The 60,948-nt window shown below is 55.8% G+C and overlaps 2 protein-coding genes and 1 long non-coding RNA gene across 8 annotated transcripts; 2 read left to right on the top strand and 1 right to left on the bottom strand.

Annotated features, from left to right (window-relative positions):
• Nucleotides 1-247: 247 nt before the first annotated feature.
• On the top strand, nucleotides 248-2,820 carry Mafa (MAF bZIP transcription factor A). The gene has a single exon (XM_005085969.4). It carries the CDS (start codon nucleotides 487-489, stop codon nucleotides 1,570-1,572), a length of 1,086 nt encoding a protein of 361 aa, XP_005086026.1. The 5' UTR covers nucleotides 248-486; the 3' UTR covers nucleotides 1,573-2,820.
• Nucleotides 2,821-16,736: 13,916 nt separating this feature from the next.
• Nucleotides 16,737-23,937, top strand: LOC121136264. The gene is made up of 3 exons (XR_005873413.1): nucleotides 16,737-16,935; nucleotides 21,729-22,527; nucleotides 22,805-23,937. It is a non-coding gene; the product is annotated as an uncharacterized LOC121136264 (long non-coding RNA).
• Nucleotides 23,938-35,271: 11,334 nt separating this feature from the next.
• On the bottom strand, nucleotides 35,272-45,433 carry Rhpn1 (rhophilin Rho GTPase binding protein 1). Of its 6 annotated transcripts, none has more exons than XM_013125181.3 (15): nucleotides 45,217-45,432; nucleotides 41,826-41,941; nucleotides 40,822-40,950; nucleotides 40,626-40,701; nucleotides 39,930-40,007; nucleotides 39,340-39,464; nucleotides 39,088-39,254; nucleotides 38,710-38,903; nucleotides 38,165-38,321; nucleotides 37,967-38,089; nucleotides 37,361-37,555; nucleotides 36,727-36,803; nucleotides 36,433-36,579; nucleotides 36,189-36,350; nucleotides 35,272-35,751 (listed from the first exon to the last, which is right to left on the bottom strand). In XM_013125181.3, exons 1-15 carry the CDS (start codon nucleotides 45,295-45,297, stop codon nucleotides 35,578-35,580), a joined length of 2,001 nt encoding a protein of 666 aa, XP_012980635.2. In that variant the 5' UTR covers nucleotides 45,298-45,432; the 3' UTR covers nucleotides 35,272-35,577. The 6 variants fall into 6 exon arrangements, with proteins under 6 accessions (XP_012980635.2, XP_005086024.2, XP_040592349.1 ...); XM_005085967.4 differs by having other exon boundaries at nucleotides 37,967-38,086; XM_040736415.1 differs by having other exon boundaries at nucleotides 45,222-45,420.
• Nucleotides 45,434-60,948: the final 15,515 nt, after the last annotated feature.

Raw genomic sequence — 60,948 nt, 5'->3', positions numbered from 1 at the left:
GGCCCCCACCTGGGGAGGCGGGCTCAGGAGCGCATCTCTATAAAGGCTTGCGCGGCTTTGCGCCGGGCCGAGGGAGGCGGGGCCGGCCGGCAGCGCGGGTGGGGCGTGGGGCGGGGCAGCCCCGAGCGCGGCAGAGCCCGGGGCGCGGCCTCTGCACCCTCCAGGCTGGGACGGCGGCGGAGCAGGAGGAGGAGCGCAGGATCGGGGCCCTTCGCCCGCCCGCAGCGGGCCGGGGGGGGGGCCGCCCGAGAGACCTGGCCGGCGGCGCTCCCTGAGCACAGCCTGGAGTTGGCTGCACGAAACTTTTCCTTCACCCTTCGGCGGCGCGACCCAGAGCCTGCGCCCACCGCGGCACGAACCTCGGCTCGAGGGGGGGGGGGAAAGCTAGGGGGACAGAAGCCCGCGGCTCCCCCCGCTCCCTCGCCGCCCGTCGGGGCGCGGCCGGGCGCGGCGGCGGCGGCGGCGGCAGGGCTGGGGCCCCGGGCGATGGCCGCGGAGCTGGCGATGGGCGCAGAGCTGCCCAGCAGCCCACTGGCCATCGAGTACGTCAACGACTTCGACCTGATGAAGTTCGAGGTGAAGAAGGAGCCGCCCGAGGCCGAGCGCTTCTGCCACCGCCTGCCACCCGGCTCGCTGTCCTCGACGCCCCTCAGCACGCCCTGCTCTTCGGTGCCCTCTTCGCCCAGCTTCTGCGCACCCAGCCCGGGCACCGGCGGCAGCGCGGGCGGCGGGGGCGGCGCAGCTCAAGCCGGGGGCGCCCCGGGGCCGCCGAGTGGAGGCCCGGGCACTGTCGGGGGCGCCTCTGGAAAAGCGGTGCTGGAGGATCTGTACTGGATGAGCGGGTACCAGCACCATCTGAACCCCGAGGCGCTCAACCTGACGCCGGAGGACGCGGTGGAGGCTCTCATCGGCAGCGGGCACCACGGCGCGCACCACGGCGCGCACCACCCGGCGGCCGCTGCGGCCTATGAGGCCTTCCGGGGCCAGGGCTTCGCGGGGGGCGGCGGGGGCGCGGACGACATGGGTGCCAGCCACCACCACGGCGCCCACCACGCCGCCCACCACCACCACGGCGCCCACCACCACCATCACCACCACCACCACCACGGCGGCGGCGCGGGCCACCACGGCGGCGGCGCGGGTCACGGCGGAGGCGGCGCGGGCCACCACGTGCGCCTGGAGGAGCGCTTCTCCGACGACCAGCTGGTGTCCATGTCGGTGCGGGAGCTGAACCGGCAGCTCCGCGGCTTCAGCAAGGAGGAGGTCATCCGACTGAAACAGAAGCGGCGCACGCTTAAGAACCGCGGCTACGCGCAGTCGTGCCGCTTCAAGCGGGTGCAGCAGCGGCACATTCTGGAGAGCGAGAAGTGCCAGCTCCAGAGCCAGGTGGAGCAGCTGAAGCTGGAGGTGGGGCGTCTGGCCAAGGAGCGGGACCTGTACAAGGAGAAATACGAGAAGTTGGCGGGCCGGGGCGGCCCCGGGGGCGCGGGCGGGGCCGGCTTCCCTCGGGAGCCCTCGCCGCCGCAGGCCGGCCCCGGTGCAGCCAAAGGCGCGCCCGACTTCTTCCTGTGAGCGCGGGACCCTGGGCCTCGCCGCCGCCGGGGACAAGTTTGCGCAGGCCGCCCCGGCCTCGGCTCGGACTCGGAGGCCCGGGACGCGTGCGCGCGGGGCGGCTGCGGTGAGCTTCCCGTGCGTCCCGTCGCCAAGCCCCAGCTCCAGGTGCACCTCGACCGCCAGGTCCCCCAGCTCTGAACGTCCTCGGGGTCGCGGTCCAGACGTTGCCGAGGCCCCTCGGCGCCCCGGGAGTGGTGAATACTAGGGAAGCCCGAGCCAGGTCTGACTTCCTCGGCAACGTCCACTTGTACAAACGTGGAGCGCAGTTCTTCGTCCCAACCTCCGCCCGCCCGCCGCGGGGACGCGCGGCCACCAGCTCCCGGTAGCCTCCGCCGGGCCCGCGCTGCTCCGCTGTCTTTCTTTCTGTCTCTTTCCTAGCCCTGTTTTTACTCCTCTTCCTCCTTTTTAAAGTGGTCTTATTTTTGCAACATTAATATTTATTTTGCTTGGTAATTAGAAAACCCGGGGGAATCCCCTGGTCCCCGTGCGCCCTCGGAGGTCGGGGTGCCAGCATGTGCCCTCACTCGCTCCGAGGGGTCTGGCCCTGCCTGCCCTCCAGCCCGCTTGTCCCCACCCTGTCCGGTTCTCCCTATAGAGGAAGCCGAGGAACTTACCCGCGTGTCGGTCCCACTGCCCTGCTATACTCGACTGGGGGAGGGGGGTTGGCTGTGCTCAGCCGGGTGGGGGCTGGCCCGGACTCCCGCGCTGCTATTTCTCTATGCACCAGATCGTATTTATGACTCCTAGGGAAATATATATTATTTTAACCTTCCAGAGAAGCGAAAGAATTTTAAAAGTAATGCACAGTTCTAGAAGAAAATTTTTAAAGAGGAGGCTTAGGCCTGAACCTCCTGGCATGGGCGGGTGAAAAGTGTTTTTATTTAATTTAAATTGTGTTTCGTTTGTGGGATCTTTTTTAAAGCTTGGTCGCTTTTTGGATTAGCCCGGAGAGAGGCCCGACGGCGGGCAAGCTAGGCTGGGCGCTTCTGCACCAGCTGAGATCTGATTTTCTGAGGCTTGGCCCCGGTGCTCTGCCGCTCCCCGGCGGCTCCTGCCGAGCCTTCTGAGTAGGAGGCTAGACAACTCGTTGAAAAAAAATTTTTGTGTTGTTGGTTTTTGTTGTGTTCTTTTTTTTCATTTGTTACGAAACTGAGAAAAGGAAAACAAAACAAAAACAAAAATAAATCTGTTTAGATTCAAAAGTCACTGGAACCTGGCTGGTGTGTCTGTGGCTTTCAGGTTTTTTTTTTTTCGTGGAAGAGAAAAATATGGAAATCCCTGGATTCAGTTTTACTTGAGCTGGCATGTCCAGAGAGGCAAGAGCAGAGAGAAACTGGCCAAGAGGCAAATGTGTCTGTCAGCAGCCACGACGGCATTCTGTGCTGACTTCTAGGAGTCTGGGCCCCCATCTAGGCAGGGCAGGGCAGAAGCATTGTAGAGCGCATTGTAATTGTGCCCCGGTGGCCCGATGCAAAACCCAGCCTGGATAATAAGGGAGATCTCTGAGAATCTCATCCTCCCAGGCTCCCTCCCTTCATAAAGGTCCACAGTTTGCAAATGTGGAGGCAGCCATGCTCCTGCCTCCACTGTGGCTGTCAGAAGTCAGACTCTATTACATCGGTTTCACAGCAGCTTCAGTCTTGAGACGATCACTCGTTTGAGTCTCAATCCCAGGTCTGAGAAAGGCAGGCTACCGTTGTCTCCCTGCTCCTTTTGCCTGAGAATAAAACTCAGGGAGGCTGTGTCGGGCCACAGGCTGGGGGCAGCTGAGCCACGGTTTTGGGGAGAAAGGAAAGAAAAGGACACCAGGAGTTCAGTTACAAGAACTGAGTGTAAGGCGACCTGCAGGTTCCAACTTTGCTGGGGAAGTTCACACAGTCTGTCTTCCCAAGAAGGGACTCTGAGTTGAGGGAAACTTGGTTGCTGGGGCCCAGTGGAACATCTAAGTCCTAGTCAAGAACCGGACCCAGGACATCCCTGTGCTCACCTTCCATTGCCTGAGCTACTACTACAGAGCTACCTACCCTCTTGGAGGAAGTTCAGACAGGACCTGAGTGACCTCCACTGGACTTCTTTGGGGGAGAGATGGCAACAGCTGTATCCAGGCTGGTGGCCTAGTACCCTGGCCTCTCAGCATCCGGTACTGAAGGCTTTGTCTGTCCTCTCTGAGCATCTGGGACTCTACTGTAGCACTGCTGGATGTGGTACTCAGGAACCACAGTATGCTGTTAGAGTCGCTCCGAGTCTCACCCCAATTGCGAGGGACTAGATCTGAGTTCACTTCCCTTCTCCTCCCTTCTGTCTCAGCTCTGCTTCTCCTTTAGGGTGAGTGAGGCATACAAATCAATGTGGATCTTTTGGTAGTTGTAGCCACTCACTCTGGAGTTAAAAGATGGTCTTTTCTAGAAGCTGGTTGGAGAGCTCAGAAGCCAACCCCATGTGTGGGAAGTTCTTCTGGCTTTCCTTTGTCCCGTGCAGGGAAGGGAGTCCAGGCCTGTGTACAGAGAGGTGGGGTGCTCTTACACAAAAGGCCCCTCTTTTTTTTTCTTTTTGGTTGTCTGAGACAGGGTTTCTCTGTGTAGCCCTGGCTGTCCTGGAACTCATTCTGTAGACCAGGCTGGCCTGGAACTCAGAGATCTACCTGCCTCTGTTTCCCAAGTGCTGGGTTTAAAGGCGTGCGCCAGCACTCCTGGGTTTAAAGGCGCGTGCCAACACTCCTGGCTCGGGACTCCTGTTTTCTAAGGAGGTCTCACTGTCCCCACAGTGCCTTGCTCAGGAGGAGGTGGTGAAGCTGCAGGGACTTCAGGCATCGGTTGGGGTGGGCTGCCAGGGACTTTGAGGGACCTCAGTGCTCCACCTAAGATGGTCCTGCAGGTGCCAGCGCACGTGTGTGTGTGTGTGTGTGTGTGTGTGTGTCTATGTCTGTGTGTGTGCATGGGTCTGCATACTTGTCCGTTCTGTGCGAGTTGGTGTGTCAGGGCAATGGTAGTCCCAGGTATCAGCAATGACCTATCTGGACCACAGGGGCTAGAGGACAGTGTCCAGACAGTGGGATTAACCTCCACTCAGTGCCTGCTTCCTGGGTGCTCTGAGAGGCAGCCATGATGTCACCAAGAGTTGCCTGCTGTCTCCAGAGCCTCAGCGGGAGAACCACAGCAGATCAGGTCCATCCTTTCCCACCAGCCATTCTCTATGAGGCCATGAGGTGGGGTGAGGAGAGATACCTTGCTGACTAGGTTGCCTGGGAACTACAAGATCGGCTCAGCTTATACCCTACACCCTGCACCTAAGCAACACTCCTATATGCATCCTTCCACCTGCCTCCTGGGGACCAACAGGGAATAAAACGACAGACACAGATCCAGCAAGAGCCTAGCTGTGTCCTGGAGAAAAGTTGGAGGCTGTTTGGCCTCTACCTGTGATCTGCAAGGATCTCACAGCACAGCGTGAGCTCCAGCAGACTGCGAACCTCATGGGAAAGCCTGCAGCCCTGGGTGCATGAGTCTTACTGTGTACAGGATCCTGGCCCCGAGGCTGGTTCAGGGCAGCCCATTTACAAGCCCCAGAGCTGCTGTATAGAGCAGCCCCACCTCAGCTACAGTTGGGTGCGGCTCTGCCCTCCTCCCTCGCACTTGAAGCCCTGAAGCTCCTCTACCTCTGCCCATCTTGGGGCAAGACAAGCCCACGTGTCTCCAGCATGTGGGGGGCACACCGCAATGCTGTGTATACAAGGACACCAACCCAGTGTACACGGACATGTCTACACAGGTTCACACACATGGGTGCAGAATGTGTGCATACGGACACCTCCCATCCCAGTACATGCACAAGGCTGACTCCAAGCAAAGGCCCGGGTCCTCCAGTACACACTGGCCGATGAAGGCCTATGGGGCTCACAAGGAAGAGGAGCAGGGGTTTCAGGAGTCATGGTCCCCTGGCGCCAGGCTCTGTGCACACAGCTGCCGCTGGGAAGGGCCAAGCATGAGGATAAAGCTGGCCCTGCCTCAGGGTAGGGGTTTCCTCACCAGAAAGATAAGCGTGGGAACCTTGAGCCAGCCATGAGAGCCACAGGGAAGAAACCACCCCTGCTGGATCCACAGCTGTCTCTTTCATTCCCCAGCAACCCCGGCCTCAGGACCCAGCTGCCCGATGAGCAGCTCCTGAGGCCATGGAGTCGGGCTAGAGGCCATGTGGGCACAGAGACTGGGTCTCTGCCACCTGGTCTTCTAGATCCAAGCCCAGTTTGGGCCAAGGTAGAAGCGGGTATTGGTTCACCATAACCTGTCATCACAACCCCTTCGACCCCGCCTCCTGGGAGGAGTGTCCCAGAGAAAACAGAGAGAGCCTGGACAGGTGATTCACCCAGAGGTGAGAGGTGTTTCCTTCTTGGGAGGCAGATGTGCAGGATGGGGTGACTGGGGAGCAAGGTGGGGTAGCCCAGGAAGAACTTCCCATGCTGAAGGAATTGGGGCGCACCAGAAAGTGGGGGATGCATAGGTTACGGGCAGCCTCAAAGGAACAGACGAAAGTGGGCCCCACCTTCCACAGTACGGCGCCCTGGTGGCTGCGTGAGACCTAGGAATGCCGCAGGCCCAGGACCAGAGAGGAGCAGGGGACACTGAAGCGCTGGCCTCCTGTCTCCGAGAACGCTGTGGCGGAGGCCGGCGGCTGCTTTAGGACCCCGAGTATCTCCTAGGGCCCGCGGAGAGGGGTGCGAAGTCAGAGCTTCATCCCGGCCACTGGCCAGCGAGGAGGACCAGCAGGAGACAGGCGGTGGAGAAGGCGGGAGGGTGAGACCCTTGGGCGGCAGGAGGCAGGGCTAGCCCTTGCCCTCTCTGGCCCTGTGCTCCTGCCTGCCGGGGTGAGATGCACGGCGCACTACAGAGGAGCTCACACCCAGTCAGCGGCCGGCACAGCAGAGGCAGAGTAATTTGCGACTGGCGGCCTCAGCGGCTGCCTAATTCACAGAGACACTGCTCAGCTGCCAAGGGCTTGAGCTGTCACAGCCAATTAGCCCAGGACTGTGGAGGAGTGTGCTGGGGGCGGGTTGTGGGGACCTGCAACCGTAGCCACGGCTGAAGACCCTTTCCTTGATGTGAGCATTGCCACTAACTTCAATGCCGCTCAACCGGTTTCCGTCTGAGCCTGGCCGTCGCTTCTATGCTGGCTGCTGTGACTCCAGTGCACTTGTCTAAGGTCCCGAATACAATTAGAATCAGCTCAAGCCTGGGGGTGATTAGACTCTGCCACCCCTCTGTCCTACGTCCCTCAATGCTGTCTGGTGGGCAGGTGCAAGTCACCAGAGACCTGCCCTGCCTCCTCAGCTAATCACAGCCTGGCCCCGGCTCACAAAGGCAGCCTGCTCTCACCCCAAACCTGTCTTCAGAGACTATGGAGGACTTGCAGTGTGCTGCACACACGTGGCCTGCCTGGACTCCTTGGAGTGGCCTTGGGGTGGCAGCCACTGACTACACTAATGAGTTTGATAAGGCTAGGAGGGGTCAAGTGCTACCCAGTGCCACCTAGCTGGACTGTTGCCCAGGTAGCTTCGAGGTACCCCTTAGGGGTTCCTCTTGGTGGATTAGCTACCACAGACCCCACCCCAGCTTCCAATTCACTGGCCAGACCTCTTTAACCCAAGTTAGACTGTCCCTCGATGGAGGTCATCACCCCCGGGGTGGGGGTGGGGGTGGGGGTGGGGTGTCCCATTGTCAGCCTCAGTTGGAGGAGCGGCTATTCTTTGTCACCACGGTGGGGTGTGAGTTTGGCAGACTGTGTTGAGAGGTGGCACTTGGGGACACATGCACATCTTGTGTGTCTTGGTGTGTGACACGCTGACTGGGCTACCCCGGGGACCTGGAGCGGAGCAGTGTCACTGAGACCTGATATGTCAGAGCAGCAGGGGACAGTGCCAGGGGGTGTGGCTCAGCTTGTAGGACAGAATCAAAGGTGAGACCAGAGGAATGTGGGCGAGGAGTCTGGCCAGGGAAAAAGAGGGCCTAGGAGAGAAGAGGCTGGGAGGAAGAGAAGGAGGAGGGGGAGGGGGAGGAAGGGGAGGAGGCAGAGGGAGGAGATGAAAAGGAAGGAAATAGAGGGACAAGGGAGGGACGAGGTGGGTCTAGGGGAGAGAAAGGGAGACAGGAGAGGGGAGAGGAAAGAAAGGCGGGGAGGGGAGGGGAGGGTCAGCGGAGGAGGGGAGACGAGGGGAGAAAGGGGAGCTGCAGGGCCCAGCAGCGGAGGGAAATGCAGCTGAGGTGTCTCACCGAGGCAGTCAGTTTTGGGAAGCTGTGAGGAAGAGGGCTGTGTGCTTCCAGTTCCCGTATGATGGGAGGATCTGTAACTGAGTCCTCTTCCCTCTGTGTCTTAGGGCCGAGGGGTGGCCTCAGCAGGGGAGGAGGCCATCTTCACCTACTGTAGTCAGGCTAAGCCCACTCCCAGCTCTGTCACATTCTCTTAGTAGCAAAGTGACACTGAGCTGTCCCCACCCACCCCTTCACGGAGGGCATGGTAAGAATCGGCAGGTCTCTCCACAGCCCTTAGTCAGTATGAAAATCGCTGACAAAGAAGGACATGAGGCTAGCGCGAGGGTGGCCCTAGCCAGAGACGCCTTGGCTGTGCATGTGGCCTCGTACTTGCAAAGCCAAGACACAGCTGTCTCCTGAAAGCTTGGCTTTAGGTACTTGGGCCCCAGAGCTGCCTGTCCACAGAGATGAAGTTAGGCCTAGCTCTGTCCACACCTACCTTCCCGCACTCTGCAGCAGGGACAGCGATGACCAGTATGAGCCTGTCCCCATGGGATCTATGAGCCTGTCCCCATGGGTCCTATGAGCCTGTCCCCAGTGGGTCCTATCCAGTAGTGAAGCCCAAGTAACCAGCCCTGAGGGGGTTGTTCTGGGGCCAGTCTAGCCTCAGGGTATTTTGTTGTTGTTGAGTTTGGGTAACAGGGTTGAATACACGTTGGAGCCCTGGACTTGGGAGTCACATGGAGATCAGAATATCTGGAACCCAGAGAAATACTCTGAAAGAATTCACAGGAGAACTCCATTGTCTGGCAAATTTAAAACCTCAAACCCGCACCCACACATTAACTAACATTGCAAATGCATTGTGTGATGGAAAATAAGAGAACGCTGCTTATTCATAGCTAGGAAGGAGTTTGGAAAAAAGGCTACCGTGAGGCTGGTCTGCAGTCCACAGGCTCTTGAAGACGGAGGGAGGGGAGAGAGCCATCCAGGAAGGCTCCAGAGCCTAGAGCTCCTCTGCCTTCAGTGAGCAGGCCACACCCTCCCCCGTCTTTGGAACTTCTGGTTTGAATTACTTTTAGCCCTTCCACACCTCCACTGCAAAAAGCAACGATGCTCTGTGAACAATATAAACTCAGTCAGTGGGGAGACGATGAACAATGACTCAAACAAAGCAGGAAAAAAACTGAGGGCTGGAGTCATGGCTCAGAGGTTAAGAACACTGGCTGCTCTTCCAGAGGTCCTGAGCTCAATTCCCAGCACCCCACATGGTGGCTCACAACCATCTGTACTGAGATCTGGTGCCCTCTTCTGGCCTGCAGGTGTGCATGCAGACAGAATGCTGTATACATAATAAATATATCTTTAAAAATTTTTTTGAGAGAGGGTCTCACATATCCCTGACTGACCTTGAACTCTATATAGGTAAGGATGACCTTGAGTTTCTGATCCTCCTGCCTCTACCGAAACCCCAGCACTGGGGTTATAGGTGTATGCAACCAAACCAGACTGATTTAGAGCTGGGAGAGCTGGGGAGTGAACCCAGGTCTTTGTTCATCCTAGACGAGAATGAACTAATCTGTAAACTACATTCCTAGTATTGCAAATTGAATTTTTAAAAATATTTTATTTTAATTCCACATGCTTTCATGTCTTGCCTACATGTATGTCTGTGAAAGTGTCAGACAGTTGTGAACTGCCATGTGGGTGCTGGCAATTGAACCTGGGTCCTCTGGCAGAGCAGCCAGTGCTCTTAACTGCTGAGCCATCTCTCCAGCTCCACAAATGAATTTTTGTCTTGTAAAAGTCTAGGGGTTGGTGGTCCGTGAATGCTTCATGAAACACTCTGGAACTCAGGTTCTCTCTACCTGGTTCTGTCTATTTCAAGTCTTGTGATCCAAACTAGTTATCTCAGCTCCAGATAGCACATCTGTATTCTAGGAAGGAGAAAGAAACCATCTTTTTTTTGTTTGTTTTTTTGAGACAGGGTCTTTCTTATATAACCTGGACTGGCCTTGAATTCACGGTTTAGCCAAGGACTTCCTGCTAATCTTCCAGGAAAGGCCTGGGAAGCCGTCCTGTGTCTAGGAAGACCTGTCTACCTATGTCTTACGGCCAGAAGTCAGCCACATGGCCTCACCTGGCTGCAAGGAAGTTCAGGAACCACAAGTTTTAACTGCTGAGTCCCTGTGGAAAGATCCCTAGGAAGAGGATGAATGAGCGATCTATCCAGGAGCTGGAACAAAGGCTTGGGAGGCAGGAGGAGTATAAGGAGGGGTCAACCCAGGTCAGAGGATGAAAGAATGGCTTGACTCTCCATGTGTAAGAAGTCACCCAAGGAGGGACTGCAGGCTGTGGACCTCCCTCCCTTACAGAAATGCCCAGACAAGCTACCTACAGCTATATCCCAAGACCCTGCTAGCCACAGTCACAGCCTCTAGGAGAGACGTAGAGGCTGGGGGTCAGAGGTGCTCAGCTGGTGCAAGCAGAGACAATACACACGGAGTGACAGAGGCCCGCGATGAGTGAGAGTGGGAGAATGAGGGATGAGGGGAGGGTGGTGACCGGTAGAGAAATGCATGGATTCAGAACGTGTATGTGGTGGACATATGTCTGTATGCATGTATGCATGTATGCATGGGAAGATGGGCGGGTGGATTGTGGGATAGGTGAAGAGATGGGCGGGTGGGTGGATAGGTGTTCGGGTGGCTGGTAGCTGGATGGACAGATGGGTAGATATGTGGATGGATGGGTGGGTGGAAGGTAGACTTAGGTAGGTGAGGGGAGCTAGTAGAGACGCACGGAGAGTCATGGGGAGCACCATGCTCACACAGATGAGGGGACAGGTATGTACGGAGAGTCATGGGGAGCACCATGCTCACACAGGCCTCCTGCCTGCGTTTCCTACTTCTGTCTTCATTGTACTCTTCAAGCCTTACTTGCCCACGTCCAGATAGCCTGCGTAAGCCTGCAGGGCACTGTAGGACCCTTGTTTACATCTCTCTGCTTTTCTCGCCATCCTGTCTACCCGCTGATTTCCAGCATCTGTCCTGACAGCCACACTGTTAGCAAGGGAAGGCGGGGCTGTTTCCACTGTTGGCCCCCCAGCCTCTCAGAGAGCCTGGCACGGAGGGACTCTCAATAAGTGTTTGTTGAATGAAACATGAAACAACAAAGACAGTAAGATGGACAGACCACCTCCCGCCCTCCCTCAGTGGTCGGAACGAACACCTTTCCCGTGGCAGCTGGACTGCTCTCTCCTAAGCCCTCCGCTGGCCCTCCTCCTTCCAGGCGTGCCTGGTGCCCAGGCTGGCTTTGAGCTCCTCCCTCTTGTGATTTATCCTGAGGGCTTCCACTGTTGCATCAGGCCGGATGACGCTGGCTGCTCCATGACACACTTTCCCTCTGCACCTCTTGCACGGGCAGGGTCTTGATCCCACCTGTTATCACCAGATTTGAAGCATTTGGGGCTATCCTCATAGTTGCATTGGATTTGGCGGAACCTTTCTGTCTGGAGCCTCACGTCTTGTGGTTCCCAGATGCTCCATTGTCCTGCCTTGACTCGCTTGACCACTGACCGCCTCCTGCAAAGCCGGGAGGCCCTGGCACTATCCATGACTAGGGTCTTCTTGAGGACCATAACACACATGCTTCTGCTGCAGGTGCAGGAAGTTGGGCCTCCAAGGTCACCCCTACATTTTAATGACACCCCTGCTTTCTGTCTACTGTTTATGGTCTAATCTTGCTGAGGAGCACATTTCCCCAATAAACTTTCTCCATGATTGTGCATCTCCCCTCCCCAATTGCTAACTTGGCCCCTCCTAGATTCTTGGGCTTTGGGGAGATTCTTGTGAATTTATTTGGCCTCTGCTCTTCTGTTCCAGTGCTGCTGACTCCTGGGGTTGCGTATGAGAACTGAAGACCCTTGCATCTCTCCAGGTATCCTCAAGGCCTGGGTCTCAGAGCTCGTAGTGCCCTCATGTTCTGGTCCCTTCGGCTCCATTTCTCTGTCTATTTGCTCTGCTCCATATAGCAAACATTTTTACCTTTTTTTTTTTTTTTTTGGTTTTTCAACGCAGGGTTTCTCTGTGTAATATCTCGGGCTGTCCTGGAACTCACTCTGTAGACCAGGTTGGCCTCAAACTCAGAGATCCTCCTGCCTCCGCCTGCCAAGTGCTGGGATTAAAGGCGTGCGCCACCAACGCCCCGCCATTTTTATTTTTTATTTAATACTCTTCAAATTATGCTCATGCATGTCTGTGTGGGGGTACGCGCACATGAAGGCAGGCGTCCTGGACACCCTCTGAAGCTGGAGTCCTGACAGTTGTGGAAGCTGTATTAGCACAGGCTCTGGAAACCAAACTCAGGCCGTCTGAAACGGCAGTGTGTGTACACTCCACTGCTGAGCCATTTTTCCAGCCCCACATAGTGGACATTTTTTCACCTGCCTGTGGTCTGCTAATGGTTAATTGGATTAGTTTCAAGGAAGGCACAGCGTTGTGTACAGCTCCTGTACGTAGGGGACAGGTTTGGTTGGGGCAGGGCCTCCCCAGACTGTGGGCTGGAAGCTTCTTGGAAATCATTATTGCAGGTGGTTGATCTTTCCCCCTGGCTGTGGGAATCTCTCAGGGGAGGCTAGTCCACCCCTCTTCCTGGGTGACAGACCCCTGATGTCCTTGGTGAGAGGAAGAGGGGTTGAGTCTGAGATGTCCCTGAGTCCCTTGTTTTCAGTGATGGCCTCCTGCCTGTCCTTAGTAAACCTGGTCCTAGGGGTCTCCAGGAGCCAGAGGGAGGGGGTCTGGGTGGCTCAAGCCACAGAGGGCCACCAGACAGAGCCTTGGCATTCTGTCCAGGGGCCCTGAGTTCGCTGTCCCCCCATGTGGTCCTCAAGACTCTGCCGCTTTCCAGCTTATCCTTCTTCCCCATATGCTACCCCTTTCTCCAGAGTCTACCTTTTCTGGTGGCATTTTGGGACCCTAGGATCTGAGCTCAGGCTACCATGTATAAAGGATGTCTAAGTTCTTGGGATTTGCAGGGCCTCTGGGTGTTTTTCTAGGAGCCTAGGGCAGAGTTTCCTGAGGGCTTTGGAGGCTCATGGAGTGGAGCTGAGGAATGGGACCCAGCAGAGGCCTGTAATAGGCCTGAGGCAAGCCGCCCTCCCTGCCACTCTGGGGTAGCCTAGTGGGCTGTGGAGTTCAGGCAGCCAACCCTGGTTGCTGCCAAACTGGCCATCCCCTGTCCCCATTAAGGGACAATAGGGAATAAGCACTTTTCTTTCTTCATTTCCCCTGCAGTCTGCTAATACCATCTTGATGATAATTTCTTTTAATGGGCTATTTGTGGTAATTATGATACACTGAGCGAGTAATTGTATGTGACTCTGAGCACCCACCACGGGCAAGGGAGGTCTAGAGGCCTCCACACGCCTGCCCTGGAGCGCCCTGCCCGAGGCCTGCCACCACCCTGGCCCCTGGGCTTTGCTGAGGTTCCAGGCTGTCAGCTTCTCCCCTGAGCTGGGCTGGAACTATATGCCTGGAAGAGAGGTGTGCTTCCTGCTGTGGTTTTCTTTTCCCTGAGGGTTGGGGATGGCAAAGGGATCATCTTCATAGATGGTACCAGGGGCCTCCTGGCTTTGTAGGATGTGCCCTGGCCAGCCTGTTTGCAGGAACCCATGCCTGCACTAGTCCAGCTACCAAGAGTCCTGACACCTGTCCACTGCCTCAGCTTGCCTTTGGGGAGGAAGTTCAGGTGGCTTGCAGGCACAGCAGGAGTCACGTGAGGTAGACACCAGAGGACTTCCTCTCAGGCCTCCTGTAAGGAAGCTGCTCCTGTCTCCTTGCCCCTCACTGTGCTTTGAGGCTGGTTTCTGCCCTCCGCCGAGTCTCCAGTCTCTTCCCTGGTGCCGCTGCTTTCTTTGAGGCCTATGTTGGTCTTTTCAGGTCTCATCACTGACAGGCCACCAACGACTGGGACCTCCCATGTGCCAACATGCTAGCTCACGCGGACCTCCAAGGTCAGCCAGAGTCCAGCCTGGAGGTTTTCCAGCCAAGGATGGGCTGGGTGGGGGCTCAGGAAGGTCTGGAAAGGCACAAGAACCCAGAAGGCATTCAGCCTCCGACCAGGACCCCTGACTTCCAAACATCCTCCAAGAACACTGGGGCCCTGCCTTCTCTTTGGACACGGGGAGGCCTTGACACCCTAAGCCTATGTTCAAGACAGACTGCTAGAGTCCTGAGGATGTTCCTAGGCAGATCCTGCAGGATGTGGCGGGCTGCAAAAGCATCATTCTCGGCCTCGACTGCATAGTTCCCAAAGCCCTCACTCTGTACTGCATTTCATCCTGTCCGTCAGCACCACACAGCACCACAGCAGTCACTGCCGTCACCATAACACCACAGCACTACAGCTGTCACAGCCATCACTGCCATCACCATAACAACACCACAGCCATCACCATAACAACACCACAGCCGTCACTGCTGTCACCGTAACACCACAGCACTACAGCTGTCACAGCCATCACTGCCATCACCATAACAACACCACAGCCATCACCATAACAACACCACAGCCGTCACTGCTGTCACCGTAACACCACAGCACTACAGCTGTCACAGCCATCACTGCTGTCACCATAACAACACCACAGCCATCACCATAACAACACCACAGCCGTCACTGCTGTCACCGTAACACCACCACCACCACCGGACCACCACGCTACTGCTGTCACCATACCACCATTGAAACCATCACAGCCACCACCACACCACGTCTGTGGCCACACCACCGCCACTGTCACCGCCATCGTCTCCTTTACTTCCACCACTGCCGCCGTCATTACCACCGTTTCCACCATCACCATCATCAGGACTTGTGTAAGGCCTTGAGTTCAATCAACACCAGCCCCATGGCGAAGTGTGACTGTCCCCTGTGAGGGCTCATGTGCTGGAAGTTTGGTCCTCATCAAAACTAGGTGATGGATGATAGGGCCTTTGAGAGTGGGCTCTAGTGGGCGGTCCTCAGATTTGGGGGGCTTCCTTAGGCAGAAGAGGTTGGCGCATTAGGTAGGGACTTGGGGGGAGTGCACAAGCTTGTGCACACCGTACACACTCACACACTCACACTCTCACACACTCACACTCACTCACACAATCTCACACACTCATACACTCACACTCACACACTCTCTCACACACACTCACACACTCACACACACTCACACACACTCACACACTCTCTCACACACTCTCACACTCTCACACACTCACACACTCTCACACACTCACTCTCTCACACACACTCACACACTCACACACTCACACATTCACTCACACACTCACACACTCTCTCACACACTCTCACACTCTCAGACACTCACTCTCTCTCACACACTCTCTCACACTCACTCACACACTCTCACACACACACTCGCACTCTCACACACTCACACACACACACTCTCACACACACACTCTCACACACACTCTCACACACACTCACACATTATCACACATACTCACACTCTCACACACACTCACTCTCTCTCTCACACACTCTCTCTCACACACACTCTCTCACACACACTCACACACTCTCACACACACTCACACTCTCACACACTCACTCTCTCTCACTCACACACTCACACACTCACACACTCTCACACACACTCTCTCTCACACACACACTCTCACACACACTCTCTCACACACACTCTCTCTCACACACACACACACTCACTCTCACACACTCTCTCTCTCACACACACACTCACACACTCTCACACACACTCTCTCTCTCACACACACTCACTCTCTCTCACACACACTCTCTCTCTCACACACACACACACTCACTCTCACACACTCTCTCTCACACACACTCTCTCACACACACACACACACTCACACACTCTCACACACTCTCTCTCTCACACACACACACTCACACACTCTCACACTCTCTCTCTCACACACACTCTCTCTCACACACACACACACTCACACACTCTCACACACTCTCTCTCTCACACACACACTCACACACTCTCACACACTCTCTCTCTCACACACACACTCACTCTCTCTCACACACACTCTCTCTCACACACACACACACACACACACTGCTGCCTGCCTCCTCTACGGCCCTGCCAGCCCTATGGGCTGTGATGACAGCACTCCTCCTGTGCCTGTTCTGGTCAATAACCCTCAGCTCCTGGAGGAGGCTGATGACACTGCCCCCTCTGTCATAATTAAGCTCATGACGCCTAAGTAATTGAGTGGTCAGGATACTAATTATCATCTTTATTGAGACTGGAGAAGGGTGAAGGGCAACCTTGGCATTGAGCACCCCCTGCCTGGTGGCTTTGCTCTTGAAGACCCCAGAAAAGCCTTGGTGCCAGCTCAATGTCTGCCATCCCCTGTGAACCCACTCCCACCCCCAGGACCCCACCCACCCCAGCCCTTGTCTTCTTGCTTCCTCGTCTCAGAACATGTCCCCTCTGGTCACCAGGTCCTCTTGTCCACTTGCGCCCCTCCGAGCTCCCACAGGTAGCCACAGATCCAGGAGTGACCCAGACACGGTGGCTGGCAGGTACAACTTGGATATGGTTTTTTGTTTTTTCCCCGAGACAGGCCTTCTCTGTGTGGCTTTAGAGCCTGTCCTGGAACTCACTCTGTGAACCAGCCTGGCCTCGAACTCACGGAGATCCACCTGCCTCTGCCTTCCGAGTGCTGGGATTAAAGGCCTGCGCCACCACCACCGGGTTTGGACGCGGTTCTTTAAGCAACTCTTCCCTAACAGGCTCCAGGAATGCCTGCAGGGACTGAAGGACGGGAAGGCTGGTGATTGGGGAGGAGTCAGGGTTAGGGTTGGCGCAGAGCCTTTCCTCCATTTTCGTGCAACCCACAAGCCCTGGGATCTATCCCTGCCCGTCGTGGGCTCGCTAGGGTCCTGACCGTCCACACCTCTTTTCTGGGCTCCACATAGGCTGCCCGTACGCACTCTGAGACGGTAATGACAAGCGTGTTGGGAGTTGCTGGGAGAAGCGCCGCGTGATCCTACCTAGAGCCGAGTAAGACCGCGGCAGCTGGGGCAGGGGGCAGGGAGGGAGTGGGGAGTCCTGGGGGAGCGGGAGAGGAATGAGCCTGGAGAATGCCCTCAGCTGGCCTCTGGGAGGGGCAGCTTGGGCTCCAGGACGCGGGAGGAGCAGCTAAGCGGTGGGGATTAGGGAGCTCTCACACCCTGCGGGGGTCAGCTGGCCTGGGGCAGACCAGTGCTAGGACCGCATTTCAGCAGCCGGCGATGGCTCAGTCCCAGAAGAGTGGGAGGCCCCGGGAGAACGGTCTCGTTTCGGAAGGCGGGACCCGCGCACTCGCTGCTCCCTTGCCCTCTCCCCAGAGGCAGCACCTTGAGGAAGAAGGAACCCCTATTCCAGGCTGGGCTCGGGGACAGGGCGGGTGCGCCGACCTGGCCCAGCTCGTGGCCTGGCGCGGTTCCACCTGCGACAGATGGCAGCGTTCGAGGGGGTCCGGGCGTAGCAGAGAGGGGCGTCAGATGGCGCCGCCCGAGGAAGCGCAGGGGCCCTGGGATCTGAGCATCTGGAGGGGCTGCGTGCCCGCTGCGCCGGGCGGGTGGCAGGGGAGGTGACACGCCGAACTGCCACCACCGGTGCCCCGGGCTGTCCCAACCCGGGCAAGTGGGATGAGGTGGGAACCGCGGATCGCACAGCTGTCTGCAAGCAGCTGTGCGCCTTTGGAAGACAGCCCTTGCGCAGGCGCTCGGGCCTGCGTGCCGAATGAAGTACAGAGCCAGGGACAGGACAGGACGTTCGCGGATGTGCATCATTGTGCTCACAGAGCCCCTTGCCACTGGGGCCGTCCCCCACCCCGCTCCACAGCCCACCTACCTGGCTGCAGCTGAGCTTGTGACACATGCCTGGGACACTAGTACGGTGAGGGGATGGAGTAGAGGTCCGGTCCCAGGAGATTGGGGGGGAGGGGAGCAGAGGGTTGAGGGCCAAGTTCCTGTCTCACAGGAGCCCTTTCTGGTCCGAGCTTTGAACAGCTAACCCAGGAGCCACGACTTCACCTCTTGTTAGAAAGTGAGAAACACTGGTCTACAGAGTGAGTTCCAAGACAGCCAGGGCTGCAACAGAGAAACGCTGAGTGTGTGTGTGTGTGTGTGTGTGTGTGTGTGTGTGTGTGTGTGTGTGGTTGGCAAACAAAAAGTGAGAAACAGCCCCTTCTCCGAAGGTCCTGGTGCCAGAGTTCCCTCATTGGACATCCTGCAGAAGTGTTCTGGTCTACAGCAAGTTGAGAGCACAGCCTAGCTGGCACAGTACAGGGCGGGCTCTGCATAATCCAGGCAGAAGCTTCCTGAAGATTGGGTTTGGCTCAGCAGGGAGCCCTGCACAGGAGGTCCCTGAGGAGCATCACTGGGACAGCGGGACAACGTGAGAGAACCCCTCACTCCGGGTAGGGCTCAGTACTCAGACTTGACCAAATGTGCAGGCAGTGGTGGCCATCTCCCCCAAAAATCCCGGGTGCTGGACTCCCCACCCCAGCCAGAGGGGCAAATCTCATTTTCTTGCAGAACAAACAGAGAGCCTCGGTTAGGCCTGGGCTCAGAGCACTGGATGCGGCACAGGAAGCCGTTACACGGCTGTGGAAGGGAACCATGGGAAAAAGGATGGGAGTCCCAGAACAGTGTTGCCCTTGAGTTGGTGGCTCTAGGGCCCAAGGAGGGTTGACTCTGACTATTGATGTGGCTTCCCGGCTACACCTCAGGGAAGAGGTGCTACAGCAGAGAGAGGGCCTGCAGGTCAGGGGCTGAGTCAGGGTAGCTGCACACAGCAGGGAGAGCAGGGCTGTGACCGGGAGAGCTTGAGTCTCCGAAGCTGCTCCTCCTGCCCACCAGGTCCCTCCACACAGAGGGCAGAGGCTTCTGGGGCAGCTCTCCCCGACCCTGGGGCTCACTGCAACGGGCTGGGGGCTGAGTGGGGACCCCTCCCAGAGGTGTGCTTTGCAGGGCACCAGTGGCGGCGGCAACGTCAGTGAGTGGAGGATGTTGTGGGGACTGCAGCCCCTGTGGTGGGGGAGGGGCGAAGCTGTTGGGTCAGGTTGCAGGAGAACCTGGAGGCAGACAGCATGCTGCCCTGGACTACCACAGAGACTTCTCACACAGTCCTGCCTATAAGAATTGGAGCCTAAGGAGCCCTGAGGCCAGGGCAAAGAGCCCAGTTGGGAACCACGAGTCAGGAGCACTGTGACAGGAAGCAGAGATGGCTTTTGACTGCAGAGGGACTGTAGCAGGCAGGGCAGTGCCTGGGGTGGCTTTGAGGCCATGCCCTTTTTTCTTTTTCTTTTTCTTTTTTTTTGAGATGGGGTCTCTGTATGTAGCCCTGGCTCTCATGGAACTTGCTATGTAGACCAGGCTAGCCTTGAACTCACAGAAATCTGTCTCCTCTGAGTGCTGGGAGTAAAAGTACTATTACTCCCGGTCCCACTATACCAGGCCCCATGTGCTTTATTAAACAGGGAAACTAACTCTGCCTACCTCTCAATGTATTTCCTCACAGTGATGAAACACACTAGACAGTTTATCCATTGAACCCACAGGGCATTTTGTGTATGAAGGAGAGCCCCAGGGTCTCAGGGTAGGGAAGGCCCAGGGAGTCTTTTCACCCAGATCTTCCAGTCTCTCCAGGAGGATGTCAGGGACCAGGGGGAGCCTGGGACACATCTTGTGACAGACTTCAAAGGCACCCACAAGCAGGCCCTGAGCACAGAAACGACCCTAGGCACCTTACTTGCTCCATCCAGGGAGTCTAGGGGCCCATGGGAAGTCTGAGACTGGCGTCTGACAAACTCTCTTGCAATGCTGTTGCCTGCTTCATGCTGACTCAGTATCTGTTAGGTGTGTCAGGATCGATGGGCAGGATGGGAAAGAGTAGGCATCTTGCTCGGGAGGATGGTGTGGACTTCTATAAGATGGGGAATCCTAACTCCCAGTTGACAGCAGGGGTCACCGGGTTTGGGAATGATGACAGGGACCAGGCTGACACAGATGGCAGAGAGGAACACGGCACCTGCAGTGGCCCTTTGGGAACCCACGGCAGGCAGAGTCCAGAGCTGCAGTAAGCAGATCCCTGGCTGGGTGGCTATGATCCATGTTGTCCCCTCTGGAAATTTCCAAACTGTACCCCTACCATGTCCTATTCACTGACACCCTCCAGGGCTTCTGGGGGGTCTAGGGGGTACCCCAAACCACCTAGCCTCCTTAGTGGGTCAAGGGGAACGGAGTACTGAGCTGTGTGTTAGGCCACTCTGCTGAATTATGAATAAAATAGAAGATCAATACTAAAGGTGAACTTAACTCCAGAAGATATCCCAAGACCTCTCAAATACCTCTCTGCGGTCCAGAGCACTGTTCCCATCTGCCTCCAGTTACTCTGCTGGGTTCTCCATAGTCTGCACTTGGAGGAAGGCCAGGGTAGGTGTGGCCTGGGCTGGGCCAAAGACAGAGAAATGGTTTCCTATAGAGGGAGGTGCCGGGCTTGGCAGTGGTGCACTCTGGCTTTTGCCGGCAGTGGGGTGACCCCCAGCAAACTCACACAGAGGGTTCTTTGTAGCAAGTGATGCATGAATGAACTGCAGCCCATCCAGGCACTGGGAAGATGCACCCTGCAAACCTGGACAGTTCTTTCGCAAAAGGCACAGGCAGCAAGAGTCCAGCCACACTGAGCAGATTAGCCATGCTGCCACGCAGCCTGGTCCTGGGGAGTCACAGAGACAGAGGCTGAGATGGGTGTGGCTCAGTGACCTGTCACCCCAGGGCTGCAAGTGGTAACCACTCAATCACAGCAATGCAGGCTGCTGCTGACAGGGGAGCCCGAGGGGACTTAGAAATCCTCCCTCATTTGTCTACAACCTAAAACAGCTCAAGGAAATAAAGTGATTAATTACATGTATAAAGGGAAACTGCAAGGAGGCATCTGGGTCTGGCATGGCTCCCATCTCTGTTGGGGGGGACACAGGGTCGCAGATGGAGAAGCAGGTCCTGGGTAAGACCTGAGGAGGGGGGTGGAGCTGGGTTTGTACCTGCCTCCTGCCCCGCCCCTCCCTTCTGTCCTGCTTTGCCTCCCTCCCCTCCCCTCTCCCCTCCCCCTCCCTCTCCCTTCCCCTCTCCATTCCCAGGGCCAGCTCCCCTGATGAGCTGATCAATTGCTCATCACCATTCGTGGAGATTCTAACTCAAGTGTGGCATCTCAATCAACACTGCTGCCGCTCTCAAGCCATCGATGAACTGCTTGCTGACAAATGAGCCCTTTGGCTAGCCCCTGGCCTCCACAGAGCCTTGTTACCTGCCTGGGCTCCATGCGCCTTCTGGTGGCCTCGGGGTGAAAAACAGCCTAGAAGGCTGTGGGCAGAGCAGGAGGTGGGGGGGGGGGGGTTCTTGGTGGGCAGCCTGTAGGAGACGTAGCAGGCGTCCACCCTGCGTGGCCTCCGACCTTCTCCTTTCACGCCCCAAACAGCCCTGCTCCATAAGACACCAAAATGAGGTGGTGCCGCACACCTTAATTCCAATAGCTGGGAGGCAGAGACATGGGGGTCTTTGTGAGTTCAAGACCAGCCCGGTCTCTATAGCTAGTTCTTGGCCAGCCAGGGCTACGAGGTGAGACCTTGTCTCAAAAACAAACAAACAAACAAACAAACAAACAAGGAGCACCACAAACAGAAGACACAGAACATACCATTCCCAGCCTGCACAGAACAGCCCTGCCCCCCGCTGTTCTGTAGTGCTGGTAAGTCCCACAAAGTCCCATAGACCCCTGGCTGCCCCATGCCTGTCTCCCTTGTGTTCCAGATCATTCTGCTGCCCACAGTGCCTGCCCGAGGACGTCTACACGTGTAGGTCCCTAGGCAGACACCCTCCACTGTGTCTTCTCTGCTTAAGACCATCTCGCCCCCACCCAGCCTGCACCCCAGCCTCTGGCTGATGCAGAAGGAAGCCCTTTGCTGGCTGATGGCTGTTCCTCAGAAACCGGTTCCAAATAGGTACTCAGGAAGTGTCCATTGTTGAATGAACTCACGAAATAACCAGGAGGTGAGAGGAGGGGCAGGAGAGCCTGGTGGTCACAGATCCGAGCTTGGGGTCAGGTCAGGCCTTCAGGTTGCTGAAACAGGTCCTGGCTGCTCACCCGAGGGGTGCCCTGAACCATCTGTGGAGGCCAGAGTTCGGGGTTGGGTCCTTCCCAGAGGACACCTTGGAGGCAGTATAGAGGAATTTTGGTAGTGTAGGCACAGGGGCCCGCTTGGGCCCCAGGAACACAGGCAGGCAAGCCCTGGGGTGAGGGAATTCTGCCCGCCTCACTACCTCTTCCTCCCCTGATGTGGCAGAGCCGTATGGCTAGTCTGGAGGGGCAGAGATCAGAGGCCTCCTTCACCCTCCTCAGGCCTCCGCCTGGAACAGGCTGGCACAGCTAAAGGGTGAGGAGACTCCCTGGCTCCCTCATCCCTCCCTACCTCAGATGCTCCTGGGCTCTGGACCCCTGGCAGCTCCTCTGGTACACTACGTATCCACATTGGCTTCTGGACAATCTGGTCATCCGGTGACCGCCTTCCCCTTCATGTTGGCAGCCTGGGCTAGGCATGGCAGGTACCCTGTGAGTGTACGGACACTGACTACCGACTCAACTTCTCTGTCTTCTGCCCTCTGCCTGAGGCAGTGACTCTTGAGCCTTAAGGGTTCCACGGTGGGGGTGCTGTGTGTGTGTGGTGTGTGTGTATGTGTGTGTATGTGTGGGTGTGTGGTGCGTGCGTGTGTGTGTGTGTGTATGTGTGTGTGTGTGTGTGGTGCGTGTGTGTGTGTGTGTGTGTGTGTGTGTGTGAGTGTGTGCGCGCGGGGGTGACCTGTGCCAGCTTCCTTCTCTCTTTCCCTAGTTCCCACCAGAGACTAGCAGGCCCAAGGTCAGCGGTCTTCGTAACGACAGTGTCTGCCCTCCCCTCGCCTGTTGTGGGGAGCGAGGAGGCTGCTTGGCTCGATATGGCCCATCTTGTGAGACAATAAATTTGGCCATTGACCCAGCAAGCAGACGTCAATAAATGAACAGTTAATATAAACATTGTCCTTCCCAAATTAATCCAGGCTGTGGGGGTGGGGCTGGGAGAGTGGGAAGCTGAAATATGGAAGGAGGCATCTCCAGGAGCCCCCCCACCTCCTAGCCCACCCTGTGAGAAGGCAGGGTCTGCTTCTCCTTCACCAGTGCGCTCTGAGGCCGGCGTTGGCTCCCTGCTGCAGCTATTAGAAGCACACGGGGAAACAGCAGAACCACCCCATCCTGGGAGTGTCCCCCACTTCCCTCACCCCCAGTGCCACTTGAGATATATGTTAAGTGGACAAAGGGTTCACATGTAAAACACATGTCTTGGGGTTGGAGAGATGGCTCAGAGATTGGGAGCACTCTCTACTCTTCCAGACAACCCAGGTTCAATTCCCAGAACACACGTGGCAGCTCACAACTCTCTGTAACTCTAGTTCCAGGGGACCTGGCGCCCTCACACAGATGTAGGCAAAAGACACCAAAGCACCATAGACAGACAGACAGACAGACAGACAGACAGACAGACAGACGTCTTTGTGTGCCTCTATGCTTTCTGGAGACCCTAGTGTGAAGTGTGGGCTGATCCAGCCTGTACTGGTCACCCTCACTTTCTGAAGTAGGACCCACAGATCCATAAAGAGTGCTGGCATGCTCAATAAATGTGGTTGTCACCACCCTCAGGTAGCTCTATGGCCTCTGTGTCCTCCAGGAAGAAGGCTTGTGGTGGTTTGAATGAGAACAGCCCTACAGGCTCACATATTCAAATATCTGTTCCCTAGTTGGTGGGACTGTTTGGGAAGGATTAAAAGGTGTGGCTTGTTGGAGGAGGTGTGTCACTGGGACAGGCTTTGAGGTTTCATAAGACTCCCACCATTCCCAGTGTTTCTTTCTCTGCCTCCAACTTGTGGATCAAGATGTGGCCACTCAGCTGTTGCTGCTGCCAGGCCTGTGTTCTACCTCTAACCCTCTGAAACCATAGTCCCCAAATTAAACACTTCCTAAGTTGCCTTGGTCATGGTGTTTTGTCACAGCAATAGGAAAGTGACTAAGACGAGACTGGAGGAGCTGCTTGCTTGTGGTGGTACTGACTGTGGCCCAGGGGCACTGCTCTGTCCTCTGTGGCCTCTGGGATCTCAGGGACCTGGTTGGGGCAGCGTCTATGAACAATCACAGCCTAGGTGCAGGCTTGAACCTTGGACAGCCGTTGAGTCAGGCCAGGCAACACCCTGCATTCAGATCTGTCCAACATCTCCCAGAAGAGTGAAGGGGCCATCAGCTATTCCTGAAGGCTCAGAGAAAGCTCTTGGAAGCCCCCAGAATCTGTGCAGCAAGCCAAGGGTTCAGAGGACATCCCAAGGGAAGCAGAAGAGCAGCTGGCCCACTTGCTTCATCTTCTGGCATCTATAGTCAGCAGTACTCAGCTGGTCTCTCATGTCCTGTGTCTAGGCCTTGGGTAAACTGAGGCCCTGAGCTCCCTGGATAGGCTGTGAGGTGCGGGAGGCCCACTCGTTAGATAAGCTACTGGTGACACAAGCAGAGGTGCCCGTAAGTTTTGGTCTTCTTCCAGGTGGGGATGGTGGTAGGGACTGGAAGCCTTAGCTACTGTCCCTGACTCAGTATGAGGAGCCACCCCCTCTAGGTGCTCCCCATCCTGGCCTCCTCTGTGGGAAAGCTCCCCAGCTAGAGCAAGGTGGAGGCCGCATGATGGATGGGCTCCAGGGGCCCTTGGCTGCCCTAACAAGGGTAGGTGGGAAGCAGCTGTCAGCACATAATGGGCCTGTGACAAATGGGGTGGGGTTGAGGGGAGGCTTCCTCCCCATCCTTGCACCCGGAAAGGCTCCAAGGGTGGGGTATTTCCACATAGGGGTCATCATATGAGTTTAGGGGAAGCACAGGACAGGGCTGTGTCCCTTTCCCTGAGTTCTTGGGGGGCAGCTTCAGGATCCTCAGCATGGAGGGGGCAATTGGGTGGGGGCTGAGGTCTGAGATGGGCTCCCAGTGGCCCATGCCCTCCTGACTGGCCAAAGCAGCTGCTGAGCTCAGCGCTGGCTGACCCAGTGCTTTAGGGACCATTAAAAACATTCTGGGCCGCCGGCCGCCAGAGACATCAATCTATGCTGGACACAACCCTGATGTCCTCCCCTCCCCCATGCTTCCTCCAGAGCCTCTGCTCTCCAGCCTCATTTTGGCCTCTCTTGGCTCCTGTCCTAGATGAGGGCCCCTCTGTACTGCCGTGCTGAGAGATACCTATCCTCAGAGCCTCAGGGACACACACTGGGGAGGGCCACCCTGGGGAAACTCGGTGTGGGGAGGGGTCCCACTGACAGGAGGCTCTAGAGGACATACAAGAGGAGGTGCCCAGTCAGGGAGGTGCCATCAGCGGGTCAGAGAACCAGATGGAAAGTTGGGGGTGGCAGGGGCAACTGCTCCAGCAGCCCTATGCTTAATGCCACTGACTTTGGCTGAAAATGTCTGGGAGGGAACTTTGGAGTATTTTCTAATAGGCTGTGGAGGTCCAGCTCCAGCCTGTACAGGCAGAATATGGGGTAGTTGTTTGATCGTACCTCCTGGGCTTGGGTGGGACCAGGCAGCCCAGCCAAGGGCTCCAGAAGTTGATGAGGCAGTGATGGAGGTTTCTGGGCCTAGGCAACTGCTCCCCGACGGGACTGTAGAGGAGTAACAAGCCAGGCACTTCCTGGGAGCCTTCTGTGAAAGCTGAGTGTGGTTCCATAGCACACAACCACCCCAGGCCTGACTCAGGAGTCTGTGGGCAGAACAGGGCTAAGAGGACATGCCATTGTCATCCACAGAGCCACTTGCAGGGGAATGAAGCAGTGCTAGGCACAGGGGACAACTCACCTGTGAGAAGGGCAGTGGCAGTGTGGGATTCGGTCGTTGTGGTCTACACTTGCCTTTGGTCTGTAGGAAGACTTGGAAATGCCATCAGGTGGGTGGGCACAGGCCAGGCCAGCATGACCACTGGGGCACTGTTGTCACCCACCTACATGCTGCACTGGGATCACTGGGAGGTGCCAACAGATAACAGGGGTGCTGACGTGTCAGGGATCAAGGCTGAGTTAAAGGAGTCGTTTGTCCTCCCTGCCTCGAGTCTGTGAATCCCAGGCCCCCTGTACTCTGGGCCAAGGTTGCTGACCTGGCAGAGGCAGAGGACAAGCTGCCAGTGAGGCCGCGATGGTCACTGCCAGCCCAGAGGGTTTAAAGGGCCGCTCACTCACTAGTGATCAGCTGGGAGACTCTTCTGAGATGTGTGCCTTGTCCTGGTCACAGGAACGGTCTTCCTCTGGGGTAATTGATTCAGCCTCCTCTTTAAGAATACTCGTAAAACTAGGTTCCAAGAACAGGCGAGTCCCAGGCCCTGGCCAAGCCAGTCATGAGATGAGGAACTCAGGAGGCAACCGACAGCCTCCACAAGGCAGGAGACAGAGTCCCAGATCCTGCTGGGGACATCTGCAGGACAGGTGGCAAAGAGGGGCCTGCCCTCGGGCAGATGCAGTCAACTGCCTGAACCTTCTAGGAGGTAAGGATCTGACCTGGTTGGACCCCACATGCTGTGTGATCTTGGCAGGTCTCTGAGCCTCTCTGGGTGCTACAACAGAAGCCCAAGTCTAGCCCTGGACCTGTGAAGTAGATCAGCATCCCAGGTACCTCCCTCTGTCCCTCTAACCACTCCCTCACGGTGGCCAGGTGACGTTTTGTCCATAGGTCCTCCTCTGTGTCAGGTGAACTGGCTACCTAACACTCTCCCCTCCCACCTACCCACACAGTGCTCCTAAAAGTCTCTTCAGGCAGCCTGGGGGATACCTAAGTTTTCGTCACAAGCCTCTTCCTTCCCACTTTGGGTTATTCTGTCCTGGTGCCTGAGCACCCAGTAGCAGATGCTGGCCTTGTCCATGTGTGGCCCCTGTTGCTTCCTGGTCCGTCAGCATGGAGTGCTCGCCAAGGGAACCACTGGGGCCCAGCTCCTCCATGATGAGCAAAGACTTCACTTGGGTCGAGTGCACCAGCAGATCACGAGTGTGATAAAACACAGAGGATACCTCCGAATCCACACTGTCCTGGTATGTGTTTGGTTTGCCCCGGCCATTGCTGGTAAGTAAATAGAGGCCGGACGTGCTGAAGCAGGAGGTGGACATGTCCATTGGAACTGTCTCACCAAGACTCTTGGACAGTTAGTTTCCTGGCCCAGGAACCAGTCCTGCAACCTGGGAAGCCATCCTGGCCACGATACCCGATGGGCAAAGCCTTCCGAGGTCAAGTCAGTGCCCTAGGCCGTGTGTGAGAATTCTGCCAGTTCTAGCTGTCTTTACCACCATTCGCTGACAGTGAAGAACACGGGGACCGTGTTGTTACTACAGAGCCCCCCACAGTCTGCATAAGCCCACCCCATGGATCTGGGATCCCCGAGGAGATAGTAGATACCTAGATGCCACCAGCTGACAGTCTGGCCTCTGTGTCAGGATGGCGCCCTGGTATGGCCTCTGTGTCAGGATGGCGCCCTGGTATGGCCTCTGTGTCAGGATGGCGTCCTGGTATGGCCTCTGTGTCAGGATGGCGCCCTGGTATGGCTTCAGGGCCAGGTCAGCATTGCTTGTCCCCAAGGGGCTGAGACTAGCGGTGTCCGGATGATCTGCTGTTGATGAGGAGAGCAGGAGGGAGCAGGCCCGGCCTGGGTCAGCAGATCCGCTATGCTCAGGATATGCCTGCCTATCGATCCGATAGACACAGGCTGGATTGGCCCCTTGGGAGTTAGTCCATCCAGACTCGGCCATGGGAGCAGGACTGATTCTCCATCAGAAGTGTGTGATGCTTCCCAGGGTTGGCAGCAGCACTTAAGCTACTGCTCCAACGGGCCCCTACACAGAGGATAGCTGGCCCTCAGCTCCACCCCAACAACCAGGCTGTGGCTGTTTTGCTGGTTGGTTGGCCTTGGGTGCCCCGGGACACGGACACTCCCATAGAGATCACAACGCTAATGATGGAGGTTGGGGGGACACCCATAGGCATCATGAGATCCATAGGCCAGAAAGGGAAGCAGGCACAGGCATGGAAAGTGGGGACAGGAGCCCCCGAGTGTTCTTGTGAGCCCTGAAGACAGACACAGGAGGGACATGCATGAGGAGACCCTGACAAATAGGACAACAGATGTACCAGAGGTGAGAAATCCAGCTGCTGACGATCTGGACTCTGCTACCGGCCCTGGAAAACCTTCAGAGTGGGTCCAAGCTCACGTCACACAGGTGGGGCTCCTCCTGCCTTCTGTCTGTCTGCATGACTGCAGCTGGTGTGTGTGGCCACAGATCAATAATGGGAAGCTGGTTCACTCTGTGTGATCTGACAGCCTAGGGAGTCGCTCTAGATTACAGACAGGGCCTAGGGCTACCCACACTTCCCACCAACCTCCACCACTAATGAATTGGGATTTAATCTGCAAGGCTTTGGCAGGAAGTCTGGCTCCACGGGGGACTTGGTGAGGAGTTAGCAGGTGGCTGGGTTCTCCTGTTAAGCTTTTGGGGGCGGGAGCCGTGAATGATCCCCGCTGGGCAGTTGATACCACACGGGCACACATCTCCCGCACTTGGGACTCTGCTGAACCGATAGAGTGAGAAAAGAAACCAGGCAAGTCATTTGACAGCCTTGGGAGTTTTCTGGAATGTGAATCTATTTTCACAACGTGGTCTGGCAAGGCAGATGGACTGAAGGCCATGGGCTTGTCTTGGCCAGAGCAGAGTCAGGCAAGGGGACCCTGAGGAGCAGGACTTCGGTATGGGGTGGCCCTCGTGGGATTTCCCCAGAAATGATGCCCTGCCCAAGGTCAGGTCCAAGGGGAACCCCTGAGGAAGCCTTCCTTCTAGGGTCCCAGGATACGGCTGCTTCAGGATGGCAGCAAGCGTCTCAAGACAATATTCCACAGAGGGGAAAAGAAGGGGGTTTCATTAAATTAATGAATTTAATGAAAAAATCCACCCGGTCTCTAGCCATGGGATTGCCTGGTATAGGGCACAGAGAGATCTCAGACACCCATGCTCAGCCTGGCCCAGCAGCTGGCTAAAACGGAGGTGGGAAGAACCCTCTGGGCCAAGCCTGCCTGTGAGCCTCCTCAGGCCTTCTTTTGAGCAACTTGTCCTATGGCTCCCTGGCCTCCAGCCTCCCTGCTAACATCCCTAGCTTCCCTTGGCTATTTTCGCCTCGTGGCTTCCTCAGGCACCCTGGATCTTTCTAGCTGCCCCAGCCTTTGCTGACCTCCCTGGACTGTCCACTCATCACACAGCCTTAAAGAAAAGACCTTTCTTAGGCCCTGGATCCCAGCGCTCCTCCTGTTTGGATAGAAAGGGACAGGAAAGCCACCTGCTTTTGTAGGTAGTTTGTCCCCAGATGAGAGCTGTCCAGTTTCTCAGGGTGCCCAGCTGCCCCGTGGTTACCTTTATGGTCGTCTCCCGTTGACAACTTACAGGGTTAGCTGGGCAGTGGTGACTTGAGCCTTTTATCCCAGTACTTGGGAAGCAGAGGCAGGTGGATCTCTGTGAGTTTGAGGCCAGCCTGGTCTACAAAGTGAGTTCCAGGACAGGCTCCAAAGCTACACAGAGAAACCCTGTCTAAAACAAAACGAACAAACAAAAAAAAAACCCCAACAAAACAGAAACACAAACCTTACAGTGTTATTACCACAGCTGCTGGGCAGCGGCCCCCAGTCTTGGCCCCCTCACCCACCCGTCTGTGCACAGCAGCAGCAGCCTGATGGGTCCCGTGGACCTGGTGGCGCTCCATGACTACTCTCTCAGTCACCGTATCTTCATGGCCACCCTGCCTCACAGTCACTACACTGCGTGGTCACCTCACTCATGATCCCCTCACACGATTGCCACTTTAGTCAGTGGCCGCTTAACCTCCACAGTAACCTCATCCTGTGGTCATCTCGTCCTCACGACCACCTGACCCCCTGCCCACCTTTTCCCCACAGAGGCCGCCATCTCCCGCTAGCAGTACGTTTTAGTCTGCCTGTGCCATTCACAAGGCCCGCACTTTCTCCCCGTGGCCTCCCAGGCTGGCCCTGCTCATCTGGGTGTGTGTCAGGGAGTGGATGGCTCACTTCCCGGATGGGGGTCCGGGGCTGGGGCCTCGTGGGGGCAGTGGAGCCAGGAGCTCTGGGCTGACAGGAGGGGCAGGTGTCACTCTTAGAAGTAAGCACTGTCCATCTGTAATGAATGGCGGGCCTCAGGGGAGCCACTGCGGTATTTAACAGCCGATATTGGACTGTGGGGCTCGGCCTGGAACAGGCGCATTATGAAGGCTAATGGATTTTTGAGGCCAGATTGATTTTTCATTAATTTGGTAAAAATCTTTTTCCTCTCCCCTATAATTCTGTCTTAAAACGCTCCCCCTGACAGCTCGATAAGTCACTCCCGCCTTAATGCACGTCTGTCTCAGCGTCTGGGGCTGTGGGGGGAGGGGAAGTCAGAGTGGCTGCCCATCACCTCAGGTAAATACTGCATTATGCATGGGCACGGAGCCCGGGCCACCCCAAGGTGGACACAGAACTGCAGCAGCCGGTCCGGGCTCCTGTGGACCCTCTGAATGGGGTAGGCCTTGGCTTACAGGCCTCCAAAGGCTCCCGGGAGGTGACCGGCAAGCTCTGAGAATCCATTGTGAGAGGTGAAGCAGAGCTCCCTCCCGGAAGGATGGGACCTCAGGCCTGAGAGGCCTCTTGCTCAGCGCCCCGACTCCGGGCCACAAGCCTAAAGTCCACAAGCCCGTCTGGACTCCTGCAACAGGGGGCTGCCACCTCAGTCCTAGCCACAGCTCTGTGTCCAGCCCTAGCCCTCAACAGCTGGGCCTGCCTGGGCCGGGCAGGGCTCCCTCCCTGTCTTCCAACCCACCCTGACCCCCATCTAGATGCTTCCGGACTCCTGCCTGTGGTCTCCAGGCTGTCCTTCCTTCTCTGGTATGTTACGTTCACGTGAACTTCGGGTGACACTGGCCTTTCCCTCCAGCCAGAGGACACACCCAGCGCCTACTCTATCCCCTTGGTGCCCCCTTAGCCTCCAATGGGTCCCACGAGAGCCGTCCGCCACTCCTAACTCTACCCGGTGTACTGGAGTCACATCCCCATGGCAGCCTAGGCCCACACGGGACACTTAAGTACCAGAGATGGTGACGATGGCTACAGGTGAGTGTGTGTGTCGATGATGCCGGCGATGGTGGGGTAAGGCCGGCTGACGGGAGCCAGGCGTGAGGAAGACAGCTGCTCACCGGCATGCTCTCTATGGCTTGCTCGGCGTGCTCTCTTTTGCTACCGGGACCACCTGCCCAGGGATGGCACCACCTGCCCAGGGATGGCACCACCTGCCCAGGGATGGCACCACCTGCCCAGGGATGGCACCACCACAGTGACCTTGATCTGAGCCCTCCCACATCATTAATCGTTAATCAAGAAAGTGCCCCTACAGCCTTGCCCGCTGGCCGATCTGATGGAGGAGACAGTTCCTCACTGAGGTTCCCTTTTCCCAGGCGGTTCTAATTTGTGTCAAGCTGACAAAAATGAATCAGCCCAGTGGTGAAGCTGACATCAGCGGTGGTGAGAAGGTGATTTTGACCTAAGCTACGGTGCATGGGGCGGTGAAACTGACCTGTGCCAGAGGGGTGGAGAGCTGGTGAGAAGAGACGGGGGGGCGGGGGAGCCAAGGTGTGGGAAGACGGATGAGAGACGGGGGGCGTGTAAGGGGAATGAAGTTGGGGGGGACACGGAGGAGGGGTGTATACATAGCAGGGCAGTGATGGGGCCTCAGGGGGCCAAAGCACAGCCACAGCTCTCGGGAGGATGGGTCACAGCTTCTAGGAGTAGAGATGGCCAGGGTTGGGTCCCCTCTGGCTCTGTTCTACCTGTCACAGGAGGCGGCATGCTGAGGACATTGATTCTGGATGAGGTACTGGGCTGTGACCCCCCCTGCCCCTCCAGCTGAGGCAGGGACCTCAGGAAGGTAAGTCTGAGTGACAGTAGCCCAGAGGACACTATCCTGATCCAGAGCAGAGCCCTTGGTGGATGTGGCCAGCATCTAATGCTCACTCATCAGGGTCAAGGACCTCTCTACCGTTGCGGGACCAGGATCCTGGTCCCCAGTGTCCCGGTATTGTTGCCCACAGCAGAGATGTAGGTCTGCATGCCTGGCGGAGAGCTCTGGCAGCCACTGTATGATGGCTGCTGTTTGGCTATGGCTTTCTAGAGGCCTAATGGTGGCTTTCAAGTCAGGCTAGTGTGATCTGGAGTGACCCAGCTCCTCTGATGATAGTGGCGGGTCTTCACGCTCTCTTCCCTATCCTGAGAAACTGAGGCACGCACCACTAAACCTCTCTAACTCTGTTCCTTCCACTGGCTTGGCCATCACATCCCCTCACCAGGGCTACAGCTCTAAGTGGCCACGCCCCTGCCACGCTCCTACCTCTGCCCTACACCAGCTGCCCCCTCAGAGCCAGTGCCCAGCCAGACGCTTCACTAAGGCCTGTACTGTGGGATCCTGACTCGGTGCCCCACCAGGCAGGCCAGATGTCCGGCTTGCATCTTCACCCTCCTCCTTGGACATCCCAACCACGTAGTTTAAGCTTACTGGAGATGACTGGTCCAGGGACACACCTCCCTGGACTGGGAGCTCAGTGCACTGTCTCTTGCTCCCATGCCTACAGCTGAACTCACAAATCCCTGGCCATTTGGGACAATGGACAAAATTAAAATATTGATGGACGAGGGGGTGGGTGTGGCCTCAGACCCAAAGCACACATGCAAGAGGGGCCTGGGAGGCTGAAGCCCTGCAGGTTCTGGGGCTGGGAAAGGAAGCAGATCCTTCACTCACTATCCATCACCAAACCTCCCATTCCACACGCACCCCGCCCTCACTCTTCCCCACCCCCACTCTCTGCCGCGCCTCCCTCTCCCACATTAATCTCCAGGCCTCTCACTGCTGATTCAAGCAAAACAGACTTTGCCGTTTCCCCTCTCGGCAGTTTTTTGTTGGCAAAGCAGAAAGGAATCGCGGTATACACATGTCTCAGCCTCCTGCCCAGGGAGCCGCCTGAAAATGAAGCACCCCTCCACGGTGCGCGGGGCCGTGGGGTGTATGCACGGTAAGTGCACACAGACACCCCACTTCTGTCGGCCTCATCGTCTCCCCGCTGGTCACGGACCCTGGGTCTGCATAGGCTGTGAAGAGCCAGGTTCCTGTGCTTCCCTCTCAGGCAGCACATGCGTGTGACATGTGTCATGTGTGTCATGTGTCTTCCTCAGGTATTCAGGGCCCTTACTGACCAACCGTTCATGGCCGAGGGTCCACCTACGATCACAGTACTAAGCATCAAGGGGCTGAGTCAGAAGGGGCTGCGGTTCAGAGCAGGGATGCGGCCGAGCAAGGCTTCCCAAGGAAGGGCCATGGACCCTGAGGGCTGGGAAGACGCCAGCTAGGTAGGAAGGCTCAGAGAACCTCGGGGGGCAGGGTGGTGGGAAGAAACATGCCAGGGTAAATGGGCCAGAACCGGGCTTGTTCACGTTCCTGGTGCGGTGTCCGTCAGCTGGCCCATTAGGGTAGCTGCCGTGTGTTGTTAAGATCAGGGCCAGGACCCTCCAGGGCGCATGACTGGTTGGCTCCCACAGTGCTGGTCTGCATTACAAACACCTATTTTTCTGTCTAAAAAAGTTCACACATAGGGCCAGGTAGGGCTTCCGTTACCATAGAGTCCTAGCTGACAGAACTCTAGACCGAGGAGTTCCCCCACCATGGCAGCTGGGGCCCAGCCAGGGACCTCCATCCTGCCCACACACTGTGCGCCCGGACACTTGTCTCACACTGGGAGAATGCAGGGATGGCCCACTCAGACACAGTGACACAGAACGTGCCTGCTCCATCTGGGAGGAGTCACCATAGCACAGGAACGGCCTTAAGAGCAGGGGACTCAGGACTTAAGATAGAGGCTCAGTTAGCAAGGGCCCAGGAACAGCAGCTTGGCCGTGGTGAGGTCAGCAGAGTGTGGAGGTGGCTGAGGTAGCCTGGAGTGCAGGGGAGGGGCAGCTCCTTTCCTCCTCATCTTGACAGACCATCCAAGGGTCTGTCATGCATGCTTGGGTGGGGTGGCAGTGGGTCTCACATTCATTATCCTCCATAAGGGCCGCCCATCCTGTCAGCTCAATTATTGTGTAATGGCCTCCTAGATAAGCAGGCTGAGGAGTCTGAGTGACCTTGGCCATTCTGGTGCGATGGAGATTGTCCCAAGAGGGCAGGTAAATGAGGAGGGACACCTGCATCCTCTGGGAGCCTCTGTTACTTCAGAAGAAAGTCTTCCAGACTCACGAGCTAACTCTCCACACTCACCCGCCCTGGCCCTGGATGCTGGCATCTGCATGGGGTGTCGGGCAGCGTGAACCCTAGACTATGCAGCCAGACCTGGAGCATAGAATCGGGAGCCCCACAGAAGAGGCTGGAGGATGAAAGGGTGTGGGTTGCTGACTCTGGAGCTGGCTGCCTCTCTTTCCCAGGCCTTCCTCAGACTCGTGGGGGTTGGAAGAGCTGCAGCCTCCTAGAGCAGCATGAGTGGGCAACAGCTGCCCCCTGGTGGTCCCAGGGAACAAGTTCCCCATCTGTTTGTTTAGTTTTCCATCCTGAACCCTCCAGGGCTTTGAGGAAGAGCATCTTCATGGCTTCCCCACACAGTTTTTAGGACTGCTACCTAAATGGAGCTCCCATCCTGTCCCTTTGGAGTCCAAGCCCTGAACCCACCTTTCTAAGGGATCTGCCAGGGCCTGCGTGGGGACAGGTGGAATTGGGCTACAGGGTGCTCAGAGGACATGTTTCCTGGCAGAAGATGGGACTCTGGAAGCTGGGGTACTATAAGGGAGCTGCAGATGAAATACCTTCGCTGGGACCTTACACGAGAGACTGACCAGCAAGGGGAGGGAGTGTGAGGAGACCTGGAGGGCTGCTGTGCATCAGGCAGAGTCTTGCTATTCAGGGGAGGGCCCTGAGCATACATACTCAGAGGATTCTGTCACATAGCAGCAGAGTAGATGGGGCCTGGCAGGGGCCAGGACGCTGCTGCAGAAGAATAGCACCGTCCCCGTTGTCCTCCATAGAGGGCGGCTGTGTGAACACTGTGTCTCCAGTGTACTGGGACATATCCCTGGTGTGGGTAAAGTGGACATGTGGCCATGGTCCTGGGCTCAGACTCATCTCATCTGACCGGCAATTTTTTTTAAAGATTTATTTATTTATTATGTGTACAGTATTCTGCCTGCATGCATGCCTGCAGGCCAGAAGAGGGCACCAGATCTCATTACAGATGGCTGTGAGCCACCATGATTGCTGGGAATTGAACTCAGGACCTCTGGAGAAGCAGTCAGTGCTCTTAACCTCTGAGCCATCTCTCCAACCCCTGACCGGCATTTTAAATAGACATCTCTAGCTTTAAGCAAGACAGGGACAGCCTAATGTCCTCCAGAATAGAGGACAGAATGCAGTAGGTACACCTGGCTATTGGAGCTGGTTATGTGGTGATGTACACAGGAAGATGGCCGTCACAGGCACACTGGGCACACAGGAGTACCGGGTGTCCAGCTCAGGGACAGGTGACACAGTTCCTGTTTGTGCAGAAGTCAGGGTGGCACCCAGTCTTGCTTTGTTTGGTCTTGCGACCCCAGCCAAGGATGGGCCAGGGGCGGGCACGTGCAGGCATCGCTGTCTCAAAACCACATTCTCTCTGGCTCCACAGCAGTGCTGGCCGTCGAGGTCCCTACAGCCAGGACAGAGATAGATGTGGTCAGCCATCACTGCCTGCCCTATCTGTGGCCACCCTGGGAAGAGGTTAGAGTCCTCTGCGAGCCATGGGTGTGTTAGGGACATGTTAGGGGCATCTGAAGTGGCCATGTGAGGCTGCTTGCCATTCAACCCTGAGATAGCTTTGCTGAATGGATGTGGCCTCTGGAATAGGCTGGTTTAGAAGCTTCTAGTCTGGGTACAAAATTCCACTGATGTGGGCCGAGGGCTTCCTTTGGAGCAGGGCAGTAACCGTGCTATGGAGACACCATCACAGGTGGACACTGCCCAAGAAGCCACCTCCATTGAAAGCCACCTGCCCACCTTCCCTTTGAGACCTTTCAAACACACGAGAGGGAGACCGGGGCTGGGCAGGGCTGGGGCTGGGGATCTTCTCCCAGGCCGAGGGCTCACCGTGCCACGTGGCTCAGGGCTGGGCAGCATGGACACCACCTGCAGGCTCACGTTGTGCTCGCTCACGCCCCTCAGCTGCGCCACCACCTCCACGTGTTTCCACCACTTGCAAGGCCGCCCGTTCACAGACACGATGTAGTCCCCCTCCTTCAGGCCAGCAGACTGTGGAGGACAGGGTCAGCGAGGTGGGGGCGTGCACTCTGATGGTCTAGGACCTCAACGTCCGGGGCTAGAGGACCCTTACCTCAGCCTGACCTCCAGGAACAACAGCAGCGATGAGGACGGGCGAGTCTCCCCTCAGTGTGAAACCAAAGCCACCCTCGCCTCGAGTCATGTGCACCGGCCCTACTAACCGCCACCGGTTCTTGGTTGAGAATACAGACAGAGGTCCCTGGAAGGAGGAGGGGTGGAGACTGGCTGAGCGGCAGTCGAGGGGCCCTGACCTGTCTGGCACCCCATCTTAGCCCACATACCCTGGAGCGGAGACAGGCGGGGGGCCAAGGGAAATGGGGGCAGGGAGGGGGAGCGGCCTGCTCACCAGGCGATGGAAGAGGTCAGTCACCTTCATCTGGGACAGGCTGGGCATTCTCACCTCTGGTGCTTGGTGGGTCTTGGCTGACAGGGCAAGAGGGACAGGAGAACTGGAACCGAACCCCAGACTCTTGACCCTCCCAGACCCAGAGCTCCAGTGGGACTTGGCTCAGTTTAGAGTTGTATGTGGCCCTCAACTGCATGTGGGACTTTCCTGGGTCCTTAAAGCCTGGCTGTCCCTACTGACAGCCAGGGCTATACTGGCTCCCTGAATTAATGGTGTATGTAGAGGCCTCTAGGAATCCACCTGCAAGCCCCCGCTGGCACCGTGCCCCTGTACCGTCTTGCCTTGCAAGAACCAAGTGGGGAAGGAGGTAGCAGGGGAGCTGGCCTGATGTCCTCCCAGTGCGCCTCTCGCGCCTCTCCTCAGCCCAGCCCACCTCCCCACCCACCCAAGGTTTCACTACGTGGCCTAGCGATGCTTCAACTCTGTCCTCCTGACTCAGTCTCGCTAGTGCTGGGCTGGGATCACAGGCGTGTGCCACCACAGCTGGCTTGCTGACTGCCTCTCAGCAGTGGCCGCAGGCCTCAGCCTGGCCTTTTGGCTGACATACTCATCCCGAAGGGCCCTGGCTGCTCACGCTGGATGTCGGGGGCTTCCACAGCCTCAAAGAAGTCATCTTCGCGCTCAAGCTCTGAGTACTTGGCCAGCGAGCACTGCAGTGCCTGAGTCACCACAACCTGTAGCAGGTCCACCTTACGCAGGACTCGGCACAGAGTGTGAAGTCGCAGCGCCTCCTCCTGGCCCAGGATGGCACGCTTCAGGTGGGCCTTGGCTGTGCACAGGCATAGTACCGTGTCTCACACACAGACACAGACACAGACACAGACACACACACACACACACACACACACACACACACACACGCACACACACACACACGCACACACACCACATTCATGCATGGATTCCCCACCAACTGGCCATTCCAGGTTGGGTCCCAAACCCTCTGTCTCAGTATGCATCAGGAAGGGGAATGGGCCACAGGGTCAGACAATGTTGGCCAGATTGGTAAAGTTCTGCCAAGCCAAACAGTAGGGCAGGGGAAGAGCTGTCCCCAGCTACATACCCGGTCTCCCAAGAGCCCTGCTCTCAGCAGTTTCCACCAACCCAAGGATGTCAATTGCCGAGTGACTACGGGGCACCCTGCCACATTTGATCCAGGGCCCCTCCTGTGATGCCTCACCAAGCTTCCTGCACTCTTCCGGATGCTGTGGCATCTTCTGGATGCTGGATGCTGTGGGACCTTGGGGCTCACAGGTAGTTGAGGGCTGGAAGACGTGCCTTGAGAGTTCTCCCTTGTCTGCTGCTGGAGGTCAGAGAGGCCATAAGCCTGAGCAGGGAGCCTCTGTGGGCACACAGGCATGTGGGCTGATGCACTCACAGGAGCCTTCGCAGAGGGCCATGGCTGCGTGGTGGTGGGCCAGGGCGCAGAAGTGCTGAGACTTGACCTGTGCCAGGCTGGTCCAGGAGGCGGGCAGGTAGTCCTGGACGGGTGGCTGGGCCATGGCCCGGTGCACAAGCCCATACTCAGCTGCCACCTGCCAACAGGCATGCCAGTACAAATGGAGCCTCTGCCTTTCTTCAGGCCCGTGGAGCTCAAGGGACAAGGTCAGCCGACACCTGGAGACAGCCTACGTTCCCTGCCGATGCACCCTGGGCGCCGCCCACTCTGCTCCACATTTGGCATCCTCTCCATAGGCTCTAGGCTGAGTCAGACCTGGGCATCCAGGGCTTCAGTTCCTGTTCTCAGGACCTCAAGAACCAGGGCAGCCACTGGCTTTCACGAATGACACAGAGCACTCGATGTGGGTGCCCATTCTTGCACGACTTGGCTCCAAATCAACTCTGTTCCTGTCCCACTGAGCTCTGCCCTCCATTCTTTGAGTGGCCACAGCTTGGTGGTCTTGTTGTGGCCCCTGGCCTTACCTGGGCAGCTTCCTGAGCCAGCTGCAGCTGAGCTGGACAGTTGTCAGGCGTGTCAGAGGCTGGCAGCAAAAGCCCCTTGAAGACGCACTCCTGTGCCTGGGCAACCATGAGCTGCTCCAGCACGGAGAGAGATGCGGTGCTCATGTCTGGGCTCGGTGCATGCGAGAAGTTCTCCCTCAGGAGTCTGAAGGCCCCTGAGGATGGACAGCATGCTCACACAGTCAGGAATTCCCCACGCTCACCAGGACTACCTCCTGAACTTCCCACTGAAGGACTTATGTGGTAAGTTTCTCACACAGGGAGGCCGTGTCCCCCAGTCCTGTTTCCTGCCCCAGAGACGGGCACCATACCCCTCCTACTGTGGTCTACAGCCCTCACCAGCAGCCCTCTGGAAAGCCTCGGTGGCACGGATGATGCCCTCAGTGCAGGAGCAGTCCTGCCGCGCGCCGATCTGCGTGTGGAGTGCCCCAATGTTAAACAGCACACTGCCCTTCTCGAAGGCCAGAGCCCGCTGCTGTGCCGGGACCCCCGTGAGCGAGTCGTACCTGTGTGTGGTGTCAGCATGGGTACCGTTCCCATAACAACCTGGCCTCCCCTCCCAGGGCGTCCATCTCGGTCGCTAGCCCCTACCAGTGGAAGAGCAGCCTGGGGCTCCGGGCGGCGCTGAAGAAACGTGCATCCAGGAAACAGAGCTGGCTGTAGTAGGCTGCAAGCAGATCCAGGCCGACCTCGTCCCTGCTGGGTGTTCTCATGGCCTGCGAGGGAGAACCCAGCTGGGCCAAGAGCCACCACCCATGGCACCACCCTAGGCATCATCTCCATGGCACCACCCTAGGCAACATCTCCATGGCACCACCCTAGGCATCATCTCCATGGCACCACCCTAGGCATCATCTCCATGGCACCACCCTAGGCATCATCTCCATGGTACCACCCTAGGCATCATCTCCAAGGAACACCTGACACCCCAGGACTTTGAGGGCAGCCAGGCACAAGAGGTCACGTGGGGTCCCCGGGGAAGGGACAGGCACTGCTACTCCCTAGACCAACAGAGCATGGCTAGAACAGACTCACCTGTGAGCCCCAGGTCCTGCCATGAACACTGGCTATGCCTATCTCCCAGGTTTCCTCCCCCACCCGTGGAGACTCCATGAGAACCTTCTATGACCCAGCTTCCTCCTCCGTCCCAGGAGCAACACGGAGGGGAGCAGCCCACCCACCTGCCGTAAGTCCTCTAGTTCCTGGATCTCTGTCTCATAGGAGGTACCGTCCTCTTCAAAGTGCTCAGAGATCAGCTCCTGATGGAAAAACAGGTATTGGGGCACGCCATGCCTGGTAGCCTGCTGCGGGGAGGGACGGAGCAGGGTAGAGCAGGCTGACTGTGTCCTTGGGGTCACGGAGAAGCACTGAGGACCCGGGGGCTGGAGCACTAGTGAATGCTGACATTCAGGTCCCCAAGCCCCGGGTTCCAAAGACAGAACTGGCCCAGGGTTCTTGTGGTGTCGTTTTTACTCTTCCGTCAGCCGCCCTGGAGACTCAGACACTGAGTCGCAGGGCCCAGGAAGAGGGACGTGGGATGTTCTGGGGTCTGGACCCTCTCCAGTCACTCAGGAGCCAGTTGTCAAAGAACAGGTATCAGATGGGTGACAACCTTGAGCCAGAGGGCCCTGGAACCTGGTGGTCACACTGGGGCTCCCAGAACGATGAGGCCCCTTCATAGCCACCCTGGGACAGGACCCCAATCCAAGCCCTCACCTAACCCTTAGCCCAGGTTGGGACAGAAGACTCAGGCAGCCCTCCCTCACCCCAGGCCTCAGTCTCCTCATCTGTTCAGTGGGGTGACTAGATTAGGAGGCATCCAAACCCCTCAGCCCACTTCATGACCATGCCCTCAAAGTTCTCAGGCCAGCACTAACCTTCAGGGGTGTGGCCCAGTCCAACTCCTTGGTTTCCTTCAGGCCCAGGGGGATCATGGGAATAGTAACACTTTCACTAGAATCAGAAACATGAGCTCTAGACCGACTACCCGTAGTGGCTTGGAGCCCTATCCTGAGGCTCCCACCACCCTGGTCCACACCCACACATGTGCGACGCCCGCCTGGTGTCCCACACCCCTGTGGCTGGTCCACTTCCACGCTGCTGCTCAGCTCTGCTAGCTCCTCTTTCAGCAGCTGTAGGTTGGAGTTAACATAGCTCAGCTCCAAGGCGACCGTCTCCCGGACCCAGGTGTTGCTGGTGGCTCTGGTGGAGGCCAGAAGACACATGTCTGAGGCAGATCCAGTGACCCCGACCCACAGCCTCACCCAAGCTTCGGAGCCTATGCACAGGAGTGAGTGCTGCTGGGCTAGCCCCCACTGCGGGAGTCAAGGTGGCAGCAGAGTTAAGAGGGCTGACTCACTCTTTTTTAAATTCATTTTTATTTTATGTGCATTGTTTTGCCCACATGTACGTCTGCGTGAGGATGTAAGGCCCCTGGACCTGGAGCTGCAGATGGTTGTGAGCTACCATGTGGATGCTGGGAACTGAACCCCATCCCTCTGGAAGAGCATTACAGAGCCATGACTCCATCCCCCCTTCCTCTTCCAGGATGACTCTTCTTACTGCTCATTCTCCAAAGCCATTGTGATTCCAGCACAATTCCCTGGACTGTGGGCACAGCCAGCCCTCCCTGGGTCTGCACTGGGCCCCAGCACAGGGGTTAGGAGGTCTCTGATGACAATGGCATGGAAGAAGAGGGCGTTGAGGGGGTCTGAGCCTGGGCCTCCCCTGCAGAGTACACAGAGTGGTTGCTGTGCTTAGAGGAAGCTGGGTTGGAAGATGATTTGCAAGCTCTCCAACCTTGGAGCGCTCGGCTCCTACCATACACAGCCTCTCCTGGGCAGTCTCCAAGGCTCACCAGGTACTGCTGGGCCTCCTAAAGAGGCTTTTGGTCCTCTGGCCAAGCATAGATGGGGAGGTCCAGAGGTAGGAATGGGTCTGGTTTGTTTGTGAGGGTCTAGACCAAATGAAGTATTTAGTGTGGCTCCAGGTCATGGCCATCTGTCCATCTGTCCTCTTTTTGACTGATGACGAAGAGTCACTACCCAGCCGTGGGCCAGGCAGTAGCAGGTGCTCACCTGTAGAGGTTTTCGGCGCCCGTCCGCATCCGCAGCTCCTTGCTGATCTGCTGGTGGAGCCGAGCCCTCTGGCTCTGCAGCTGGCAGGGCTGCATCTGCAACACGGAGTCACGGTCCTGCAGGGAGGGCAACAGCGGTGATGCCCATCAGCACAGCATCTGCCATGCTCAGGGGGCCTCGGCCTGTCCTTGGGCTGGAACCTGAGCTGGTGTCACAGGGAGGGGTGGGCAGGCCTGGCTGGGAACATGGGTGAGATCTTCCCTACAGATGCCATGGACTCAGCCTCATCCCAGACATCTAATTGGCCCCTACATCACGAGGCTTCCCCATAGAACTCCTCTCCTAATGCTGGGTTCTCCATGGCCCCACAGTGTAAAGTAGGAAGTCTAAGAAGAGACGGCTCTGCACGCTGCTCTTGCAGAGAACCCAAGCTCAGTGCCTAGCACCCATGTCAGGTGGCTCACCGCTGTCTATGATTCTACCTCTGAGGACACCTGCATTCATACGCCATCAACTACACACAGGCAAACACACACAATTAAAACAAAGTCTCTTAAACATTAAATGTTGTGAATCTCCATCAGGAAGCCCTCCATGATTGTCCCTGCAGGAACCAATATTATATGCTCTGGGGACTCACTGGCTCATCTACGCAGGTGGTACAATTTGCCTTGGGGGGGGTCTGTCCACCTTTCCAGACAGCTCGTCCAAAGCCCAGGACGAGCCACTTTTAAAAGGGTTTTGAAATAGTGTGACCACAGGCACTAAGCGTCACCAGACAGTTGGTGGCTGTGAGCCAGTGCTGCTTATTGTACCTGTGCTGGTCTGTGATACAGACAACTAGGCATTGGGTTCCATCGTCTCTTTGCCAGCCCCGGGGGGATGAAAGCTCCTCTGGTGTAATGAGAGAGGTGGCTTGAGTTATCTGTGACATCCCCTCTTTCCAACCACAGACTTAGCAGCCATGGCCTAAAAACTTCCTCCCAGAGACTGGTAAGGAGTGGGGGTCTGTGGTACCATACACAGCGTGAGGCCCTCCCAGCCTGGCAGTGCTCTTATCCTGCCAGGGTTAACCCGCCAGCCCAAGACTTGGCCATAAGGATTTTGAATAAGGCTCTTGCCCTGGGAAACATCCTCACTAGTCGTCACTGGCCCTCTAACAGATGGGGGAGGAGGTCACCGAGATTCAAAGGCTCTAGTCCAAACGATACAGTGTGTGTGTGTGTGTGTGTGTGTGTGTGTGTGTGTGTGTGTGTGTGTGTAAATCCCAGCAGTGGCACTGGTCATGCATTCAAAGCGTGGCTCACCATCATGGGTTTAAGCAAGGCCTACGCCTTGGCATGAATGGAGCTCCTGGAGGCAATCACCTTGACCGTGGCCAACCCCACCACAGAGCCAGCTTTCTAAGACAGGCTCATGGCCCACAGAAGCGGCACCTGGGCTCACTCTGGAAGAAGGCCATTAAGCCGCCCTGGGTGACCACGGATAGGTGGCTCACTCTCTGGATAGCTAGCCCTCGAGCACAGAGGCAGAGCAGGTAACAGTGCAGGACCCACACTGCTCAGGACCCCATCTGTGCAGGAAGGACACTAAGGCCACGATAGTCCCCCCTCTTCAAAGCCACTGAGACAACAATAAGCATGTCCTTCCCGAGATCCTGGCACAAGGCTCTAGAGTCCTAGGTTCTGGTGAGCGGCTAGGACTGGAAACAGGCTGGGCAATAGGCCGCATCCCCTCTCCCACCTGCTGGGGAGTTGCAGCAGCCAGTCATGCTGGGCTCTTTAGGCACGAAACCCGGGCCTTGGGGCCTGCTCTTGGCCTTCTTAACCTTGGTTTACCCAAGGAGGCCAAGCCAACCTACTAGCCTGTGTAGGCCGGAGGGCAAGATAAGCAAGCCAGAGACAAATCTATACGGCTGGATGGCTTCCGGAGACTGATGGCCCACACCCCGTTTTCCACGCTGGACGGAGGGAAGTGCCCAGCAGGGAGGACGCAGATGCTGAGCACCATCTGTCTCCTGGTGCAATCTCCCCACCCTCTGGAAACAAAAGCTATCTAACCATGGATGACCTCCATGGTGGCAAATCCTGCCTGACTCTGGGAGAGCTTGCCATCACCTTTGGCACCCCAATAACAGTGACCCAAGCAGAACAGTGCCTGGCCACGTCCAGAGAGGAAAGGGATGGGGATCAGAGAAACAAAACCTCCCACCCAGTGGCCTGAACTGACCTGTCCCCCAGGATTAGCAGAAGGGGGGGGGTCAGTTATTCTCATACAGGCCTGGGAATAGAAAGAAGGAATAGAGTAGCAATAAGCCTCCCCAGGCTCCCCCTACTGAGTCAGCTCTTTGGGGGAGTCCCACATTTTTGACAGGGAGCTGCCCAATGCAACAAGTACTCCCTCCAAAGGCACCTGCAAGGCATGGCCACCCTGTGAGGAAGAGTTCATGGTGCAAGCTGCCTCTCCCTCCTTCCCTCCCTCTCTCCCTCCTCCTCCCTCCCTCCCCCACTTCTTTCTAGTGCCAGCTAGTCACTGTGGTATGAAGCATGCCGGGTAGGAGGTGGCCCTCAAGAGATGTGTCCAAATCTGGGTGCCTCCCCTTCCCCCCTCTAGGAGAGCAGCCTGAGCCACAGACACATAAAGTCGACAGAATGAGCAGCACCAACGTGCAGTCTGACACCGGGAAGGGGGGAGGGCAGAGTGCCATGGCCAATACCTGGGAGTAGTGACAGGAGCCTCTGCTTAGCAGCCCCTCCCCGGGGGCGAGCAGGAGTACCCCAGAATCTGCACTAGGAAACTCAAACACTCACTGACCCCTAGGAATTACCCGGACTAAGGCCGCAGAGTGAGATCAACCTAACACACCCTAGGCAAAGAACGAACAGGTCTCCACTCTACCCCTGGAAGCCCAGGCACCTGCATCCCCAGAGTCAGAGATTTGGAGGCGGTATATGTCCTGGAAGGCGGCCAGAGAACATGAAGTCCAGAAGGTTTCATATGCTGCTACAAGCTAACATCTAATGGACACGCGCTTCCACAGCCATGCATGCAGAGGGTACTGCCAGGAAAGGAAGCTACCCAGGTGTCAGGAAAAATAAAAAAAAACACCTCCTCGGTGGTGGAGGTGAGGGAGTGGGCGCTGTCACCGATCAGAACCAACTTTTTGGTTCTGAGAACCAAGCGGATCCCTAGCTTCAGGGAAACCATCCCTTGCTTGGCTGCGCCACTGGGATTCCCACAGGTCTGCAACACAGGCTCCCGCCTCTCCTTGGGGCTCAGTTTCAACAGCTGGCTTTCAGGAAAGCAGGTCCCAGGAAGGAAAGGCCGCGAAGGCCGCGCCACACGGCACCGGGTAGGAGTCTGGGGACCCACGCCCCTCCTCAGCCCCCACCTTACGGATGCTGCTGTCGTCCTGCAGCCGGCTGCTGTCCTCGCCGGCGCCCGGGCCATCTGGTCTCTCCCCGAGGATCATCGCCGCCCTCCTGGACGCTGACCCCGAGAGGCCGCGAGCAGCAGGTCCCTCGCGCTCCTGGGAGGACCCGCCGCGCTGCCCGAACTGTCCGGTTCTGGAGGACCCGACTGACCGGCGCGGCGGGGCGCGGGCCCCACCAGCAAAACTTGGCTTCGACCAATCAGAGGTGACAGCTGCTCTGATCGACAGCAACTACTACTAACCAGAGGGAGAGAGAGGCGGGCTCCTGGTAAGGGATCTGGTTGCCCCTAGCAACCAGGGTCGCTGGCCGAACACGGTACGCATGCGCCACGCTAGCCGCTGGGCGTGCGGGAAAGTTAGGAGAAGACGCGCAGACCTGGGGGCGGCGACGGGGCGCGGCTGCTGCGGCCCCTGCTGGAACTTCGGGACTTTATCTCGTCACCCCGGCAACGGGACCCTCCAGGACTGCTCCAAAAATGTTTACAATGGGGTTTTTAAACGGTTTGTTAGAGACAAGTGCTTGTGCTGATTCTTGAACAATGCCTGCTTTCTTCCCTGCACGGCAGAGCAGAGCGCCACTGCGGCCCCCTCGCTTCCAGAACCGCCCCCAGAACCCTGGTTATGCATTTGCTTCCCTCTCGTAGTTCCAGAACCTGCTCGCCTCCTGGACCTCCTGTTTTAAGAACTGGACTTTTTCCAGAACCCGAGCTCCTTACGGGGCTCAGATTCCATGTGGGCTGGCTCACGTTGGGTGAACTGAGAACAAGTGAGTGGCCAGCCCTTTGTCACGCCGCTCCAAAGGTCAGCCTCCTCCACCCTGGTCACTGCTTGTCCTTACTGAGCCGGCTCAATCTCCATGCCCCACCCCCGTCTCGCGCCCGACTCTTGTCGTCCCCAGATCCAAATCCTCTCAGCTAAGCTCTTGGATGTCCCTGAACATCTACAGTGGGCACCCCCAGAAATACATCCGTCATAGGCCCTTGCCAGCCACTCCTAACTTCCTGGCCTTCTCCGGTGGCCTTTTTGAGCCCAGGGCATTCTTTTCCTGCGTCTTCCCGGCCAAATCCACCTGTCTTGCAGCTTCTCCACCACTGGGGCTCCTAGCATGCTGCCTGAGCGTGGCCAACACCTCAGAACTTAACAGTGAGTGCTGTCTCCTAGAACACCCACCACCACCCTGCGCAGGCAACCAGGAACTCCTACTTTTTGGTGGCTTCAGAAACCTGCATGCATAGACCAACACCCAGCAAAACGTGTTACTAAAGTACTGTCTGGTTTTGGCTTTTTTTTTTTTTTTTTTTTTTTGTTTTTGTTTTTCGAGACAGGGTTTCTCTGTGGCTTTGGAGGCTGTCTGGAACTCACTCTGTAGACCAGGCTGGCCTCGAACTCACAGAGATCCGCCTGCCTCTGCCTCCCGAGTGCTGGGATCAAAGGCGTGCACCACCAACGCCCGGCTTGGTTTTGGCTTTTTAAAGAGTTTAAGTGTGTGTGTGTGTGTGTGTGTGTGTGTGTGTGTCTGTCTGTCTGTCTGTCTGTCTGTCTGTCTGTCTGTCTGTCTGTCTGCATATGAGTACAGAGCCTGCAGAGTTCAGAAGTGTACTAGATCCCCTGGAACAAGAGTTACAGGCAGTTGTGAGCTGCCAGATGTAGGGGCTGGAATCCTAACCTTTGATCCAGCACAGGAACCGAACACTTTCTTAATCACTGAACCATCTCGTCAACCCTCCCAGATTGCCACTTAACCATTCTTCTCTCTCAGCAAGACTGTTCTTTTCACAAACCCTAGGAGAGTTCGCCCCTCTCCAGCCTGCTTAGACAGCTGCAGGGATCCACAGCGACCTGAGGAACACTTTCCCTTAGGGTCCCACCGAGGGGCCTTAGGAATATCCTGCTGCAGTCCCCAAGTTCTACTCCCAGCGGTCCTGCAGGGCATCTTAGCTCAGAGGGCAAGGCTGTTAGGAGATGAGGGGGCTTCCAGGTGTTAAGGGTCCTAAGAACTGGAATTTTCAAATGAGAACCCCAGACTCGGTCAAAAATCAGGTTGGAGGGACAGGCAAGTACAGCTGAGTTGGTAGAATACATATCTAGTGTGTTTGAAGTCCAGGTTCAATCCCCAGAACTTCATAGAACACCATGAACCCTAGTATATAGGATCTAGAAGCAGGAGGACCAGAGGTTCAGAGGTTCAAGGCCATCCTCCAGTTACATGGTGAGTTTGAGGTCAGCCTGGAATCTACAAGTCTGAAAAAAACCAAGCCAAACCAAACCAAATCACAACAAATCAACCAGGATGGAGAATATAATAAAGCCATTTTCAGACAGAGAATGTAGCCTCAACATTTCCCCCACTCCCCCATTTCTGAGGAAGGCAACAGAAGATGAAGGTCAGCGTCTGAGGTGTCAAACCAGAGAAGGTGCTGACGCATTTGACAGCTGGTCCTCGTGGGAACATTCTGTTCTCAACATTTGTGTTTGCCTTCAGTGGTTACTCCCACTCTGGGCAGAGATGGTGCTGAGACCCATGCCAGCACTCGGCTGGATGAAACCTCAGGCAGGGAAAACCCCAGGCAGGGGCCCTATGTAGGGGTAGCTCCTGGGAGTAGGGACTACAGTGGACTACAGGATAGAATAGCGTTGTTTGGGAAGCTAAAGTCAGTAGAGTACTTAGTGTGTCTCAGTTGGCAGAGAGCTTGGGTTGAACTCAAGAAAAGTATATGAGGGGACAAGGTAGTTGTGAATTCCATGATAATTATAAAAGTTAGGAGGAGACAGAAGCATCCACTGGCCTTGCCCAGAATGTGTGAGGTCCTAGGCTGGATCCCAGCATTGAGTTGTGAAGCAGAGGTGACATATGGCAGGAGAGACAAAGGATGTGGAGCTGCAACCTCCTCGGGGAGAACTCAAATTAGAAAAGGGCGCCCTGGGGCAGGGCAGGAGTGGGAGCTAGGACAGGGAGTGGGGGTGTCAGGGCAGGGAGTGGGGGTTTCAGGGCAGGAGGTGAGGGTGTCAGGGCAGGAGGTGGGGGTGTCAGGGCAGGAGGTGGGGGTGTCAGGGCAGGAGGTGAGGGTGTCAGGGCAGGAGGTGGGGGTGTCAGGGCAGGAGGTGGGGTGCGGGGCAGGGAGTGGGGGTGTCAGGGCAGGAGGTGAGGGTGTCAGGGCAGGAGGTGAGGGTGTCAGGGCAGGAGGTGGGGGTGTCAGGGCAGGAGGTGAGGGTGTCAGGGCAGGAGGTGGGGGTGTCAGGGCAGGAGGTGGGGTGCGGGGCAGGGAGTGGGGGTGTCAGGGCAGGAGGTGAGGGTGTCAGGGCAGGAGGTGGGGGTGTCAGGGCAGGAGGTGGGGTGCGGGGCAGGGAGTGGGGGTGTCAGGGCAGGAGGTGGGGGTGTCAGGGCAGGAGGTGGGGTGCGGGGCAGGGAGTGGGGGTGTCAGGGCAGGAGGTGAGGGTGTCAGGGCAGGAGGTGGGGGTGTCAGGGCAGGAGGTGGGGGTGTCAGGGCAGGAGGTGGGGTGCGGGGCAGGGAGTGGGGGTACACAGGGCAGTGGTAGAACTTTTGTCACACACAGCAGAGAAGGAGGCCCAGGGTTCAGGCTCCGGCACCATGAACGTGACAGCAGAAAACACTGGAAATGGAAGCAGAAGCCAGGTGGAAGGACTGTACAGTTAAACACCAAACCAGCAGCTGGAGAGCCCCGGGGTAGCAACGGGGTGGCTGGCGTGGCAGGGGTTTGGTTCTGCTAAGCTGTCGGCTGTCTTGTAGAGCTGCTTGGTCCATAAAGCTGAGTGCTTACTCCAGCATTTCTTATTTTTTTAAAGAGATGTCTAGCCAGTTGTGGTGGCACAAGACTTTAGGATTTGCTGAAGGAGGCAGAGGCAGGAGGATCACGAGTTCGAGGCCAGCCTGGGCTACACATTGATGCAGATATGAATGAACTCATACAGACTGTGACAGCATGCCCCGGGCCTGCACACGTCTAAGCCAGATGGGGTCCCAGTGCTGAGAGGGGAAGTGGACATGACCCCTTATCCCTAACCCGGAAGCTATCGCCAGCTGATAGGAAATCTGTTTCTCTCCCACGGACTCTCTCTGGATATATAAACAACCTGGAAGACGGGGCTTGTGCTCACATCACCAACACAAAATGAACTCACATGAACTCAGTGGCACACGATGCTTTCTCTGGATATTGTTTTTTCCCTATGGATGTTTTGCTTATATATTGTGGTTTCTGGTTTTATTTTGGTGAGTTTTCTGTATGTGGGAATGTGTGTGTCTTAGCCTCTGTATTTGTTTCTGGTGATTTCTCATTCTAAAGACAGAATGAAAGAATGGGTCAGGTTAAGGTGAGTATGTAAATGGGGAGGATCTGGGGGGTGTTGGGAGGGGAGACTAATACAAATATATTGTATGAAAAAGTATGTTTTCAATAAAAATATTTCCTCTATCACACACACAAAGAGATGCCTAGATGTCTAGATAAAGGCCCCCAACTAAAATGTGAACATTTGGAAATGAAGAGCTTTATTTTAATAAGACTGGGATTAAAGGAAAGAAATGGCATGCTACCTACGAAGCAAATACCATACATATAGTGTGGTGTATAACAGAAAGGAATTCTGTAACCTAAAGAAGCTGAGTTGAAAGGAGATAGGACTCACTGAGTGGCCCCTGGGGAATCCGTCACAGAGTCAAGATCTCATGTCTGGGCACAGAGTGGGAGGCCAGACAGAGGGAGGCCGTGCTGATGAGCACACAGGCTTCTGACTGCCAGGTCGTTGAGGTCAGAGGGGAGTGCTATGTCCTGTCTTACTCTAAACATCTTTGTCATAGCTGTGAATGAAGAAGCCCCCAATTTCCATTTCTTGTTCTTAAGCAATTGAACTTTATATTGTGCGTCCACTCAGGCTGCCATAAGAAATATCACTAATTGGCAGTTTATGCAACAGAAACCAATTTTCTAAAAGGCTCTCAGGGCTTAGAGGATCCTGTAGAAGATGACCGTGTTTTCTGCCCTTGACACTACCATGACCAGGCTCCACCCCAGGAGCTGTGTAGTGTTCCTGGGGCGTCCTGAGAGTGGTCCTCTAGGAAGTCCATGCTGGATCTGCTCCTCCTCCAGTCTCCTAGGACAGGAAACAGCTCCCCCAACTCAGCTTAGATGAGATAAGTCAGCTAAACTTGATAAAGGTGCCGTATGGAGCACAGGTGACTGTGTGTTCACTCTGGGGCTCTAGGATAGGGTAGGGATGGAAGCCCGAGCACTTTGTAGCTCCTATCCAAGGTATTATCAGCGGGGGGGGGAGCAAGTTATGTTTATTATCAGATCCCTGGACTGTTTAATCTGAAAATCCCAAGAAGTCCAAGCAAAAACCCAATTATAGCTAATTGGAGAGCTGGGTAGGACAGCCAGCTTTCAGCTAACCAGATCATGGGCTAAATATCTGTGTCCAGCCCAGATTAACATGTTGAACCCTATCTCCTCTCCCCATGGGATGCCATGGAGATGGGGCCCTTGGTGGGGTAATGAGGGCAAGAGGAGCAGTTCTAAGAGAGCCGATAGCTTTGTGTACCCTCGGGGAGGCCACACCCCAAAGGCTGGATCTGCAAATGGAAGGATCCCTCACCAGGAGCTGAGTCTGCTGATGCTTTCCAATCCCCAGAGCACCCTGTTTTACCTCCCCATCAGTGGTGCTTATACTGAAGCCTGGTCAGAGCAGTGGGGAAAGAGGTCCCTGTTTTATCTCCCCATCAGTGGTGCTTATACGGAAGCCTGGTCAGACTGAGATGATGCAAAGTACAATTGCTTAAAAAAAAAAGACATGGAAATAGAGGGATGTCCAATAAAAAACATGGAATAACTATAACTGTCTAGGAAGATACTGAATAAGATATGCATCTATGAGTAGGTCTACTTTTTAAAAAATAATTTATTTTATGTGCATTGGTGTGAAGATGCCAGGTTCCCTGGAACTGGAGTTACAGATGGCTGTGAGCTGCTATGTGGGTGATGGGAATTGAACCCAGGTCCTCTGGAGGAACAGCCAGAACTCTTAACCACTGAGCCATCTCTCCAGCTCCCAAGCAGGTATACCTTTACTGGGTAGCTTAAAACCAGACATTAGCTGGGTGGTGGCGGCGGCGGAGCACGCCTTTGATCCCAGCACTTTGGAGGCAGACGCAGGCAAATCTCTGAGTTTGCGGCCCCCCTGGTGTACAGAGCTAGTTCCGGGACAGCCAGAGGCTGTTACACAGAGAAACCCTGTCTTGAAAAACTAAAAAACCAAACCTAAACAAAAAACAACAACTAAAACCAGACATTAATGTTTAGATATACCATGTGCGTTGAACATATATAATAACATAAAATACCAACTCTCCTCAAAGGTGGCGTAAGGATTTTACCTTGCACGAGTGCAGGTGCCTGTGGAGGCCGGAGTGTCCCGTCCTCTGGAACTGGAGTCACAGGTGGCTGTGGGTGGCCTGGCATAGGTGCTGGGAACTGAACTTAGGTCCTCTGCCGGAACTGCATGGACTTTTAAGTGCAGAGCCGTCTCTCTAGACTGCGCATGAGCAGTCACAAACACTCCCACCGCGGTGGTAGAGAGGCAGCCAGACACAGATGTGAAAAGAAACTTGGAAGCCTGAGGACATTCTGGGTTAACGAAGGTGCGGAAAGCAGGGGCCTGAGTCCCTACTGGACAGTGGTGAGTGAAACGAGGAGTTCCATCTTAGGAACCACGTGCAGATAAACCACACAAATGTGGACACAATGCTGATATCCACACCACACCTCACAAGGTTTCTTTGTGTAACAGTCCTGGCTGTCCTTGAACTTGCTCTGTAGACCAGGCTGGCCTTGAACTCACAGAGATCTGCCTGCCTCTGCCTTCCGAGTGCTGGGATTAAAGGCGTGTACCACCACGGCCCGGCTGAGGCACTGATATTCTTAATATAGCTCAGTCAACACACCAGCAGAGGTTTTGAAACTTCTGGCCTTCCTTTTTTTTTTTGATACTGTCTCACTATACAGACCTGGTGAGCCCGGAACTCAATCAGATAGGGAAATGTCAGCCTCTGCCTCCAGAGCACTGGGATTAAAGGTGTGCACCAACCACGGTCCGGTTTCTCTTTTTATAATTCAGAAAGGTTCGATAGCTGGGTCATGCTTGGGAGTACAACATGCAAAAACGGTCCAAAGCTGGGCTTGGCATGACAACCTGTGTTTGAACTCCAGAACCCACATAAAGGTAGGAAGTGAGAACAAACTCCTGGTGGTTAGTCTTTGACCTCTACATGTGAGGTGCAAACACACACACACACACACACACACACCACACACACACTAGCTGCAGGTAGTGAGCTAGGAGGGAGTACAGGTCAAATATTCAAGTGAATAAAACAGAGAGGAGAGACGCCTGTGATGACATCCATAACTAGGCAAATTGAGGAAGCAATCGCTCCTGTCACCTCAAGGTCCCCAGGGCAGGCAGGAGGGCCTTTCTTTGTGTACTTTGGCATAATTGGAATGGTCACAACAAGAACGGCTTATTTTTAAGGTTAAAAAGAAAAGGGGAATGAGGGGAGGATGGGAGTGTAGATGAGCTCACTGTGGGTGGTGGAGCGGAGGGCAGTGGTTGAGGAAAGGATTTGTACAGGAGCGTCCTGCGGTCAAGAGATAGCAAGTGGCTGTGCGTGTGTGTATGAGCATGTGTGTGTGTGTGTATGCGCGTGTGTGCGTGCGTGCGTGCGTGCGTGTGTGTGTGTGTGTGTGTGTGTGTGTGTGTGTGTGTGTGTGTGTGTGTGTGGTGCTGGGAATGGAACCATGCCCTGTGTGTGATAGGCAAACACCCTGCTACTGCTGCGTTTTCCGTCCCTGGTAGGCTTTGATGTCATTGGGAACACTGGATTTCTGACTTGGGCAGAAAAGTGGTTGATTTCTGAGTTTGCATGTGAGGCCCTGGAATCCTAGAAATTGCTGACTTACCCAGTGCTCTGTGGCCCTGTGCTAAGAGATAAGAGACCCCTAGCCACATCTGGCTCCTTCCACAACACCAGCCTAGCTCCTGGAATGGGTTAGCCTTGGGAAATCCTCCACTGAAGCACACTTTCAACCCCAAAGAGACGGTCTAGAGAGAGCAATGAGAAGAAAGCTGAACTAAAATACCCAGGCGCGGCCCGACTGGGCCACTTTGGTGGTTACCCTGTCCTCAGTTGTGCTGAGGAATTTGGTTCTGGGGCCCCTGGACCAACTCTGCTATGCTTTGGATACACAATGTCTGCCAAGGCCTATGTGGGAAGCTGTGGGAGAAGGTGGGACCTGGCAGGGAGGTGACTGGGAGTGTACCCTCAAACGAGACCCAACTGCAGCTACTGGGTGAGCTCTCACCGTGCCCGGTCCCCTACAGAGCCCTAAAGCAACAGGCTAGCTGACCACAGAGGGAAACCTTTGGAGTCCAGAGCCAAAATCAACCTTTGTTCTTCCTGTCCCAGGTCAAAGGGACAGAAGGCCAAAACAGACACTAAAGGCTGGGTGCCTTGCTTCAGTGGTGACATGTCAGGGTTCCTGGCTCGATTGCTTGTCATGCTGACACTTTATTTACACATACGTTTTCCCAGAATGAGGAGCAGAGGCAGGAGCCTTTGAAGGGCCAAGATTGGATGAAGCCCAAGGATTTAATTAGTGGTTTGTTTGTCTACTGCTGCAGACACCAAGATGTCAGAGCTGAGGCATGAGCCTTACTCAGGGGGTACCCAGAATAACCAGCTGAAGAACAGATACCACCAGATACGGGGGAGGGGGGGTTGCACTGCCTGTGGGAGCGCCTGTCTGTGATGAATGGAGGGACGGGTATTGCAGGAGGACAGGAAGCCTTAATCAGTGTTGGTAATAGCCACCCATGCATCATGCGGAGGGGTCCCAAGCATGAGGGGCGGGGCCAGCAGCACGTGAAAAATGAACTGTTTGTAAATACAATCAACGGCTTCGTGCTTGTGAGACAGCCATTTGTCATTGGGAAGCCACCTTTAGTAAAAGATGTACCCAGCTTCCTGGCGAGACGGGACATCGATCGCTGCCACACTTCCCGGGGCCAGTGCGGGGCTGTCAGAGGCCCTGGGAAAACACATGAATGTTTTTTCCTGTGTGAAGGCAAGTTGAGTCACTTTAGAAAACAAAATGGCACCCGAGACACTGGCTTGCGTGTGAGGCACCACAGTGAGCTCCCAAGATCCCTTTCCAGCGGCACTGCGGGCACGTTGCAGCACACGGCCTCTCCCGAGGCCCTTCTCACCTTCAGAAGGCAAGAAGCCAGGGCGTTCTCAGAGCAGGAAGGTGGTTTGCTGGAGGTCTTCTGGGGACAGAGCAGGAAAGGGACAACGGGGCAGGGTGACGCACACATGGCTGTCCTTCAGCACAGGGCTCTTCGTGGTCACTTTGCTCTGTTAGGATTGTGCCTTGTTAAGGCCTAGGACACTGGCACTGTGCCGTGAGTTGGCATTCGCTGGGCGCTGGGCACAGTGGTTAGCCTGAAGTACACGCAATACTGTGAAGCCTCCCGCAACCTTCTCTCACCCAGAGATCCCATGAGTGCGCCTCTGTCAGAGGCTTGCTGACAATCTGAAGTGGCCATGGATTTAATGGTGTGGCCACCAGAAGAGGAATCCCGTCTAGAGTGCTTAGAGGGGGGTCTGTCGGGTGGCTCCCATCCAGCAACTCTGGAGCCTGGAGCTCAGGGGCCACCTAGAGGCCAGGGTCTGCATTGGCTTGTTCCTGCTGTGTGGTGTCTGGGAACAGAATGTTCACTGTGGGTGCTCAGAAGAGGAGGGACAGTTTAGAGCAGTGGGAGCAGGACGCAGCAAGCCCACAGGCTTGGGAAGGGTGTGTGCTTCAAGCAGGGGCATCGGCCATGGTGCTATCCTGTACTGTCTGAGGTAATGCCGAGAAGACCCTGCTAGCAGTACTTTGTGGGGTGTGGGAACAAGGCTGCTTTGGCCAGGGTCACACGAGCCAGGGGTATGGAGGTGAACACAATGAATTCAAAGAGTTGGTGCAATCCTGGCTGCCAGGCTGGGGAAAGCTTAGGGCCTGGTGATCTGCAGAAAGAGCTGCGAGGTGAGGGCGTGGGCAGGGTACTCCTGTGAACTGTCTGTCCTTTCTCACAGTGGCCGAAAAAGGGGGATAAGAAGTCACAGAAGGGAGAACGGCTCAGCGGCTAGGAGCACACACTGCTCTTGCAGAGGGCTGAGCTTGGCTCCCAGCACCCACACCAGACAGCTTACAAGTACCCGTGACTTCAGTTCAGGGGGCTCTAATGCTCTTTAATGGACTCTGTGGGCAGTGCTCAGGTACACACACTTGCATATGCACACACACAAACTGAAATAAAAATCTTCTAAAAAGAAGAGGAGGAAGAAATATGAATGTAGGCTGGACCCAGCCAAACTGCTCGGAGGCAGCAGGAAGAGAAGCAGAGCCAGCCACCCACTCCTATACACGCACAGCCCACCCAGCCACCCACCTCCACATACTCCACACACACACACACACACACACACACACACACACACACACACACACCCCTGTCCCCCCACATGCACACACATCTGCAACAAGCACACATACCGTGTATACACACACACATCCCCAACAAGCGCACACACCATGTACACACACACACTTATCTCACCAGATTCAGCCCCCCAAATCCCAATGCCAAGGGCACTTTCTCTTTTGTGGCCGATTCTGGATTAGACCTGGATGGAGGTCATTATTGTGTATTGTCAGACACTGTTTTTGGACACAACGTGTAACATATTTTTGATACTTATCTAGCCAGTCAACTGACAATGAGACCACCTAGACATAGCTGCCCTGGAAAATATTTGTCATTAGGAAATATGTATCATTTATTTACCACACAAAAGAGGGGGCATTATTCAGCGCAATCATCCCTCCTCCTTCTGAAGCCCGGTTTCCATTTTCCACGTCTGACTAATTTTTAATCTCGGTGACTGAGTGGTGATGCTGTTGTCACTTGCTGGCAATGGAGTTTAAGAAGTGCATGATATATGCTGCCTTCACAGGATCCTTTTTGGCGATTGTTCCCATGGCATTGTGAGTAAAATGAATTCAGCCCCCATGTGATTTCAGCAAATCCAGGCACAAATGCACATTAGATGCTATCTTTATGCAAAGGCTCCGCAGAGCATGGCAGCCAGCCATCTCCGTGGTGACGTCTGGTCCTCATCATTCACCAACACAGGAAAACAGCTCTGTGCCTAACACCTATTTGTAAAGACGACAGGAAGATAGCATTGTTAATAACCCTGAACATAGGCTACAATGGATAAAGTAGCCACACTGTAGAGGCGAGAAGCGTGTTTGCAATAGCCACCTTCCCCCAGTGTCCATTTTTCCTGGAAGTGTGTAAACTGGAGCCCAAGTGCTATCCTTTCTTACTCTCAAGATCAACGTCCAAGCCCCCCCCGGCTCCTGCCAGGCCTGTGGCTCAGCAATGGAGCTGCTGCCAGCCCTCCCCGGAAGGGCAGGTGAGAGCATGTCAGGAGCGGGTACTGCACTTGTGCAACCCCGCCCACAGTGTGGGGTGCCCTAGGTCCTTGCCAGCCCATCCCTTCTGAAGGCCCCTAGGGCTCGGCTCAAGGTCCAAAGACGCTGGTCAGGACCCATGGCTTTCCAGACCTGCCAAGGCTGATGCCCACATACACTGCTCCATGCATTTGTGGCTGGAGATCACAGGGAATAATCACGGGGCTGCGGGAGGCTTCGAGGCCGGGGACCTGACCTCACCTCCAGCCCCTCCTGCGCTTCCCGGGTCCACCTCTGACATTAGCCGTCGGGTGCACGAGGGCCTGCCCCTTAGCCGGCAGCTCTCTGCTCAGGACTCACCCCGGTCTGCGTGCATCCTTGCTTGGGATCTCTGTCTACTCTGTCACTCAGGCTGTACCCACTGGCGGTCCAGACTGAGCTACGTGTTGGCTCTCTATGTTTTCTGGCCAGTGTGTCGGAACAGCAGATGGCTCCTGGCTCGCTGTGAATGCTCCAGCTGTGATACCGTGCAGGTGAGCCCACCGCAATAGGCAGCAAACATCCTGTTCACCCATCTCGGACTCTCTCTTGCGCCATGCGTGTTTCATGCATGTGACTTGTATGCAGCATGTCTGGGGTTGTAATAGGAGATATAGCACCAGGCTTCTGCATGGGCATGGCGAGCGTGTGTGTGTGTGTGTGTGTGTGTGTGTGTGCAGTAGGGTTTGGTGGCCCCTCAACATCTGTCTGGGTGGCTTATAATCCATGTGTTGGTGCTGTGCCCCGCCTTGTCATAGAGGCTCTGGGACTGCAGTAGAGGGGTTGGGACCTTGCCACTGTGCTGGGGACAGGGCACAGAGAGGTTATCAGCAGGGTATCAGCTGTTCTTGGTGGTACTGTTTCTCTGGGACTAGTCTACTCGTGGGGATGACCTTCTCCTTGGTGTCACTCTGTCCTCTGTGTCCCCTTTTCTTGGTGTCCCCTCTCCTTTTGGTATACTGTGCTTCTGAACATCTTTTCATGCAGGAACTGGGCCCAGGCCCTGGGCAGTTGCGCTGCTCTGGCTGTCCCTTTGAGACAAGCCCTGAGAACAGGCCACGTGAGATCCTGGCTCTGCCCCAGCTAGGGACCTCTTTGGATGTGCCTGCCCCTTGGCTCTCCCTCCTGTGCAGCGGGGCTTCAGCCTGGACACCACACAGGCTCCCTCACCTTGGGGGCCGAGGCTCCTGCACTTTCCCTGTCTCGGTGGCCCTGCACTGCTCCTTTCTGTCCCTCCTTCATTCCCCATGCTCAGACCCGACTGCCCCTCTTCCGTCACCTTGTGTCCCCTCTAGTTTCATCTGTCTGCTTTTTCCCTTCTCCCGCTTTGGTCTAAAAGCCTCAGCACTCAGGCAAGCCTAGTGAGCCGGGCATTTTCAACAGACTGTAGGCTGAGGTTTTTGTCGGGACTGCTGGTTCCCAAACAACCAAACAGAGACTTAATTATTACTAATTGTAAATGCTTGGCCATTAGTTTAGGCTTGCTACTAGCTAGCTCTTGCATCTTAAATTATCCCATATTTTTATCTACACTCTACCACATGCGGTACCTTTTTTCAGTATGGCATATTCATCTTCTAGTGCCTTATTAATATGAAGCTATGGACATGGCATATCAGACCCAAGAAAGTGCTCAGGACCAGTTATACTGTATTGGGATCAACAGGAAATAATGCCTACTGACAGAACCAAATGACTTCTCTGTTCTCTGGGTGGGTTGATGGGAGAAAATCCATCCCTGGGTGTCCACATGGACTCAGCCAGCTGGAACACCAGCTGTAGGAACACCAGGCCATAGGGGTCCTACCGTGGGGTCCAAGCTCTGATCCCTTAGAATTCTCCTGTGGCTGACCCCCAGGGCCCCTTCAGCCCCTCCTAGCCCACATACTTTCTCAGCTACAGAGCCGGGTCGTGGGGAACACCCAGGAGCTAGTGTGAAGGACTTCTCTGAGGAACGAGGCTGCTCCTGCCAGGGGACCGCACTTCGGCCTTTGCCGTCTGTGAGATGTGCGTTTCCTCATGCAGGTCCTGACTCAGCTCTTCAGTCATGGTGTCCGCTGCGACCTCATCTCTAAGTGGTGGAGACAGCTAAGAGAGGGAGAGGTATGCGACAGGTGTAACAGACCACCAGAGTGGGCCTGCACTGGAAGCTGAGGTGAGCTCAGGAGGATGGGGGGCGCTTGGCTTCTGTTTCTTTTCGTCAGAGGCGTCATCGTGACACCAGCTTTGGGGTTTTCCCTTTGGAGTAACATTTTTTGGGAAGAATCCTGAGCAGCTGAAACTGGAAACCATAAAGAAACAGAAATTGCAGGAGGAGCCAAACAAGAAACTAAGGAGGGCCTAGAACTCAGGTCCTCTCGCCGCTGGGGACATACCATACTGCTGAGCTATGTCCCCAAACCCTGGATATGAGTCTTTAATTTCCTTTACTGTTCAATTCCAAACTCAAAAGGTTTAGTGTGTTCATAATTTTTATTCATAAACTTTTAAATCTGTATTTATTTTGAATGTGAAAAGCATTTTTAAATCCTTTGGTCTCAGCTATCTGCTGAAAATATCTTCTTTTTTTAGGATTTATTTATTTACGTATTTTATGCATATATACCTGCATGCCAGAAGAGGACATCTGGTTCTATATTAGAGGTCTGTGAGCTGTCATGTGATTGCTAGGAATTGAACTCAGGACCTCTGGAAGAGTAGACAGAGCTTTTAGCAGTTAGGCCATGTCTCCAGCCCGTGGAAAGAATTTTGGCCATGTGTTGATGAACTGGGAAATGCAGGGGGCCAGCAGGATGGCTGGATGGGTAGAGACGCTCGCACCAAGTCTGATAAATGGGGTTTGAGCCCTGATGTGGTGGAAGGAGTAAGCTGTCCTCGTGTGTGCTGCAGCCCAGGTATGAGAGAGGCTGAGCACAGCACATAAATGTAACTTTTAAAACATATTCTTTGTGTGTCGGCAAAGTGCATTTATTTATTCCACAGCTCAGGAGATCTGCAACTGTCTGCAGCTTGCTGCTTCCATGCTCTGCGGAGATGTTTGCAACTCCTGTGTGTAGGAGCTGATACTGGACTCTGGGTGGGCAGTCTGTCCTGTCCATGGGGGCCTTTGGCATGGATCTCACCCTGGGAGTCACTTTGACCTCCTGTGGACACAAGCGGTGGCCTTTCTTGTATTCCACTTTGGGTCCTGACATAGAAATGCCCTTGGTGTGCCTCCTTTGTCTTGTGACTTGATGCTATGAGAGAAGAAGAGAAGCCCCAGGCCAGTGGACAGTGAAAGCGCCGGGGCAGTGTGGGTGGGGAGACCTTACTTTTGTTCTGAGAGCCTGGCCACGCTGTAGAATTCAGGCTGCAGCCTTTGCTTTGGTTGCATAGGAATCCAGAGATGGTGGGGCAGGTTGGTACCGCCCTTGAAGATTCGCGTGATAGCCCTCATGTGCTGTGGGCCCTTTGTGTGTGTTTGGTTTCGTCTTACATGGATGATCCTGTTGGGGGCCGGGAGCTGTAACTTGGTGCCAGTGCTCACAGCCAAGGCTTCTCTGAGAGCCGAGCGGCCGCAGTTGGAAAGGCTGAAGCATACCATGGGTTTCTTCATCTCCTGGCTAGTTTGCTGTTTTTCCAGCTGCTTTCTTGTGACCTGAGGAGAGGAGGACAGGCACCGGGCTGCAGGGGGAAAGCACAGGTTTTGTTTTTGAAAGGTTGGATGACGTAGCGGAAGTCACAGCCTGCTGGCAGCGCTGACGTCTCAGCTCAGGGTGGGTGGAGTTGGGTTTAAACAGTTTGAGTAGATGTCTTAGGATTCTCACTTAGGAGCCGTGCACCTGGCCTTGGAGCAGTCTAATTTGAAGTCTGATCTGCAACAGTCAGATTGTGCTGCTAACTTCCTGCTGATGGGCCTGAGACCGCCGGCCACAGCTTCAGTCCAGGCAGAGTCTAAGCCCCCGTGCTGGCCCACGTGCCCAAGCTTCTTAGGCTACTGACTGAGGGAGAGACTGAAATTGGAGTTTTCGTAGTGAAATATTGCAAGTTTCAAGGGCTGCTATGGTTTTTCAGAAATGTAAACAGTGTGTTGGCTTATGTGGCGGGCCAGGGGCAAGAAGCAACGTGAGTTCTGTG

Source organism: Mesocricetus auratus, unplaced genomic scaffold, assembly GCF_017639785.1.
Source record: "Mesocricetus auratus isolate SY011 unplaced genomic scaffold, BCM_Maur_2.0 Super-Scaffold_100055, whole genome shotgun sequence".
NCBI classification, from domain to species: Eukaryota; Metazoa; Chordata; class Mammalia; order Rodentia; family Cricetidae; genus Mesocricetus; species Mesocricetus auratus.
This window is presented reverse-complemented; position numbering and strand designations above follow the sequence as displayed.

Excerpts from the sequence above, each read along its gene's own strand:
- Mafa (XM_005085969.4), top strand. The coding sequence starts at position 487 with ATGGCCGCGGAGCTGGCGATGGGCGCAGAGCTGCCCAGCAGCCCACTG.
- Rhpn1 (XM_013125181.3), bottom strand. The coding sequence starts at position 45,297 with ATGATCCTCGGGGAGAGACCAGATGGCCCGGGCGCCGGCGAGGACAGC. Across the intron at positions 37,556-37,966 it reads GGAAGAGTGCAGGAAGCTTG|CCAAGGCCCACCTGAAGCGT; the intron begins GTGAGGCATCAC and ends GCCTGTGCACAG. Across the intron at positions 36,804-37,360 it reads GGAAGCCCCCGACATCCAGC|CCAAGACCCACCAAGCACCA; the intron begins GTGAGCAGCCAG and ends TTGCCCTGTCAG.